This window comes from Cannabis sativa, chromosome 1 (genome assembly GCF_029168945.1).
Source record: "Cannabis sativa cultivar Pink pepper isolate KNU-18-1 chromosome 1, ASM2916894v1, whole genome shotgun sequence".
Taxonomy (NCBI): domain Eukaryota; kingdom Viridiplantae; phylum Streptophyta; class Magnoliopsida; order Rosales; family Cannabaceae; genus Cannabis; species Cannabis sativa.
In genome coordinates this window covers 18,718,375-18,790,463 of record NC_083601.1, presented here as the reverse complement: position 1 = coordinate 18,790,463, position 72,089 = coordinate 18,718,375, and the positions used below count along the sequence as shown (strand labels likewise).

General features: G+C 33.3%; 2 protein-coding genes and 1 non-coding gene across 4 annotated transcripts in view; 1 reads left to right on the top strand and 2 right to left on the bottom strand.

Moving 5' to 3' along the window:
* Positions 1–20,522: 20,522 nt before the first annotated feature.
* LOC133031617 (UDP-glycosyltransferase 91C1-like) lies at positions 20,523–25,465 on the bottom strand. Its single transcript, XM_061105123.1, has 3 exons — positions 24,593–25,465; positions 24,378–24,381; positions 20,523–21,281 (listed from the first exon to the last, which is right to left on the bottom strand). Exons 1-3 carry the CDS (start codon positions 25,416–25,418, stop codon positions 20,678–20,680), a joined length of 1,434 nt encoding a protein of 477 aa, XP_060961106.1. The 5' UTR covers positions 25,419–25,465; the 3' UTR covers positions 20,523–20,677.
* A 10,469-nt stretch (positions 25,466–35,934) lies between these two features.
* Positions 35,935–37,900, bottom strand: LOC115702257 (UDP-glycosyltransferase 91C1). Its single transcript, XM_030629708.2, has one exon. The coding sequence runs from the start codon at positions 37,646–37,648 to the stop codon at positions 36,215–36,217; it is 1,434 nt and encodes a 477-aa protein (XP_030485568.2). The 5' UTR covers positions 37,649–37,900; the 3' UTR covers positions 35,935–36,214.
* A 34,182-nt stretch (positions 37,901–72,082) lies between these two features.
* The window catches only part of LOC115702231 (uncharacterized), a 2,421-nt gene continuing 2,414 nt past the window's right edge, over positions 72,083–72,089 (top strand). For both annotated transcript variants that reach the window (XR_004008825.2, XR_009683310.1), the window contains exon 1: positions 72,083–72,089. This exon is cut by the window's right edge and continues 139 nt beyond it. This is a non-coding gene — a transcript (uncharacterized LOC115702231).

The window sequence follows — 72,089 nt, the reverse complement described above, 5'->3', positions numbered from 1 at the left end:
TGCAAAAATTCACATGTTCACTTGTTTAAAAACAAGTCTAAAGTTCACCAAAAATCCACATTTTGACCTATAATTTTAAGTTTTTCAACAATGATAGTTCATATAGGTCAAGTATCAATAAATTTTCACATCTATGCATATAAATCTCATTAATATCATATTTGGAACAATTATGCATAAATAAGTGAGTAAAGAGACATGAAATTTTTTTTATAGCTAACAAACCTTATATTTCATTTAGGTTGGTCATTCCTAGCTCTCTTCTAATAAAACTAAATCTCTCATCACTAAGAGGCTTGGTGAATATATCCGCTAATTGGAATTCGGTGCTTACAAAGTCTAGCATAATATCACCTCTTTGGATATGATCTCTAAGGAAGTGGTGCCTTATGTCAATATGCTTGGCTCTAGAATGCAATATTGGATTCTTAGAGAGGTTAATGGCACTAGTGTTATCACATTTTATGGGTGTACACTCAAAATCAATATCAAAATCCTTAAGAGTTTGTTTCATCCAAAGTATTTGTGCACAACAACTACCCACGGCTATATATTCGGCTTCGGTTGTGGATAGAGCTACCGAGTTTTGTTTCTTGCTAAACCATGACACTAAGGAATTTCCTAAAAAGTGACAAGTTCCACTAGTACTTTTTCTATCCGTCTTACAACCGGCAAAGTCGGCATCCGAGTAGCTAACTATTTCAAAGTTTGAGTTCTTGGGGTACCAAAGTCCTAGATTCATTGTGCCTATCAAGTATCTAAATATTCTTTTAACGGCACTTAAGTGAGATTCTTTAGGACAAGATTGGTACCTAGCACAAAGACCAACACTAAACAAAATATCCGGTCTACTAGCGGTTAAATATAATAAAGAGCCAATCATACCTCGATACTTGGTGATGTCCACATTCTTACCGCTTTCATCTTTGTCCATCTTTATGGATGTGCTCATGGGTGTATTCATGGACTTTGCATTTGCCAAGTCAAACTTTTGAAGAAGATCCTTGATGTACTTAGTTTGACCTATGAATATGCCATCCTTTTGTTGCTTGATTTGAAGTCCAAGAAAAAAGTTGAGTTCTCCCATCATGCTCATCTCAAACTCACAATGCATACACTTAGAAAATTCTTCACAAAGAGCATCATTAGTAGCACCAAAAATAATATCATCAACATAAATTTGTACTATAATAATGTCTTTGGATTTTCTTTTTATAAAAAGTGTATTATCCGATTTACCCATTGAAAAACCATTTGAAATAAGAAAAGTGCTTAATCTTTCATACCAAGCTCTAGGAGCTTGCTTTAAACCATATAAAGCCTTTTTCAATTTGTAAACATGGTTAGGGTATTTATGATTTTGAAAACCGGGTGGTTGAGAGACATAAACCTCTTCCATAATGTACCCATTTAAGAATGCGCTTTTTACATCCATTTGATACAAGATAAAATTCTTGTGGCATGCAAAAGCTAACAACATTCTAATGGACTCAAGTCTTGCTACCGGGGCAAAGGTTTCCTCATAATCAATTCCTTCTTCTTGATTGTAACCTTGGGCCACTAATCTAGCCTTGTTACGCACAATGACCCCATGCTCATCTACCTTATTTCTATAGACCCATTTTGTTCCAATCACCGATTGATGTGACGGTCTTGGAACTAACTCCCAAACATTATTTCTTATAAAGTGATTTATTTCTTCTTGCATAGCTAGAAGCCAAAATTCATCAACTTCGGCCTCTTTAAAATTCTTTGGTTCAATTTGAGAAATAAAAGCAATGAAATTACACAAGTTTCTAAGGGAGTTTCTAGTAGTGACACCTTGAGAAGGATCACCTAGAATTTGGTCTATAGGATGAGCACTTTTGAATTTCCACTCATGTGGAAGGTTAGAGTTCATACCTTGGCTTTCATTTACCTTTTCCACGGGTGGTTCCTCTTTGGGAGTTTTTGAAGGAGCCTTGGAAGTCTCTCCAATTTCGAGATTTTGAACCTCATCTCCCAAACCTACAACATCATCATCTAAACTTTTGCTTGTAGGCGGGTTAGTCTCATCAAAAGCAACATGAATAGATTCTTCAACAACATTAGTTCTTTTGTTATAAATTCTATAAGCTTTACTATGTGTTGAATACCCTATAAAAATTCCAACATCGGATTTAGCATCAAATTTTCCAAGGTTGTCCTTGGTGTTTAAAATGTAACATTTGCATCCAAAAACTTTAAAATAGCCAATGTTGGGTTTTCTTCCTTTCCAAAGCTCATAAGGGGTTTTATTCATGTTGGGCCTAATGAAAACACGATTCAAAATATAGCAAGAGGGATTGACGGCCTCGGCCCAAAAATATTTTGGTAATGAAATTTCATTTAGCATTGACCTAGCCATTTCTTGAATTGTTCTATTCTTCCTTTCGACAACTCCATTTTGTTGTGGAGTTCTTGGTGCTGAAAAGTTATGGTTAAAACCATGATCATCACAAAACAATTCTAAGGCATCATTGTCAAACTCACCACCATGGTCACTCCTAACGGAGGTAATAGAATATCCTTTTTCATTTTGCACATTTTTACAAAATTTGACAAAGTTTTCCAAAACATCACTTTTAAGAGTCAAGAAAATAACCCAAGTAAATCTTGAAAAATCATCAACAATTACAAATGCATAGTATTTACCACCAAGACTAGCAATTCTAGAAGGACCAAATAAATCAATATGAAGCAATTGCAAAGGTCTAGTAGTTGAAATTTCTTTCTTGGAATGAAAAGATGTTTTAATTTTTTTTCCAAATTGGCATGCATCACAAAGTTTATCTTTAACAAACGGAATAGATGGCAAACCAATAACAAGATCTTTTCTAACCAATTTTGAAATAGAATCCATACTAGCATGTCCTAATCTTCTATGCCACAACCAAGAATTATCATTCATAACGGTTAAACATTTATTTTTACTATCAAAAGAGTCAACATCAATAACATACACATTATCCTTCCTTACTCCAAGGAAAATAACTTCATTGGTTGAAACATTTTCAATGGAGCATTTTGAGGATTCAAACACAACACGAAAACCTATATCACATAATTGACTAATACTAAGCAAGTTATGTTTAAGATTATCAACAAGAAGCACGTTTTTAATACATGGAGAGTATATGTTACCGATATCACCAATGCCCAAGATTTTTCCTTTTGAATTGTCTCCAAAAGTGACAAAGCCACTTTCCTTGCTTTTAAAGCTTGAAAATCTTGATGGATCACCGGTCATATGCTTTGAACATCCACTATCCAAGAACCATAAGCTTTGGCTCTTTCTTGTTGATTCCTACAAAAACAAGTTCATTTGTTGGCTTTTGGTACCCATATAACTTTGGGTCCATTTATGTTAGTTCTAGAACCCTTTGGTACCCATTTAGTCTTGCCTAGATATGCAAATTTCTTTACATGACAATAGGAAATAGTATGACCATCTCGGTTACAATATGTGCATGTAAAGTGCGGTAGACTAGATGATTTCACAAAAAAGTTTCTCAAAAATTTTTGTTTCTTACTAGGATCATAGCCAATACCATTTTTTGAAAAACCACATGATTGGTTTCCCACCATGAGATCATAGCCTTCCTTACCTCTAGTGAAGGTATATATGTCATTTTTTAGGCTTCTCACATGGGCTTTCAAATCAATAATTTCTTTCTTATGTGAAGCACATGTAGCACATTGAGATTTAGCTATAAGTTCTTTTTCATTTATTTTCAAAATCTCAATTTCTTTTAAAAGCATGTTGGTCTTCTCTCTAAGGGTTTGGTTTTTAACAAGCAATTTACCAAAATCATCAAATAGTTCCTTAAATGAATTAGACAACTCATCATATGACATATCTAAGTTATCATCATCATTTTCGCTATCACAATCATTTTGGTTAGAAATGCTTACCCCATCATCAAGTGCCATCATGCACATGTTTGCCACTTCATTCTTTCCTTCTTCTTCGGAGTCCTCTTCGTCACTATTGAGCCAATCCGCCAACATTGCCCTTCCTTTGTATTTGTTCTTCTTTCTCATTGGACAATCCATCTTCATATGTCCGGGCTTCTTGCACTCAAAGCAAATTGGTGGATCATCTTTGCTTTTTCTTTCTTTTGAGTCACTCCCTCTTTGTGGCCTCTTCCCAAAGTTCTTTTTGAATTTCATGAACTTTTTGTATTTCTTAGAGAAGAGTGCCAAGTCCTCCATGTCACTACATAAGCTTTCCTCATCTTCTTCACTAATGGCATGGGAGGAGGAAGACTTGAATGCAATAGTCTTCTTTTTCTTCTCAACTTCCTCTTCTTCTTGAGCACTCATGAAAATTTCATGGTTCATGAGTTGAGCCAATTAGTTCTTCCAAGGGAAGTGTTGAGAGATCCTTGGCTTCTTGAATGGCAACCACCTTTCCTTGATAAGCCTTGGTGAGACTTCTCAAAATCTTGGTCACCATATCCTTTTGAGTAAGTACCTTGCCAAGAGAGTTCAAACCATTAGTAATTGTAGTGAAGCGAGTATACATATTAGCAATGGTTTCATCCGATTTCATCTTAAAGTTCTCATATTGAGTGGAATAAATTTGAATTTTAGTTTCCTTCATAGCACTAGTTCCTTGATGAGTAACTTCAAGCATTTTCCACATATCATAAGCGGTAGAGGCTTGTTCAATATTTTTAAAAATATCTCTATCCAAACCACATATAAGAGCATATTTAGCTTTAGCATTTTTAGAAAGCATTTTCTTATCATTTTCATCATATGCTTCATAAGTCTTAATTACTTCAACACCATTTATGACATGTTTAGCAACATAAGGACCACTAGACACAATATGCCACAAATCATAGTCAATAGATTGAAGGTAAGTTTCCATTCTAATTTTCCAATAAGGAAAATCTACTCCATTGAAGTATGGTGCTCTATTTGTGCTAAAACCTTCTAACATGTTATTTTGTGAATTACTTGGAAACGCCATGCTCTAGATTGTGAAATCTAATCAAATAATTTGAGCCCTTGCTCTGATACCAATTGTTAGCCCAAGATATGTTTCCAAGAGGGGGGGTGAATTGGAAATTTAAACTAATTTCGAAAAATTAAAACTTTTAACACAAAATTATGCAATTAGTCAATTAATCAAGTAAAAGCTAGTAGTATGGCAAGCAATATATTAAGACAAATAATTAAACTTGTAAAGTAAAGAGTTTAGGGATTAGAAAATGCAAACTCTCGATTTTTACAAGGTTCGGTAGAACTATGCCACCTACGTCCTTGGTCTTCAAAGCTATGGACCTAGCTTTGAGTTCCAATATCGAGCCAAGTTAACGGGCTTGACTAACCACTTACAACCGGAAATTTTCACCAAGGTATTTCCAAACCTCTTACAATAGTTTCGCACCCCCGAGGACTATTAACCTCTTTCTCGGATTGTTAAAGTGCCAATCTCACTATTACCGGGTTGTTTACAAAATCGGTGCCAACCTCACCTCAATCACAATATGGAAATGTGTTTGATATACAAGCTAAAATCACTCTAGAAATTTGATGATACAATGGAAACCTAGAGTGAAAAGCAAGCACACTTAAGATGAATAAAATCAAATTTTGGCTCAAAGTGTGTGAAAAGTGTTGGTTTGGATTTCAAACTTAGAAGCTCCTTAATCTCACTTAGATAGGTTAGATATATGTAATAAATGCTCAACCAACTTATTTTTTGAAAGAAAAATCGAGTTTATATAGTGTTTGATGAAAAACTAGCCGTTTATAGCCGTTAGCATGTTTCCCGAGGTGAGGTCAGCCATGAACCGGAAGTCCGGATGGGAACCGGAATTCCGGATTGATTACAACCGGAATTAATCAATCCGGAATTCCGGTTGCCATCCGGAATTCCGGATGACTGACCAGAGGCAAAAGTGCCATTTTTCGGGACTTAAACGCGCATAACTTCTTACTCGATTATCCGATTTCAGAAATTCCAACTTTGTTCTCTTAGTTAAACAAAATGTAATTTAGAAATTTAATCAAAAAATTTTTTGAACTATCGTGTGAGAAAACTTGTTGCACAAGTTAGTGAATGGGCCAAAATTCAAATTTATAAAAACTTAGTGTGCTATGCAAATCACTTTAACAAGACTAAAGTAGATTTATACCATTTAATTTTGAGTAGTCTTGATGTAGATGAGCCTCCTAGCTTGATTTGCATGTTTTTGATCCCAAGTTGATTTTTCCCGAGAGTTGACCTTGACTTTGACTTTGACTTTGACTTTCGGGTTGACTTTTTGACTTTGGGATTTTGAAGACCTCTTTTGAATAGGGTCTTGAGTTGTTGATCCCTTGATGAATCTTTTGCTCTTGATATGCTTGTTGAGTCCATTTAGTGTTGCTTTTAAAAGTTTGGTAAAAATACCAAAATATTTATTTTCTCTTTTAAATTTGCTACAAAATCAATAAATCATTAGTAACAAATAATAATCAAATATTTGCTAATCATCAAAACAAGGAGATCGAAAAGTTTGAGTGAACAATAGAGCGTTCTATATACTGAGAGTGCAATTCTAAGTTCTATGCGTGGATTCAACGAAGAATTAATAAGTCAGTGAATTTAAGATATAAATTCTTGATCTACTTATTGGAAGCTCGGATATATAGACCCATGGTCCCCATACTAGTTGAGACCATACTGCTTGTAAGACTCAGTTAATTCATTTTGATTAATCAATTATAATTCTAAAGTTAAACTATGTCTAGTTTATAAAATTTTCACTAAGCGAGGGCGAAATTGTAAAGAAAAGAGATTCTAGGTTTATTTATTAATTAAGAGACTTTATATGTCTAATTAATAAATATATTAAATGACAATATTATTTAATAATAAATTTTTAGTTATTAAATAATTAGAATTGGCATTTAAATGGTTAAATTGGAAAATTAGCGTTTTTGAGAATATGGGATAGAAAAATGACAAAATGGCAAACTTGCAAAGTCGGCCCAATCCACTATCCATGGGCGGCACACTTAGTGTAATTTTCCTAATTTTCTATTATTTTAATGCCAAATAATTCTAACCTAAACCTAGGTGGTTACCTTTAAATAGATAGTGATGGCTCTCATTCACACTTAAAAAATTCTGTCAGATGAAAAACTAAGCCTCTATCTATTCTCTATAGCCGAAACCTCTTCTTCTCTTTTCTTCTTCAATAATTTCGAAATCCTTGAGTGAATGAGTGAGTGCCCACACACATCAAGTGGTATCTTAATCATAGTGTGTAAGACTATGAAAAATCAACCAACAAGAAGGAGATTCAGCATCAAAGGAAGGAGAGAAAGAGATCCAGGTTCAGATATTGATAATGCTCTGCTACAGAAAGGAATCAAGGGCTAGATATCTGAATGGAAGGAGTCATTATATTTCGCTGCACCCAATGTAAGATTTTCTTAAACTCTTATGTGTTTATTTCATTGTTTTAGAATTCATATTAGGATGTTAATGAAACATACTTGTTAGTAAATCTAGATCCTGGTAAAATAATATCCAACACTACTATCTTGGCATCCAGCAAAATCAGAATCAGAATACCCTACGACCTCCAAATGATCTGATTTCCTGTATGTGAGCATGTAATCTTTTGTTCTCTGAAATACCCCATAACCCTCTTGGCTGCTATCCAATGGTCCATACCAGGGTTGCTTAAATATCTGCCTAACATCCGAACAATGTACGCAATATCTGGATGCGTACATACTTGAAGATACATTAGACTCTCTACAACTGATGCATAGGGAATCTTTTTCATTTCCTGAATTTCAAGGCTGCTTTTAGGGCATTGACTTAGACTGAATTTGTCTCCTTTAGTAACAGGGGTGTCACCTGGTCTACAATCTTGCATGCCAAACCTTTTGAGTACTTTATCGATATAGCTCTTTTGTGATAATCCAAGAATACCCCGAGAACGATCTCGAAGTATTTGAATCCCTAATACAAAAGAGGCATCGCCAAGATCTTTCATCTCAAATTGCTTAGATAAAAATCTCTTGGTTTCGTGCAACAAGCCTATATCATTAGTGGCAAGCAATATGTCATCGACATATAGAACCAGAAATATGTATTTACTCTCACTGAACTTGTGATATACACAATCATCAATAATATTCATCTCAAAACCAAATGAGATAATTACTTGATGAAACTTGTGATACCATTGACGAGAAGCTTGCTTGAGTCCATAGATGGATTTCTTTAATTTGCAAACCATATTGTTTGGGTCACCAACCATAAAGTTTTCTGGTTGCTCCATATAAATTGTCTCATCAATGTCGCCATTGAGAAATGCTGTTTTAACATCCATCTGATGTAACTCAAGGTCAAAATGAGCAACAAGTGCCAATATTATCCTAAAAGAGTCTTTCGATTAAATCGGAGAGAAAGTCTCTGTATAATCAATGCCTTGTTTCTGAGTATAGCCTTTTGCTACAAGACGCGCCTTAAATCTCACCACATTACCATATTCATCCTTCTTGGTTTTAAGTATCTACTTACAACCAATTGGTTTTACACCTTCTGGTAATGGGACAACTTCCCAAACTTTATTGTCTTGCATAGACTTATTCTCTTCATTCATGGCATCAATCCACTTTTAAGAGTTAGAACTTTTCATGGCTTGATGCAAGTTGATTGGATCATCTTCCATCATTCCAATTTCATCCTCATGTTCTTGAAGAAACACAAAATAGTCATCTGAAATAGCATTTCTTCTCTCTCTTGTGGACCTCCTTAATGGCTCTTGTTCTTGAGGGTGTTGAATTTGTTCTTCAGGAACAATAACCTCATCTTGATTTGGGAGTTGATCAACATTGTCTTGTTGAGGTTTCGGATTCATTTCTTGATCAATGACAGGTGTGGAAGCCTGAACATTGTCTAAAATGATAGTAAGAATTGAGTTTGAATTCAATTCCTCCTCAAAGCAATGTCTCTAACCTTATTTCTCCCCCAAATTCAACATCCTCAAAAAAATGTTGCAGTTCCCGTCTCAAAAATATTTCTGACAGTGGGATCATAAAACTTATAGCACCTAGATCGCTCAGAATAACCAATAAAGTAGCTGCTAACTGTTTTGGAGTCCAATTTATTTTCATGTGGCCTATAAGGCCTTGCCTGTAACACCCTAACTAACATAGGCGTATTACGTGATTTTTAAACATGTTGTGCAGCTCGTTGCTAATCAACGAGGTTTATGGAAAACGTGATTAATTAAAATTTTTGCTTTTTAATTAAACTTATAAAATAATATTACAAAAGACTCGGGATCCCGATTACAAAATCATTTACAAAAAGATTTAACTGTTTATACAAAATAATTGTCGCCTAGCGACTAGTTACAAAATCAGCCTTGCTGTCCCGAGGATCGTACTCTCCAGGCCTAACCGCCCCGACATGTACAACCTTCATAAGCTCGCTCACGGTCCATCAGCTTTAGCCTTGCCTTTACCTACACATAAACGTAGAACTGTGAGTCGACAGACTCAGTAAGAAAAGCATAATAATACTCATACATAAATCCCGGTCATGATCAGACGCCCATACCCCTGATCATAACCCTAACTACCATGTCCAACACGATACTGAGTCCCACTACTGCCGTGTCCAACACGGTACTGAGTCACTACTACCGTGTCCAACACGGTACTGAGTTCTGAACGTTCATAGGGACGGTACTATTGACACGTAACAGCCTGATCGGTCGAACCGGTCATACTCCGGCTGCTGGTCATACTCCAGCCTGTACCGACGTGTTACTATATCCACCTGATCGGTCGAACCGGTCATACTCCGGCTGCTGGTCATACTCCAACCTGTACCGACGGGATACGTCAATAGTACGGAACCACCAACCAAGTGTCAGCCTGATCGGTCGAACCGGTCATACTCCGGCTGCTGGTCATACTCCAGCCTGTACCAACGTGACAGGGTTGGATGGTTCGAAGCCAACATACATAACTAATGTAATCTAACAGGCTTCCTACATGCTCGCTAAAAATGTAATCTACATATGCATACTGTTATACTAATCTTACCTGGATTCCGAATTCAGGTGTGTGCGGTCAACTCCGTTTGGAACTTTAAGCTAACGCGGCGGATTACAGGCTCCTAAACCATAAAAATCACAACACTATAAGTGACACGCTAAATCACTTCCCGGGGACTTAAACTAGGAACTAAAAGTTTCCCTATCGATAAAAAGCATGGCAATACCCCCTAAAACATAAAATCGAGAAAATCTAGGGTTTCTGAAAATTCCCCAACCGGTAGACCGGTTCTGCAACCGGAATTCCGGTTCTGAGAATTCCTGGACCCTCATCCGGAATTCCGGTTGCACAACCAGAATTCCGGTTCGTCGTAGAAAAAAATCAAAAATTCATAACTCGATCAATTCCAACCCAAATCACACAAGATCTTCCAGACCTGTTCTATATGACCCAAACAACCATTCAAAGGCAATAAGACTACCCAGAACTCACAGATTCACAAAACACCATTAGAGACCAAGCTTTGAGTTCCAAAACTCAAACTTGGTTAGAATCAACTAACATGCAATCAAACTAGATTAAACCTACATAATCATGCATAACTAAGCCTCTGAAAATGAAAACAACCCACTACAGCAAGTAATTACAGATTCAACATATATCTTCAAAATTCATATTCTAGAGCTAAAACTTCAAAGCTTGAATCCAAACAACCAACATGCATTCACTACCTTTAAACTACTTAAAAATAACAAGATTTAACCTATGAAAACAACAACAATTAACAGCAGCAACATCATCCAAAATCATCATGCATTACTCATTTTTTCATTAAAATTTCAAGAAAACAAAGGAGAAAAAGCTAGAGAGGCATACCACAACAAGAGATTACTAGAAATTAGGTTGAAGCTAGCTTGAAAATCAAAAATCCCAGCTCTTGGAACACCCTTCCATCCGAGAGAGAAAGAGAGGAAAAGAGAAAGTGTTTTCTTTGAATTTTTTTCCAATTTTGACTAAGTGTTGAAAATGTAAAGAGAAAATAAATTTTAAGGCATATTACACTAGTTTCAGCCAAATAAACATATAAAATAAACATATATTTTTCATTTACTAAGTCCACTAAAGGACAAATATCATTGGGGCAAAAAGACCATTTTGTCCCTCCACACTAAAATCACATAAATAACACTAAAGGGGTATTTTTGGGAAATTCTAAATTCCCGGCCATTCCCGACATTCCCAATGTCTAACTAAACCGTCCCAAACTACTAACATACTAAGTTGTGATTTCTACTGAGCCAAACACCGAGTTCCAAAATACCGGGCACCGGAAATGCAAAATATGAAAACTACTGAATGACATAGCAATGCATTTTTGAATTCAATAATAACAGTAAAATAAATTATTTAAATAGCTATAAATAATTTTCATAATTAATCATGATTAACTGCTAATTTCCAAATTAACTAAGCGGTCTTTACATTGCCTCAGCTGGACATCCCCAAATGTGGAAATGCTTTAGACTAGGCTTTCGACCTGTCCAAAGCTCATAAGGTGTTTTGCAACTGCTTTACTTGGTACTCTATTCAGAATGTAAGCCGCTATCTTTAATGCTTCTCCCTAGAGAGACCTAATCTCTATTGGCACCTAATCTCTTAGTTTTGGTCTATTTTCCCTTGATACAATCTACACAAACATTGAAATCTGTGAAAGTCAAGAGACTCTAAAATGTCATCAGACACAAGACACTCAATTCTACCTCTTGAGATATGACCTAAGCGCTTATGCCATAATGACGCTGAATTTTCTTTATTTAATTTACGTTTAGTACCTCGTGATTCCACATGCAAGGTTTCATTATAGGATGCAATTGTTTCTAGCAAATAAAGATTGTCATAAGAATTTAAATAACCAGTTCCAATAAATACATTTGAATTTAAAGACAAAGTAAACTGATTGTTTCCAAATGAACAAGAATATCCAAATTTGTCCAACAAAGAAACAGATACTAAATTCCGTCTAAAAGACGGCACAACAAAAGTGTCTTTCAAATCCAAATAAAAACCAGTTCCTAATAACAATCTGAAATGTCCAATTGCTTCCACTTCCACCGATTGTCCATCGCCCACAAAGATGTATCTTTCACAATCACTTGGCTTTCGGCAGCTCAGGCAACCCTGCATAGAAACACTTATGTGAGTAGTAGCACCAGAATCTATCCACCAAGTGTTTCTAAGTACTGAAACTAAATTAACCTCATAACAGACCAAAGCAAGATTAATACCTTTCTTTACACGCCATGCGTGATATTTGGCACAATCTTTCTTCACATGTCCAGGTTGGTTACAAAAGAAACAACCCTTAGAATCCTGTTGTTGTTTCTTCTGAACTGGACCCTTAGCAGCTTCATTCTCAAATTTCCTTTTCTTGCCCTTATCCTTAGGGGCAGTGGCCAAGTGAGCACTTTTAGTTTTGTCCTTTTTTCAGCCTTTCTTCCTCTTGCACACAATGAGAAATGAGCTCGTTGAGAGTCCATTTCTCCTTTTGACAGTTGTAACTAATTTTAAATTGGTTAAACTGTGGAGGAAGCGTTAACAAAACCATGAGTATAAGTACATCATCCGAAAGCTCAATCTTAAGTGTCCTTAATCTTGAGACAATATGATGCATTTCCATAATGTACTCCCTTACATTTCCTTGACCCTTATACTTCATGTTCATTAAAGAACCAAGAAGTGTTGTCATTTCAACCTTATCGTTTTTAGCAAAGCGTTCCTCAATTTGTTCAAGGAAATTCTTAGCCATAGTAACCCCTTCGAATTCTGTGCCCCAAAAGGCTTCTGGAATGCTATGTTTCATAATCATTAGACTCATGCGATTTGAACGATCCCACCTCTCAAATTCCCTTTTATCATCATGGGAACTTTCCTTATAGTGAGAGGTGCAGGTTGTTCATTCCTTAGTGCATGATCTAAATCCATACATCCCAGAACTATAAGTAGGTTCCTTTTCCAATCCTTGAAATTAGTCCCATTAAGCATAGGAATAGAATTAATATTAGCAGATATTGAGGCAGCAGAAGATGAACTACTGAATATAGAACAAATAAAACAAGCTCACATTAATATGCATAATTAAACAATAAATTCAAAAATTGGTTAATCCCATCTCAAGTTACCAAACACACATTAATATCAAGTCTTTGGACAGTAATATTAACTGTAAGCGGTACTCTTGGTGTAGCAATCAAATATTGATAATAAAACTGTGTCAAACAATAGGTCAATCTTTGGACTAACGTATTGCTCACACAAAATACCTTATAATTGTCACATATTTATTGCCACATGTATATTTAAAATTAAGCAAAATATTCACTTACCTTTGGGTAAGTCAATATATGCATTAATTACAAACACACAACCATTCTAATATTTAAATAAATTAATCTACACAAAAGAGGTCACTTTAGCGACATATTATTTCAATTAATTTACTCAAATATTAGATATAAACCAACACCAAAATTTGAATTTTATTATTTAATCCAAAATATACAATTACCTAATTATACTGTAATATATATATTACACAGCGCTAAAATATGTATAAAACATTAATAATATATATATATATATATATATACAGTCAGTTATAAAATACTGATGCAGCCATTTTAAAAAAAAAATTATATATATCTTTATATATTAAAAGTGCCTATTTAACGGCAATTCTTGGTTTAACGATTCTTTTTTTTATGTAGCCTTACATGATTAACTTAACAGACTGTTAACGTTTAACGTTAAACGTTAACAAATAAATAAACCCAATAATTAAATCCAAAAAATTAAACAATCTTTTTTTAAATTAAAAAAAATATCTTACCCACATATCTTTTTAACAAATCCTACCATTTTTGAAATTTTTTTACACGGCTTCATTCAAATGTCAAAAAATAAACCCAATAATTAAACCCAAAAAATTAAATAATATTTACGATTAACTTACATATCTCTCTAACAAACTACAATTTTTGAAATTTTTTTACACTTCATTCAAATTTCAAAAAATAAACTCAATAATTAAACCCAAAAAATTAAACAATCTTTACGATTAACCCATTCATCACCCATACAGGCAAACACAACAAAAGCCTCTCTCTCTCAATTTCACCTACTGAAACAGAATGCAATCATCAGTTGTTAATTCTCATTGCTTTTGGTAGCTTCTTAGGAATACTTGTACACATTAATTTTGATTTTGCTCTGTTTTTGACTCCATATTTAAGATTTCTCCTTGGTAGTGAGAATGTTCATTCAAGTGTTAGTTATTCTTAATTTTGTAATATTTGTAATATATATCTAAGATTTCTTCTTGGTAGTAATAATGTTCCTTCAAGTGTTAGTTATTAATATTTGTTTTTCTAGGTCAAAGATGTTCTTGCTGCTATTATTTTAAGAACTGGAACAAATGCAACATATATTATAACCTTATTATTATTGTTTCCAATATGTTTTTACTAATATTTGTAGTTTAATTTAAACTCCATTATACTGAACATAAAAGTTTAATTTAAATTTATTATTCAAATCTCTCTAAATTAGATATTATTTATTTTTGATTTATTTATTTCCTTCTGAACTCATAATATAATACTTAATATAAAACATAGCATACATACTAGTATATGTATATATATATATATATATAAAACCTTCATCCACGCTGAAGCCAACAAATAAGAAAAATAATAAATATATGAATATCTATACTCTGAAGCATACCCAATACATACTGGCATAGAAAGGCGCAAATCAATACCATATATATTCAAGCAATAACCAATATATATATTGATACCAAAGTGTAAAAGTCTTCAAGCCATTATCAATACGACAGTATAGTGAAGAGACAAAATTATATATAATAATATATATTAGCATAGCCACAGAATGAAAACAAAAGGCATCCAAAAAAAAAAAAAACATTGATCTCAAAACAATATCCTACTATATACTAAGAGGTGATATACCCTTTTGCTAAAAAAAATCGTCGAATAATTTCATTTTATACCATTCATATCCTTTATTTTGTGTTTGTCTTTTATGTACAATATCACCATTTCTTTTGTCTCTTATAAAAAGTGGGTTGTTTAGTTATTTATTGCTAATAGCCTAATAATATTAACAATATGTTATTTAGTTTATATAATTAAATTTTTGGTCAATCTATTTAAAATAGTTTTAAGACAATTAAGTAAAATTTTGGGCTTCTTTTATTCAAAATGAAAATTCTTCATTGATGATCAAACTAATAAATTCTTTACTTAAGAAATAATAATTCTGATTACACAAATTAAAATTAAAATAAAATTTACAATACAAAATTACACTATTTTTTTTCAAAAAAAAATTTATATTATACACTACTGAATTTTAAACTAACAAACAATCTTATATAGTTTATCTTTTAACAATTAAGTACAGTATTGTTTAACACAAAATATTAATGTGTTCATAAATTTTAATGCTTTTTTATATTTATTATGCTGTTTGTGTAATTAACACTAATCTAATTAGTTTTAGACTCCACAAGTTATTATTAAGCAAATAATATATGTATACTATTTAATTGGTATAAAATTTAGGAAAATTCTATAATACATCCCCTTAAAAGGGATGCATCGATATATCTCTATCTGTTTTAGTATAAAAAATAATTTTTTAGTTAAATTTTTTCTCATGGTCATATAAATTATAGTTATTTAAGACATCCTGTAAAATTTTAAGAAATTCGGAAAAGTTAAACACACCGGAAATTGTGTTCAAACAGTATATTGCACCCGTGACTATTTTATTTTATACGCGTATAAAATAAACTGTTTGAACATTATTTTCTATATTGTAAATTATTCTAAATTTCTCAAAATTTTGTATGACATCTTAAATAGCTATAACATATATGAAAATGAAAAAATATTAGACTAATTTTTTTTTTTGATGCCGAAACAAGTAGAGGGTGCATCAGTACATCCGGGGTCTATTGTAGAATCACCCTAAAACTTATAATTAAAAAAATGAAGAAAAACACATATTATTTTTATTAATTGTATTAATTAATAGAAACTGATCAACTTATTAAATTTAGTATTTTGAATAAGTTGTTTTTAAAATTGATGAATATATATAGGTACATGAATTTAATTTTAGTTGTATTATTTTTTTGTGGTATATATAATTTAGGGAAATTCTATAATACACCCCCTTAAAAAGGGATATATCGATACATCTATATCTATTTTAGTATCTGAAATAATTTTTAGTCAAATTTTTACTCATGGTCATGTAAATTATAGTTATTTAAGACATCTTGCAAAATTTTAAGAAATTCAGAAAAGTTTAACACGCCAAAAATTGCATGCATGCGTGACTATTTTATTTTATACGCGTGTAAAATAGACTGTTTGAACATTATTTTCTATATTGTAAATTATTACGAATTCATCAAAATTTTGTAGGATATCTTAAATAGATATAACGTACATGAATATGAAGAAAAAAAATTAGTCCAAATTTTTTTTCTGGATGCCGGAACAAGTAGAGGGTGCATCAATACATCTCTTTTAAGGGGGTGCATTGTAGAATCACCCTATTATTTATATATAAACTATTCTAACATTCTGTTTTTTTATCAAAAAAAAAAAAAACTATTCTAACATTAACTATATTTTAAATGTATATATCCTACTGTAAAGCAAGCTAGATATATTGTGTTGATTATATTGCTTAATTTTATTTGCCTAATTAATATTTTTAGAAACAAAGTTATGGTTGTAGCACATGTCTTACGTGTGCTTCTCCAACTAGTATAAACCTATAAGCCATAATCGAAATATATATTCAATTCAATGATACATAACACCAAACGAAATATATATATATATAAATCAAAATTTTCCACACCGAATATCAACGAAAGATTCGATATATATATATACATTAAAACTAAAGCTGAAAATATTAAGGTATAATATTATTCAAAGAAAAATTAAAACCCTAATTTTTAAAATCCCCAAATTTATAAATAAAATCATCAATCTTCAATGAATTTAACAAAGGTGGCTCTGGTACCACTTGTTAGAGTTTGTAAAACACTTAAGAAATATATAAATAACAGATCTAAACATATTCCTAAAAGTGCTTTAATATAGAAAATCCTAAATCATAAATTTATGGAACCTTTGCTAAATTAAAAAAGAAGATGATGATAAAAGATGAGCTTAAGCACTAACCTGAAGCCATTGTTGGAGATTGCAGAGAAGGTTTTGATCTTCCAAGATTACACTATTTGCAGAGAAGGTTTTGATCTTCCAAGATTACACTATTTTCTTAGTTATTTTCTCTGATGGGGAAGGAGAGAATACAGAAACCTAGTGTTTCTTGGGGACCACTAACTATTTATAGAATCATCTTAGAATAACTCTTGGGTATTTATAATTTGGCCCCTCAACAAATTATAAATTAACTTATGGTATCTACACATTATTTTCATGACAATTTAATACTCTTTTAATACTCATAACATAATTGGTTACTTAATTTTGTATCATACTTTATAATAGCATATACATTATACATATGTGTCCACATAGGATTTTTAATCCAACAGTATGTATTTATATTTTTTTTTATATGTGTTTAATATTTTAATTTATTTTGATTTGATCTTAATGCAGGTTTTTATTTATTTGGCAAAGCTCACATGTTGGGATGAGTCAAAATCAAAACATCTCAAATGATGTGCTACGCACATCAGATAATGATGACGAAACGCCTCAAGAAGAGGCAGTAGGAGATGATGGGGATGATGAATCTGAAAAAGATGATGATACATTGAAGAATGATGGAAAAGAAGATGATCAAATGAATGAGGATGGTGGGGATAATTCAAAAGAAGAAATGAACATAATAAACTTGAGAGCAGACAAAATAATGGACATGTTGAGTCTGTTCATAATGATCTAAAGAAGGATGAGGTGAATGTTGATGTTAAAGATGATGGGAAGAGTGCTGAAAGTGTGAAAGATTCTTCTCCTACTGATCAAGGTATCAAAAATGATTTTAATTTGATTACTGACTAGCATGTCTGAATGAGGTTGGTGTTTATGCTTCTTGATCTTTTTTTCTTATTAGTTTATTTTTTGGTAGATATTTTTATAGTTGTTTCAATGTTTTATGCTTTAAATAAAATCATATTTTAGTGTAAGGTTATTTGTTATCAATATTCAAAAATTATATTTTGACTTTGTCATAGGTTTTGTTCACATATGTGCCAAATAAAGTTCCAATATATAAAAAATATCTCGGGACTAAAAATATTTAAAGTATATAATCATAATTATTTTTTATTACGATGTCACTATAATCAATATCAATATATATATCTATTCTACATAAAGTGTGTCTATATAACTAAATTCTTGGTTTATGAGAAATTAATGGGTGACTTTTTATTTATATTTAATAAAATAATAAAATATTATTTTTATATAATAAAATAAAAATAAAACAAATCTCATTAATATTTGAACTGATATTTGATACTAATCATTTATCTATAAGAACAAAACCAATGAAGAAAATTTTAACAAAAAAAAAAAATGAACGAAGAAAAAAAAGTGTCATAAACATTATTGAATAATTACAATTGCCAACACAAGAATTTCAACACAAAAAATTATACTTGATCCCTAGACAAGATTATCATCTTCCAATCCTAATAATATAAATAATGAACAACACCTCATTAGTTATTCTAGGAGAATGATGCATGGTAATGTCAAAAAAATCATTAGATGATAATAATATTTCTCTAACAATGATACCCTAAGTAAAAACTAAGAAGTTTTGTAGCGTTTTATTTTTAAGAGCATGAATAATATTAAGACAATTGGATTTTTTCAATAATATATATAAAGGAAAGCACAAAGGGAGTTTAGGTGGCAACCTATTTTTTTTTCTTCATATTTTTTCTATTTTATCACACATTCTCTTATTTTATTTGAGAAATACACTACACATATAAACTAAAAGTCCCACATTATTTAAAAATCGTTTAGATGTTATCCATGTAGGTTATAAGTAGTAGTTTTATCATTTTACTTTCTTTTGTCTAAAAAATATTATTTTTTTATGAGTGATTGAAAAATTTCTTACCCAATAAATTTTTTATATACATATTTATTTATATAAGTAATTATTTATTTTTTAATAATTAACTTTGTAGTAAATTTTTTTAATTTTATATACATTTATGAAATGAATTTTAGTTTAAAAATTTTATTTTACTATTCTAAATTTTTATATGTTCGAGTTAAAAATAATTTTTTATAACTAAAATTAATTTACCAATCATCAATATATATATATATCAATATACCAATTGGTATATTGTTTTACAATATACCAATTGTCCCACATGGATTAAATGTAAAAGTATTGAGCCATATATAAGAACATGTGCTACTCCACTCATTGCCAATTGGTTTTGAGATGGAACCCCATAATTCTCAACATGATATCTTAAGGGGATATTGGAGAACATTTCAATTAGTTTTGAGATGGAACCCCATGATTCTTAACATTCAGAATTTATTTTTTCGTACTTCTCTTTTATCTTCTTTCTTGTTTAATGATTTTTTTTTTTTTTTATGGTATGGTTCAATTTTATGGATATTAATTCAATTTGTTTTATAATTTTGGTTGTCTAATACCAAAAAAGGAAACAAATAAAGAGATTTACCATATTTTCTTTTAAAAAAAAAAAGAAAATATTTATATCTAATCCTTTATTCCTTCAACACACTATGCTATCATTTCCAATGGATTGTTTATTAAACAAAGAATTTTAATTTTAAGTGGATTTTTTATGGGCATATGCTGATGCAAGATTGAATTTCAGCTATGGAGTCAACTTTGCCGCAAGTGATTTCTAATTTAAATTTTTTAGAGTTTCAACAACTTAAATAAAACCTTAAATGAAAAGGGCAGAGGCTGAAAGAGAGAGAAAAGGGATTTATATTTAGAGCTATGATTGATTTATTTCTTGTAATCTTAAGCTACGTGTACCAATCGCTTAATTATTTAAAGGTTCCATGAGTGCACTCTATTTTCACCAAATTTTTATCTACTACAACAAACTTTACAATAAATAACTGCCACCAATTAGTATATTGTAAAACTTTCCTAAATGTAAATGATACATAGGGAGTAATTTTAATGATTACTGTCATTTTCAATAATGATAATAGTATTTCATGGTTGACTTTAAATCTAAATTTATGTTTATAAGAATTATAATAATAATGACCAATTTATTTATTTCATAATTATTTGATTATAGCCAAAATTAAATATAATAGCAGTATTTAATTTAGAAAAGAAAAGAGAAAAACAACCTTAATTATACAATTATACATTACTAGAAATCATATTGTTTGCGGAACAAAATCATACCTCCAGTCCAGATATAAAAGTTCAAAAATAAAACGACATATTGCACAACTTATTTTAACAATAACAACCATGCTATGCTAATGCTAGTATACGTAACTCAGTAGATCCGAACTAAGAGTCACCGGGTTGACTCAGTGCTATAACTTACAAGGAACTCAACGAACTCGTTTGAGTACTTATTCTGCACCTCCACATTGCCAAATATTGCTCTCATGTCATGACGTGACTTAACTCTGATGGCCTCTCCTTCCTCCTCCACCATGACTCGCCGAATCGACTCAGCCACAGATTCACTACTGAACGAGCCATTTTTATCATCTCGGGGAATTTCTAACCCGATTCCCATGCCATGAAGCAACCTCGCCATTAACCCCACATCCGAGCTTCCACCGGGAAATAGAATCAACGACAGTCCAAGCCCGAGGCCTTCGATTACCGAACTCCAACCGCAATGAGTCAAGAACCCACCCACGGAAGGGTGAGCCAAGATTCTCAGTTGGGGAGCCCAACCCCACCATATCATACCCCGATCCGAGACTCGGGTTTCGAATCCAGATGGAATTATGTCCAAACCCAATTTTCCTTCTACCAATGGACGATTGTTAATTACCCAAACAAACGGCAACCCAGATTTCTCTATCCCAAAATCTAACTCGTGCATCGATTCTTGACTCAGACTCAACTCCGAACCAAGCGCAATATAAACTACGGACTTGTCTTTTCTGCAATCTATCTTAGAAACACTTTGGTACATGTTAGTTAGGTTCTGTTAGAGTTGTTAATTAGTTTGTTATTTAGTCAGAGTCGGTTGTAAGTTAGTTGCTCTGCAACTAACATTTCTTGCTGGTTTAATTGTCTTACAGAGCTATATAAGCTCTTTCTTCAGCTGTAACATTCAATTGAGAATACATAATAATACAGCTCTGATTTCTTTCCTCTGTTATTCTCTCTATTCTCATATGGTATCAGACGTTTTTCGGCCCTTAGCTTCCATGGCCCGACCTTCGACACGTTCTCAAGATGGTGCTCATCCATCGACGGTCGACACCCAAACAGCAGAGATCAATTCCGATCATCTCCCTGCTGCAAATCACTCAGCTTTTCCATCTCGCAATCCACAACCTAGGGTTCAATCTCAAAACCCAGATCCGGTTCCCCAAGATTCAGCCACCATTGTTGAAGACAACACAACTCAAGCACTTCATTCCCGTTCAGTTGCTGATGATCATTCCAGCCCCTTCTTCCTCAGCACCGGTGATCACCCCGGCCTTGTGCTTGTGTCCACAGTCCTCAACGGCCCCAATTATCAACCATGGAAACGAGGAATTACAATGGCCCTGACTGCCAAGAACAAGATTTCGTTCATCAATGGCTCTATCCCTCGGCCAGAACCCCCAAATATGACCATCTTAGAAGTTTTGGGTGTTTAGCCTATGGTTCTACCCTTCCCTCTAAAAGGCATAAATTCACACCAAGAAGTCGAGCCTCCGTTTTCATTGGCTACCCTCAAGGCATGAAAGCCTATACCCTTCTTGACATTGAAAGTAAACAAATCTACACTTCACGAGATGTGATTTTTTATGAAACAATATTTCCATTGTTTTCACTCACATCCCCATCTGAAGTTAACAAAATCCTTTCTGATAATGTCCTTCCCACCATGAAACCAATCACTCAACACATTCATGCTCCTACTGATGTGGTGTTACCCTTTTCTACTAAAAATTCCATTTCACAACAACACCACACTGTTGGCATGTCACCTACACTTCCCCGTGTCACTCCCACTGGTTTTTTAACACCAGATTTACCAACAACACATGTTCCAGCAGCTGTTTTATCACCAGCCCTGGTTCCAAAACAACACCCAGCCGATGGTTGCACATCAAATTCAGATGCAACATCAACCCCAGCAGATGGTTGCACACCACAACCTGCTGCACTACCACCTGATGCATCAGCACAGATCACACACGTTCCACCACCTGCTGGACTCACACCAGCACCTACTTCCCCACATCCCACAACAGATGGTTCAATACCTCCTAAACCATCTCCCATAAATACCACAAGGACTGGCAGAGCATTAAACAAGCCAAAACACTTGCAAGACTATGTCTGCCATGCCTCTTCAACCGCTCATCCTATTGAGCAATACCTATCCTACATTAAATTACATCCCACTTTTCGAGCAGCTGTCCTTGCAGCCTATTCCCAAATTGAACCTCAATCTTATGCTGAGGCATCTCAATTTAAACATTGGCTATTAGCAATGGACAAAGAAACTGATGCCCTTGAAAAAAACCATACTTGGGTTGTCACTAAACTACCCCCTGGCCATAAAGCCATTGGATGCAAGTGGGTGTACAAAGTCAAATATAATGAAAGTGGGGCTGTTGAAAGGTTCAAAGCTCGACTAGTTGCCAAGGGCTTTACTCAAAGACATGGCATTGATTACTCTCAAACTTATGCTCCCGTGGCTAAATTCAACACTCTCAAAATTTTTTTAGCCCTTGCAGCAATGAACAATTGGAATGTTCACCAATTGGACATCAACAATGCCTTTCTACATGGGGACCTTCATGAGGAAGTTTACATGAAAATTCCCCCGGGTTACAAGGCTCCTCCCAACACGGTATGCAAATTGAATAAAAGCATCTATGGCCTAAAACAAGCCTCTAGGCAATGGTTTAGCAAATTGAGCCAAACTCTCATTTCTGATGGTTTTTCCCAATCACTTTCAGATAACTCTTTATTCACAAAACGAACCAACACCTTTTTTCTTGCCATCTTGATATATGTGGATGACATCATCGTTGCTAGCAACAATGACAATGCCATCTCCTTTTTTAAAACATATCTTCACGACAAGTTCAAACTTAAAGACCTTGGCACCATTCGATTCTTCCTTGGCCTTGAAGTTGGGAGAACAAAACAAGGCATCTCGGTCTCCCAACGACCATTTACCATCCAATTACTCAAAGACACGGGATATATAGGTGCCAAACCGGCTTCTACTCCCATGGAGACCAACTTAAAACTAAGTAAGGACAAAGGAAACATTCTTCCCGATCCTACTGTTTTTCGAAGTCTAATTGGCAAACTAATATACTTAACCATAACACGGCCAGACATCTCTTATGCCGTCAATCATCTTAGCCAATACTTGACTTGCCCTCGAATCCCCCATGTCCAAGCTGCACATCGCATCTTGCAATACCTCAAAACTACACCTGGACAAGGATTGTTTTTTCCTTCAAACACCACACCATCTATTTCAGCATATGCTGAAACTAGCTTATCACCCTCAAACGTTCAGATCTCCTTTTTTTCTGACGCTGATTGGGGGGCTTGCCAAGACACAAGGCGATCCATTTCAGGTTATTGTCTCTTCCTTGGCAGCTCTCTTGTATCATGGAAATCAAAAAAACAACAAACCGTCTCTCGATCTTCTGCTGAAGCTGAATATCGAGCTATGGCCAATGCCACTTCCGAACTCACATGGATCCTCGCTCTCCTCAAAGACTTTGGCATCAACCACTCCACTCCCGCTTCACTCTATTGTGACAACACTGCTGCCATTCACATCAGCGAAAACCCCGTCTATCATGAACGCACCAAACACGTGGAGATTGACTGCCACTTCATCCGAGAGAAGGTCCAAGATGGCTCCATCAAACTAATGCATGTTTCTTCTCAACACAACCTCGCTGACATTTTTACCAAAGCTTTATTGCCTACTCATTTTTCCAATATTGTATCCAAGATGGGTTTAATTAACATTTACACTCCATCTTGAGGGGGGCTCTTAGAAACACTTTGGTACATGTTAGTTAGGTTCTGTTAGAGTTGTTAATTAGTTTGTTATTTAGTCAGAGTCGGTTGTAAGTTAGTTGCTCTGCAACTAACATTTCTTGCTGGTTTAATTGTCTTACAGAGCTATATAAGCTCTTTCTTCAGCTGTAACATTCAATTGAGAATACATAATAATACAGCTCTGATTTCTTTCCTCTGTTATTCTCTCTATTCTCATAATCTAGCCACAGTTTTAGAGCGTCCCATCTATTGTGATCTCCATCTTCACGAGGTTCAAATGGCGGCAACAGCCCAATAGGAAGAACCGGTTTATTGTGAAGAGTCTTGAGAAGACTCAGTGATTCGGGTTCGAACTCAGGGCAAGTTCGGACGAGGAGGATATGGCAGCCCTGAACCACCTCTTTAATCCTTTGAAAATCAGAAACATCGGAATCCATACAATCCCAGTGAGATTCTATCTCATGTAACTTAAAAGCGACCTCGTACGGCATATCCTTCCACCATTTAGGAACCACCGTGTAATCCTCTGGTTTGCTGCGGTAATCGCTAGCCATTTTCGATGGCGGTAACCCGAAGGCCATCGAGGTGGCGTTAAATATGGAAAAGAAAACCAACTTGATCCCAAGTCGATTGGCGAGTGGAGGTAGCCAGTAACAAGCGAAGTCATGGACGATCCAAGTAATGTCGTGGCCGGAGTCTTGTAGAAACTTAGTCAAACTTGGTTGGAGTCCATCGAAGGCTCTCTTGAGGAAAGGGACTTTGTGAATGGGTAAGTCGGCAGTTGACTCAGCTCCATCGGGTAAGCCGTCCACGGTTGGCAAAGGCAGGTCAACGAAGGTTATGAGATGGGATAGATTTGAGGGAATTAGATTTTTTGGGAGCCTAGTATGGTTTTTTGGGGTGGTGATGAAGGAAACACGGTGACCTTTTTGAACTAAGAACATGGAGACTTGGAAAAATGGGAGTAAATGGCCTTGTGCTAGCCATGGGAATACTGCTATGTGAAGTTGGTTAACATCACTATTTAGTTTCTTCTTCTCCATATCTCTTAATTTAATTCGTAGCAAAAAGATGACTCTCTCATATATATGCAGGGCGGACGGACGTATAAGTGAGGTGGGGAAGTCGCCTTCAAAATAAAAAAAGGAAAACAAATATATTTGTAATAAAAAAAATATTTATAAACATAATATTAATTTTGATATAATAATTAAATTAATTGGCTAGGTTAGATAACAAGGTTCTAATTCTACTGTAACATTTTTTCTCTTTTAAGTTTAGTTTTACTCCCTCTGACTTACCAAAAAGAAATATGATCCCCTCACTTTAAATCCTAAGCCGCCACTATCCACTGACAATAATAATTTGGGCACATTGCAATTTTTCAAGTGTCATTGTGACTATATATATTATTAAAGGCATCAAACCAACCCTAAATTTTTTATTATTTTTTCAAAGAAACCAACCCACTAGAGAAAAAAATAATAATAATTTTTAAAAAATATGTTAAACGACGTTGGTGAGCCGACTGTTAGTTGCTTAGTGATAGCAACAATTCTGGACCCAAACAATACTAGGGGTGTTATTATATAAATTAAAGATCGATATAAATATATGCAAGAGATTTTTTTATGAAGATATTCAAGAGATTTGCATTGCCTGTATCATATTACGTTTCTTCAACGCAGTGTACAGTACAGTTGTTACGCTACTCACGCTGATCACCCCACGGCCGTGAGTCATCTCTACAATTATTGTTTTAAAAATATAAAAAATTATTTGCCTTTGGAAATATGGGAGTAAATGGCCTTGTGCTGCTAGGTATGAAAATATACTGGTATGTCAAGTTTATTAACATCACTATATATCTACTTTCTTCTTCTCCATACATTTTCAATTGTGGGATAAACGCGTGTATTCCACGTTTGCCAATTTTAAATGATACAAAAAATTATATTATATTTAAAAATTATTGAAAAATATACCCTATAGAGAAGGTCATGGATTCCATATGTGTGGGAGTGGGAGTGGGAGTGGGAGAGTTTAAAAGGAATGTTTGATGAAATGAATTTATGTATCTTTTAATAAATGTTTACTTAGAGTGAAAATAATACAAGTAAAAGATACCTTAAGGTGTTTTTTTTTTCTTCTTTCTTTTTTCATTACTTTTTTTTTTTTGTAAAATAAAAGAAATTAATAATTATATATATATTATGTTGGGGATAAGGTGAATGAGTATCTATCCCAAAACTAATTGGCAATGGGAGGAGTAGTTCATTCATTTTATATATCACAATTTATTTCCACACATTAGCAATGTGGGACTAACTCTAATACACCCTCCTCACGTTTGGGCCTGGAAAGTGTGTGTATAACGAACGACCTTTAAGAAACCACAGGGCCGAACGTGACATTTGAAAGAATCCCACAAGGCCAAATATCGGGAAATTTGTGGGTGTACACGTCGGGAAATTTGTGGATTTTAAAATAGGTCAAAGACCCAACACTGGAAAGTGGCACACATTGGTCGAAAGGTCCCAAATGGAGGTTAAAGGGGAGACAGCGGAAGTATCTGTTTGGACCGGCGACACTTTGGCTCACAACAGATCACAAACGGCTTTTTGGACCGGTGGAAATTTGGGCTCACAACGAATCACAAGTGGCTCTGATACCATGTTAGAATTTGGGGATAAGGTGAATGAGGTTCTATCCCAAAACTAATTGGCAATGGGAGGAGTAGCTCATTCATCTTATATATCACAATTTATTTCCACACATTAACAATGTGGGACTAATTCTAATATATTTAATAATAGGGTTTTTTTCTAATTAATATGAAAAATTTTAATAGAATTTATTTTTATGTGACATAAATAATAATATAAAAAGATATGATATTAAAAAGTATTACTCAAAGTTAAAAAATATAGGGAAAAAAACAATAAATAGATTTGATAAATTTTGCCGGAAAAGTCATCGGTACTAGAAAAGTTACTGGTGTCAGAAAAGTTATTCTCGCCAGAAAAGTCACTGAAAAATTCACCGTCGCTGGAAAAGTCACTGGAAAAGTCAATAGAAGTAGATGTCTCAGATATAAATAAAAATATAACCGGTTCTATAACATAATAAATAGAAATAAATAATACAAAATAACTCAAATAGATTATAAATTAAAATAGAACCAGTTCTATAACATTATGAATAAAAACAAGTAACACGCAATAATTCAAACCGATTATAATTAAAATAGAACCAGTTCTATAACATAATGAATACAAACAAATAACATAGAATAACTTAAATCGGTTATAATTAAAAAAAAAAAAAGAGAATAAGTTCCAACAACATTGAGGCATAAATTAAATAGAACCGGTTCTAAAAAAGAAAGAGTAAAAACATACAACAAATAACTACTCAGAAACTGGTTTTTATTTTTTATTTTTTTTTAAAAAAGTACTATAAATCATACCACATTGCAAAAACTAGTGCATTTTTAAGAGATTTCTTTTGAACTAGCTGTGAAATAACACCAATGAAATACAACACGATCTTTAAGTAAATCGAAAACTTACTGAGAAAGAAAATAGATTCAACACGATCTTTGCAACTTACTAACAAACCCATAGTTTGGGTCTATATTCAAATATGTTGGCTGTAAAAAAAATAAAACAATATAAAAAGTATTTGAAAACTATTAAAATTAAGAAAAATAAATAAATAAATAAACATTTACAAACAAAGAAGTCAATTCCAAAAGTACTTATACATAAATTAAAAAAAAAAAACCAGTTGCACAATAAAATAAGTAAAAAAATAAATAACATATAATAACTCAGAAACTGATTATAATTCAAAAATAAGAGAGAGAATCAGTTTAAAAAATAATGGGACATAAAACTCTGTTTTCTATTCTCAGTTTGATCCTACGGACATATATAATTCAAAGTAGAAGTGGAAAAGATGGTCATTTAATGCTGATGTACCTCGAAACCGCACAACTGCCAAAATCAGAGGACATGCGTCTTTTCAAAAGTACTTTTTATAATCATTAAAAGTACCTTTTGTAATCATTAAAAGTACTTTTTATTAAAAAAGAACTTTTTAAGGGGCAATTGTTATACCCGAAATTCGGTTAGCACATCAGAAGAAGACACGTGCCAAGCTGGGAAGAATAAGAACTCAGACACGTAATCATAATTACACTTGAAATGGAATAACTCGTTAAAAGCATAATTAACAGAGTATGTTTACAACTCGACTGACTGAATAGTCTTATGCGAGATAAAAATATACAAATTGTTGCCTTGTGCCTCGATGAGAAACCATGTAACTTCAGGTGTACAAGACGAGGCACTAACCTCGTTACGTGGAGGAGATATAATGACAATGGAGACACTTAGCGTATAATGTACAGTACACAGACTAAGTATAACAGATGGGAAACCAAAGCGAGAAATAGCGAGGCATCTACCTCGCCGTAAGAAGGCAAGCATGCGAAAGAGATCATCTCGCCACCAGAAAATGCGGTTGTCAGATTTAAAGTAAAAGCATTATCAACCTTGAAAAGACATATGACGAGCTCCAGCTCGCTATCAGGATTAATTCTACTCTATTTCTAGCGAGACATTCCAATACGATATGGCTTACAACATATTTAATACACGTTCATTTTGACCCATTAAAAGAAGGATATTCACAGCTGTGTGAAATTTAAATAAAAACTACATTTACTTAACGTGATATGTAATCAGATCCCGTGATTTTAGAGGGATAATCATTGTAAAAAGATTACAGTCAACTTTGTAATTAATTGCCTACTATGTGATTATAAATAGTGGCAGGTTAGATCAAAACGGGGAGGAAAAAATCATACAAAATAGGCCCTGAGAAACTATCAGAAATCTAATAAGATTGACTCGTGGACTATGCAGAATTTTAACTGCAAAACCACGTAAAAAATCCTTTGTGTTCATACTTTTTATTTTACAGCTTTTACTTTTCCGTGTGAGATTATCACTATTAGGCTCAAATTTAGTAACAAAAATCCGCGTTAACATGGTTTTTAAAAAATAATTAATTTAAGATCGATATTTTTATAGAAAATTTATTAAAGGGATATTGGCGGCTAAACCACCTGAACTTTACGGTTTGTAACACTTAACCACAAAAACTGAATTTTTGGCGGCTAAACTACCTAAACCCTAGTTCCGTTTTGCTCTGCACACCTCCGTCCAAAAATCACAGTTAAGTGCCACGGTGGACTGTCCACGTGTACACACTTGTACACGTGGCAAGTTTTTGTGGTCCACGTAATATTAGTTTTAAAAAATAATTATAAATATTTTAAAAAAAAATTAAAAATTAGATTTTTTTTTCTTTTTTACTTTTTTTTTAATTTAAAAAAATTAAAAAATTAATTTGCTTTACCTTTTCTTCTTCTTCTTCTTCTTCTTCTTCTTCTTCTTCTTTCTTCTTCTTTTTCTGCCGACCCCTTCTTTTTCTGCCGACCCTCAGCTCCTACAATGAATTGAAGATTGGGGATAACGTGTGGGAGGTCAGTCACCGTTACGTTAGCATAGAGTGTCGCAGCCGCGGAGATTCCCAATAAATCGGTTCCGGAACCGAGCTCGAGGATTTTGAGAGGGGGGAGATATGGGCCGTCGGATGAGCGCGATCGTAGGGTTGGGGAGAGTGGGCTTTTGTTAGGGTTACGGCAGTGGTCGTCGAGGAGCGTGACAAGCGTTGTGGGTTCTGGCCAAAGCTGGAAGGACAAGCCCTGAGATGGGAGTTGTCTAGTGAGCAAGGTTGTGTTAATGGAGGTGATGTAGTGGTGGTCCAACTTAGGCTGTCCTGGAGTAGAGTGACCCACCTTTTCTTGGTATCGCCATTTTTGTCTCCTAAATCTAATAAAAGCATTGTGAATAATTGGTTTATGTCTTCTGGACTATTATCATTGATTTTTAGCCGCCATATTGCTTCTACAATGCATAAGAGCAATACACATTGCACCAATTTTTAATAAATCTGTTAAACACCACCTTCAACATAACATAAATTGCCAAAAATACATTGAAATCACAACTCAGACCATGCTCCCAGATATCTCAGTGGGGTGCTGAGGGTCGGCAGAAAAAGAAGAAGAAGAAAAAAAAAGTAAATTTTTTTTTTAATTTTTTTAAATTAAAAAAAAGTAAAAAAGAAAAAAAAATTCTGATTTTTTATTTTTTTTAAAATATTTATAATTATTTTTAAAACTAATATTACGGGGACCACTAAAAATTTGCCACGTGTACAAGTGTGTACACGTGGACAGTCCACCGTGGCACTTAACTGTGATTTTTGGACGGAGGTGTGCAGAGCAAAACGAAACTAGAGTTTAGGTAGTTTAGCCGCCAAAAATTCAATTTTTGTGGTTAAGTGTTACAAACCGTAAAGTTTAAGTGGTTTAGCCGCCAATATCCCTTTATTAAAATAATAGTAAAATATTAATTTGTAAATTTATGCTCAAATAAAATATTAAAAAATTGAGAGAATTAAGTGTTGGGTTTTGTGCCCTAAATAAAACCCATTACAGTCTGATTAGTTATCAATCTAAGAAATTTGAAGTGATTTATGTTTGCATAAATTTTACATGCTTATGGTTTAATGTGTTTAATATAAATATATACACAAAATCTGTTAAGTCCAGAACATATATTTATTCACAATTACAGTATTGTCAACACAGTGGAATGTGATTGTGATTATATGATTCAAAAGACTTAGTCCCTGTTTCATCAGTGTTTTGGATTTACACTGATGTGATAATCAGCGATGATGTATACTTACACTTGGAGTAAGTGTTATGTTCTTTCCAGGACATTGGTAAAGTATACTAGTTTCGAATGTATGAAGTATACATTGGACTAGACCGATATTGAACTTAGTTAAGATATTATAAACTTACCGTTGTATCTTTCCAAGTCAATATCAATAGTTGATCTTAGATTAAAAGAATCTAAATCCTGATATGCTTAGGCTCAACTCAGGAGTACTATTCATGTTCTTTAATTTATTAGTTAAGCCTACTTTTGGATCAGGGTGATACGTATATTTTGGGAACATGATAGTATGATTGAGTGGGAGGGATGAACATAAATATTGAATCTATAGCTTTTATTGGTGTATAGAAGTCAAATGATGATTCCCTTCGAGCTTAGTTAAATAGAAGTAAATGGATGAGCTCTTGTTTCAGTGACTAATTCATAGATCACTAAAACATCATTTACAGGTAGCTAAGTGTTTTAAGGGGTCAAATACATTGAGGGGGTGAAAACGGTAAAATTATCCTATCTCGATGTAAATCATCTATATAGAGGATCTTTGATCACATTAAGATTATAACAATGGTTAAATGAGATAGCATGTCTATATCGTGAAACATATAGAATGCTCTATATAAGTCTGAGAGTGAAATTCTAAGTTCTAAGAGTGGATTCAACAAGGAATTAATAAGTAGGGATTTATTTAGTAAATTCGGTTCACTTATTGGAAGCTCAGCATATAGATCCATGGTCCCCATTCTAGTTGAGACCATACTGCTTGTAAGACTCAATAATTGATTTGTAATTAATCAATTATAATTCTAAAGTTAGACTATGTCTAATTTATGAATTTTCACTAAGCAGGGGTGAAATTATAAAGAAAAGAGATTCCAGGTTTATTTATTAATTAAGAGACTATATATGTCTAATTAATAATTACATTAAATGACAATATTATTTAATAATCTATTTTAGTTATTAAATAATTAGTTTTGGCATTTAAATGGTTAGAATTGGAAAATTGGCGTTTTTGAGAAAATAGGAATAAAAATTGTGAAAACTGTAAAATCCAAGTAAGGCCCAATATCACCTGTGGCCGGCCACTTGAGAAGCTTTTTCCAATTAATATTTTCATTATTTTAATGCCAAATAATTACTAACCTAAACCTAGTAGTTGCCTATAAATAGAAAGTGATGGCTCAGTCAAAAATAAATTTTTCAACAAGTTTTCTTCAGATTGCCTTTTTCAGAAAAAATTAGCCTTCCACTTTCTCTCTCTATAGCCGACCATACCTTTCTCTCTTTTCCTCTTCACAATTTCGAAACCTTAGTGATAGAGTAGTGCCCACACACAGCAAGTGGTACCTCAATCATAGATTGGAAGACTGTGAAGGATCACACACAAAGAGAAGGACATTCAGGCTCAGATCTTGATAATGCTCTACGACAGAAAGGATACAAGGGTTAGAGATCTGAGTGGAAGGAGATATTATTCCGCTGCTACCAATGTAAGGTTTTCTTAACTTTATATGTGTTTAATTATTGTTTTAGAAAGTTCATATTTAGGGTGTTAAACAACATACTTGTGAGTAGATCTAAGATCTTGCTAAAATAAATTCCAACATTAAGGAGAAAAAAATAGCTTTAGAGAAATTTTAGACTGTCACGTCACCGCCTCATACTTCTCTTTTATATATATACTAGTAAATATCCCGCGCTTCGCGGCAGATATACAAAATATTTTAAATTATATATAAAAATAAATTATGTATTTTAATTAATAATAATTACTTAATAAAATTATCTTAAAATTTTAACTTTACTATTACAAAATTTGTGACATAAATACTTAAAATATTAAATTTATTACTAATAAATACCGAAATTCAAAAAATAGTAATATAAATATATATTTATGGTTTAATTTTTATTTTGATGTGTGTGTTAAGTACTTGTGGGTTTGAATTTTATTGTGTGTTTTTAATGTTTGAGTTTTAGTGTTTTACTGGGGTTCTAATATTTGAGTTTGTGTTTATGAGATCTGTTTTTATTTATTTATTTATTTTTATAGATTTTAAGAACTTGAAATTTGATGTTGTTTCTATTGATTATTGGGATTGAAAGTTTGATTTTTCATAGAGGAATTCAAATTTACCTTTTTAGTTTCATTCAGGGGCGGACCCACATAGAGGCGAGGTGGGGCAGTCGCCCACCCTAAAAAAAAATCGAGAAAAAAATATATATGCATTTTATTTAATTACAACATATATTTATAAATAAAAGTGATATTTATAAACATAAAATAAGTTTTGGTATAATGGTAAAGTCATTTCATGCATCTAAAGGAGGTCTTGAGTTCTAATTCCAATAAAAGCATGTTTACTTTAGTGTTTTTATTTTACTTATTGAACCTCTACCAATAATACTTATATTTAATGTCTTAATGATTGAACCCAACATTTTTATTGTTATTTTTTTTTTTACTTTATACTATATTTAATACTAAAATATAAATTTGCATTAATTTTTAACATGTTATGCAATGTAGAAAAAAAAAAAGACGCACCCCCTCACTTATAAAAAAAAAATGTCGCCCCCCCCTCCTCAACTTAAATCTTAGGTCCGCCAATTGTTTCATTGATTGAAAAATATTAGTAGAAAGTTTATGGAATAAGAATTTTAAATATATGAAAATATAGCATTGAAAAATAGCATAGGAATCGAGAATTAAAGTTTATTGTTAATCTCCTTAGAAAAAAAAAGTTTTATTGTTAATCTGTAAAGATAATATGGCTGGAAGAATATGGAAAAAATTATTTTTATTTCATTTAATATGTATATAATTTGTTTTTTTTTTGAATAAGATGAATTTATTTTAATTATTTTTTTGTTTTTTAAAATTATTTTTTCTAAAAGAATTATTAGTTTGGCTAATACTATATTTACATGTGGCATTTTATTGATTAACTAACAAATAAATTGAGTGTTAAATTTAGAAATTTTAGGATATCAATAGAAACTACAATGATGACACCAACTTTATATGATTGAAATATAAAAATAATGCATTATGAAAAAATTTGATTCGTAATCTCACACCTATTTCTTCTTCTACATAATCTCACACCTGTTTTTTTTGTTCAATTCATAATAAATTTTTCTATAAAAAAAACACTTTTCCTATTAACTGCAAAGTAAAAAAAAACTTCATACATATATATAATTATGAATACATATATATATAAATTATTGAATAATTATTAAATTTAATATTATTAATTTAATTTATATTTATTATTATGTGTTTTTTAAAATATAATTAATTTAAAATAGATATTTTTGTAGAAAATTTATTAAAATAATAGTAAAATATTAATTTGTAAATTTATCCTTTAATAAAATATTAGAAAAATGAGAGAATTAAGGAGGGAAAAAATAGTTTTGAAGAGATTTTAGACCGCCACGTCACCGTCTCATACTTCTCCTTTATACATAATAGCGGTATTAATTTAATTAAAAAAAGATAGAAAACAACTTTATACAATAGGGAGAAGTATAAGGCGGTGATGTGGCAATCTAAAATTACTCCAAATAACATTATCTCTTCTTTCTTTAATTCTCTCATTTTTTTTTTAATTTTTTTATTAAGTTCATAAATATTAATTGATTAATTAATTGAATAAAATATTCCTATAAAATTCTGAAAAAACAAAATATGTTTATCAAGTCTAAAAATTAAATAATAAATCTACTGATATTTATTTATCAATTTTATTAATTGACTTATTCTATTAATTGGTATATATATTTTTTAAAATATGATAACATATTTTTTGATACGTTTTTTATAAAATTCAAATATTATATAATTTTAAAATGTTAACTATAAAATTATTTTTTTGAACTACGCGATTTTTTTTTTTCAAATATCACATAATTTTAAAAATGATAATTCACATATTTTTTTATATATATGTATCTTAAATTATTTCTCTTAATTTCATAATTTTACTACTATTATTTTTTTTTTTTAATTTTAGTTCTCTCATCTTTTTTAATTTTAGTTCTCTCTTCTTACGTTTTTTAATTTTAGTTCTTTCTTCTTTTCTCATACTTGAAATATAAAAATTAGAGTTAATTTGTAGAATGTAGGACTCTCTCAATACAAAGAATAATGGAGAATTCAAAAGTCTCAATATGATTTTTATCGATGAGAAGATAATTTTTATTTTTATTCATATTTTCTCTTTATTACTCTTTTTTTTTTTATCAATTTATCAATTATTAAATACTCAGTGTGTATACTATTTATCATACATAAAAATCTAATGTATGCCACAATAAGAAAAAATTTAGTTTATAAGTTTAAGAAGTTATTGAGTGAAGATTATTTATACTGCAAAATTTAAAAACTGTAACAACTAAATTGAATATAAAACTTCATTTCTAGTTGCAACTTTAGTGAAGAGACTAGAAGAAGAAATAGTGAACATTCCAATCAATATGTTTCAATTCATATCTCTAATTTTGACTGATTCAGGTGTTAATGATAACACAATACTCTTAATATTAACACAATACTTTTATTCATATTTAATAAATTTATTCAGTTATTTGTCTATATAATATTCTAACACCTTTTTATATTAATTAATTAATAAATAAATAATTACTTCAAATTACCTTATTTTTTCACATTTTTTTTATCTATATTAATTGATAAATTATTTTTTAAAAAATTGAGCATAATTACGTATAGTAAATAAGAAGCAGGCAACTTAAGTTTTCATTAACATTAAGTCAAGGTGCATAGTCTCTTTGAATATTTTATTGATTGACTACTATGTCTCGGGACATGGCATATCCCTAAGTTCCTAACTAATAATATGGTGAAATACGATTATACATTACTAGAAATCATGTTGTTTGCGACTTTGCGGAACGAAATCCCACAACTTATTTTAACAATAATTAACAACCATGCATGCTATGCTAGTTTAAGTAACTCAGACTACTCAGTAGATCCCAGCTTAGAGTCACCTGGTTGACTCAGTGCTATACCTTACAAGGAACTCAACGAACTCGTTTGAGTACTTATTCTGCACTTCCACATTGCCAAATATCGCCCTCATCTCATGACCTGACTTAACTCTGATTGCCTCTCCTTCCTCATCCACCATGACTCGCCGAATCGACTCAGCCACCGAGTCACTACTGAACCAGCCATTTTTTTCATCTCGCGGAATTTCTAGCCCGATTCCCATGCCATGAAGCAGCCTCGCCATTAACCCCATATCCGAGCTTCCACCTGGAAATAGAATCAACGACAGCCCGAGCCCGAGACCTTCGACCACCGAACTCCAACCGCAATGAGTCAAGAACCCACCCACGGAAGGGTGAGCCAAGATTCTCAGTTGGGGAGCCCAACCCCACCATATCATACCCCGATCCGAGACCCGGGTTTCGAATCCAGATGGAATTATGTTCAAACCCAATTTTCCTTCTACCAATGGACGATTGTTAATTACCCAAACAAACGGCAACCCAGATTTCTCTATCCCAAAAGCTAACTCGTGCATCGATTCTTGACTCAGACTCAACTCCGAACCAAGCGCAATATAAACTACGGACTTGTCTTTTCTGCAATCTAGCCACAGTTTTAGAGCTTCCCATCTATTGTGATCTCCATCTTCACGAGGTTCAAATGGCGGCAACAGTCCAATAGGAAGAACCGGTTTATTGTGAAGAGTCTTGAGAAGACTCAGTGATTCGGGTTCGAACTCAGGGCAAGTTCGGACGAGGAGGATATGGCAGCCCTGAACCACCTCTTTAATCCTTTGAAAATCAGAAACATCGGAATCCATACAATCCCAGTGAGATTTTATTTCATGCAACTTAAAAGCAACCTCGTATGGCATATCCTTCCACCATTTAGGAACCACCGTGTAATCCTCTGGTCGGCTGCGGTAATCGCTAGCCATTTCCGATGGCGGTAACGCAAAGGCCATCGAGGTGGCGTTAAATATGGAAAAGAAAACCAACTTGATCCCAAGTCGATTGGCGAGTGGAGGTAGCCAGTAACAAGCGAAGTCATGGACGATCCAAGTAATGTCGTGGCCGGAGTCTTGTAGAAACTTAGTCAAATTTGGTTGGAGTCCATCAAAGGCTTTCTTGAGGAAAGGGACTTTGTGAATGGGTAAGTCGGCAGTTGACTCAGCTCCATCGGGTAAGCCGTCCACTGGTGGCAAAGGCAGGTCAACGAAGGTTATGAGATGGGATAGATTTGAGGGAATTATATTTTTTGGGAGCCTAGTATGGTTTTTTGGGGTGGTGATGAAGGAAACACGGTGACCCTTTTGAACTAAGAACTTGGAGAATTGGAAAAATGGGAGTAAATGGCCTTGTGCTAGCCATGGGAATACTGCTATGTGAAGTTTATTAACATCTCTATTTAGTTTATTGTTCTCCATATTTGGTTAATTTGATAATTGGTAGGAGAAATTAAGATGACTCTCTCATATCTAAATACTGCTATGTGAAGTTTATTAACATCTCTATTTAGTTTATTAAATGTCATTTCACCAAAAGTGTGACAATTATTTAAGGCATCAACTACTGCTTGACCCACCCTACAAAGGTTTCATACATACGAGGAAAAAATTAATATATTAAAAAATATGTTAAAAAGATTGTTGCCAAGTGTTAGTTGCTAACTGATACCAACATTTTTGGGGCAGTTTATTTTTTATTTTTTTTGCTGGACCAGTTTTCATTGAGATACAAATATAAGAGATTTGCATGCACCTATTATATCATTGTACTACCATTAAACCAACGTACGTACTGTACATTTCAGCAGAAAAACAATCAAACATACTGTTGTACAGTTGTTACACAGCTCAGGCTCACCCACTCATTTGTACAATTCTTGTTTTACAACTATACCAAATTTATTGGCTTGGTGGACCCGTGGTGGGGGCCGTTTAATAAATTGCTGCAAAATTTTAAAGTTTCGCCTACCTACCAATTCATTCTCCAATTCTTTTTTATTTCTCCAAACATAGGTGTTTTATTACTAGTTTGTCATTATATCTACCTAGGCAATATAGCTGCTAATTTATGTTTTTTTAATAATTACTTAAAAAAAATAATTCTAAGTAAAATTATAAATATATTTTTTTATTATTATTATTATTAATAATTTATTTATTAATTATACTAATAATGATGTGATACTAGCTCAAGTGGCCATAGGTGGGTGTGTGAGTATTGGAGGTCCTGAGTTCGTGTCCCAGGTTAAACATGTTGTAATATATAAACGCTTAAATAAAAAAAAAAGTACCAGGTCTCATATAACTTACACAAATAAGATTTAGAAAATATCGCTAACCAATCGTAGGGTGCCACCTCATGTGCATCACTGGTGCCCAATAGTAATGCTCTTTAGTTATACTTATGTGATACTTGACATTAACGTTATTATTTAAAAAAAACGTAAAGTAGACTTTTGTTAAAAATTAATTTATACTTTTTAATGAAAAATTTGAACGTGGCAAAAAATAATTAAAATATTATTTCAAGTATCACGTACAACAGATTCTTTTATTATTATTATTATTATTATTATTATTATTATTATTATTATTATTATTATTATTATATCTTAATGTTTTTTTTAAAAAAAAAGGCAAAAATGTACACATTAGAATTATTATTATTATTATTAAAATAAAAGCAAAAAACGTTAAGGTTGTATATTGAATTATTATTGCTGTAATTTGAGTTTTATGGAGTTATTTTTGTATTTTTTTTTTTATAGAATTGAAATTAAAAAAGTAAAAGAATTAAGGAGAAAAGAGAAAAATAGTTTTAGAGTAATTTTATATGAATTAAAAATAAAAAAAAAATGAGAAAGTTAAAGAGAGAAAAGAAAAAAAATTGAAAAAAATGAGAAAATTGAAGAAAGAAAAAAAAATAGTTTTAAAAAAAATTTAGAGTGCCATGCTACCATCTTATGTCTATGCTTTATATATAGATTTAGATTTATATATATAGGGAAATTTACATATATTACTAACTTTTTCCATTTTATTACTTTTCCACTGTGACACGCTTATTGTTACATTTATACTATTTTTTTTTTCTCTACTGTGTCAATTATTTTTCCCAAAACATTTTATCATAATAATAATAAATAAATAAATAAAATAATGAGTAGTTAGTGTCCCCCCACATCAAAATTTAATTTTTTTTGTTTTATTAGAGAGATTGATTGGACGTGAGATGTGACAAAAGTGACATCTTTTTTTTTTAATTTAATTCTTTATTATTTTTTAATATTTAATAATTATTATATAAATCTCACTTTCTAATATATTACTACTCATCTTCTTATATAAATCATTAACTTCTCTTCATTTATAAACAAACAAGTGTGAAGAGTTAGCCTTCTTGAGAAACCAACGACACCACTAAGATTTCTAACCCTTGTATCCTTTCTGTAGCAGAGTATCACCAAGATCTGAGCCCGAATATCTTTCTCTTGAATCTGGATTCTTCACAGCCTTACACACTATGCTTGAGATACCACTTGATGTGTGTGGGCACTCACTCACTCACTCACTATAGAGCTCCGGTTTTGAAGAGAAAGAGAGAGAAAGTGGCGGCTAGGGTATAGGAAGAAGGCTTTGAATTTTTTTTCTGAAGGAATGAGATGCATCATCTTTTTCCTGAAGCCATCACTACCTATTTATAGTAAACTACCTAGGGTTAGGTTAGATTTATTTGGCATTAAAATAATGAAAAAATAAATGGTAAATTGCACTATAAGTGGCCGGCCATGTATGGATAATGGGCCACACTTTGCAATTTTACCATTTTGTCATTTTTCCATCTCATTTTCTCAAAAACGCCAATTTTTCAATTTAACCACTTAAATGCCAATTCTAATTATTTAATAACTAAAAATTAATTATTAAATAATATTGTGATTTAATATATTTATTAATTAGACTAATCAAAGTCTCTCAATTAACAAATAAACCCTAGAATCTCTTTCTTCACAATTAAGCTCTTGCTTAGTGAAAATTCATAAACTCTATGGGGACCATGGGCCTATATATCTGAGCTTAGAATTATAATTGATTAATCAAAATCAATTAACCGAGTCTTACAAGAAGTATTGACTCAACTAGTATGGGGACCATGGACCTATATATTTGAGCTTCCAATAAGCAAACCCAGAACTTACCAAGTAAATTTACTGACTTATTAATTCCTTGTTGCATCCACTCATAGAACTTGGAATCGTACTCTCAGTTATATAGAACGCTCTATATGTTCCACGATATAGATACACTATTAGTTATCCATTATTATAATCCCAATAATCAATGATCCTCTATAGATGATCTACATTGTATAGGGATTACATTACCGTTACACCCTTCAATGTATTTTATCCTTAAAACACTTAGCCACCTATAAACGATATTTCAGTGAACTAAACATAATCACTGAAAATGAGTACTCAACCATTTATCTCTATTTAGCCAAGCTCGAAGGAAATTATCATTTCACTTCTATGTCTAGAAAGAAGCTATAGATTCCATATCTATATTTAGCGCTCCCACTCAATTGCACTACCATGTTCCCAAAATGTACGTATCACCCTGACCAAAAAGTAAGCTTAACTAACAAATCAAAGAACAGGTATAATACTCTTGAGATCGAACCTAACCATGTCAGGATTAAGATCATTTGATCTAGGATCAACTAGGTGATATTGAATTGAATAGATATCACGGTTGTTTTACAGTTATTTTATAGTTTTTATATGATAAAAATGATTTTTTTCTGTTGTTGTTTTAGGATTAAAGTCTTAAATACTTACATTCTGAACATTACCATTCCAAAGTTATTACTTGTGGGTATTATAGGGTCATTAAAGATATCATTTCTATTTTGATTGACCACCAAAAAGAGTTATTTTTTAAAATTATTTTTGATAATTTTCTTCGTACCCTTGAGTATTCAATCCACTTTCAACTGTTTCACAATCTGTTGTTGAGGGAAGTTCAACAAACCAATGAGATGGAGTTTTGGACAAGTATTGCTGGAAAATTACTTAGGTTTAGTATAGAGGAGTTTGCTTTAGTGACTAGTTTAAATTGTCATATTGAGTCGAATATTTTTGAGTTTAGGCAAGACAGAAACACTCTTGCGGAACAGTGTTTGAAGGGGAACGATAAAATCACGAAAAATTCTATTCAAGTTGCATTCAATGGTAGGTATTTTGGGGACAGTGATGACTTTGTACAATGTTATTTGTTGGGTGGTCCCCCTGAGAAAGTTGTGTATGTTGAAAAGATTGACATTATTGATAATGGTTGATATAATGAGTATGGTTGGGGTAGGGAGTGTTATTGTAATGACCGCTTTAGTAATTTGGTTTAGTAAAGGCAATTAGCACTAACTTTTATTATTTTATTATTATTTGTGAATTAATTTAATTGTGGATCCCAATATTTAGAAATAAATATTAGAGTTATAATTTCTCAATTCCGGAGATTTTATTAGACTCTAGGGGTATTATTTAGTTTATATGTGGAATATAATATTTTTGTAATTTTGTTCGGCGACAACGGAAAATGCGATGGATGGCTAGATTGATCACATGGGTAAGTTTAGAACCTTATTTCTTAGTGGGAAATATTTTAAAAGGAAATAATTATCGGGGTTGAGCGGGGTTATGGAATTTGACCATTTTACCCCTAGCTTTAGAAATACCTAAGTTATAACTTAAAAGGCATTTTTGTCATTTGGGAAAATGGGGAATAGGTGACTTTTTGGTTAGTTGACACCTAGCCAAACTATATTCAGCAAGGAAAAGGATTTTCCTAATCTTTATTTCATTTTGAGAAAATAGAAAAACATAGAAAACCATCTCAACCATTTCCTCTCTCTCTCTCTTGCTTTCGGCTGGGGCAAATCAAAGGCAAAACCAGATTTTTGATTTCATTTCTTTGGATTTTTAGCAAGGTTTCAAGGGGGAACTCAACCTAAGGGCATCCATCTAGCACAAGATTTCCGTTCAGATCGGCCAGCACACTTGAATTCGGAAAACAGGTAAGAACTGTGTATAATGTGTGATATGGATATTCGAATGTATGTATGTGTTAATGTATATACATGCTTATTTGTTGTGATTCATACACTACCAACACTTGTACGGTTGCGGTACAGAGTGCATTGGTAAGGTGTATGATGTGTGGAAGTACATCATGGTGTTACCAGCACTTGTACGGAAAGGTACAAGGTGTCTGTGGTACAACACTTGACGGTACTCAAGGTGCGGTCCATACCCTACCTACACTAGTACGATGGTATACTGGGTGCATGTGGTTCATGGTACATGGTCGTATCCTAGTTAGAACGTTCATACTCATCTGTTAAGCCCTGTAAATAGGTGTATGGGCGTCTATTTACAGGTCGAAAATTATATGATATGTTATATGCATTTCTTACTGAGTCTGTCGACTAACAGTTCTGCTTCCATGTGTAGGTAAAGAAAAGGCGAACGCTGAACATGAGTGAACCTGAGCTCGGGTGGGATTGTACATGTCAAAGCAGCGCGACCTGGAGTGTTCGGTCTCGGGACATCTGGGGATTGTATTTTGATAGTCGCTGTGCGACCTGTAATAAATGTATATTTGAAAAGTTAATTTTACAAAGTTTGAAAACGGGATCCCGACACTTGTAAATATTTTATTATATTACAAAGTTTAATATTTAATGCAAAAGTTTCAATTTGACACGTTTTTCGAGAAAATTCTTTGATTAGCAAAGATTGCACTATATTCGAAAAAGCACTGTAACGTGCCTTAGCATTAGGGCGTTACAATTTTGCTTGCTAAGACATGTACAATCTTCATCAGAGAAAGCTCGGTTCACGGTTCAGTAAGCCCGTACTTGTTTAGTATTTTAAATGATTACAAATGTGAAAGCATGTTAGGAAGCATATTAGATTTTAATTAATTATTTTAAAGTGCGTTGCCTTAGAATCCATAAGTGCGGTAGAAAGTTTGTAATGGGATCGTTGCCTGACCAGACTGACTTACTAATTGGCAGGTTTGTCCTATAGTATGGACACCTGGTGCAATATGGGGAGTCAGGATAGTGTGGTCAGGGCTAGTAACGGTTGGAGAGAATGGAGTCTATGTTCTCCTCGCAACCAAGGTGAAAGCCTTTGGAGGGCTTCTGATGGGGGTGATGGTCGTCCGTCACAGGTTCCGTGGGAGTTGGAGCAAAGATTCGCAGAAATGGAAGCTATGATTCAACGACACGATGAGGAGATTCAGAGGTTGAAACAACAAAGGTTTCCTGTACTACCTTTACCTCGTATGCCAGTCATTCTCAATTCGGTATTACCAGCAGAGCATAGTATGGCTGATAACCAAGTGGGATCGTTGCATGAGAAAATTTGGATACATGAACCTACAGTCCTGCAGGGAGATTCAGATATGAAGAATGCTCTTTGGACTGGAAGCCCTAAAGAATGTATTTTAGGACCTCATGAGGTTATGCCACGAAATCGGGATACCGCTTGCCATATTTCTAGTTATGGCAAAGGTGGTAGGGGCTCCATGGTTGAGCAGAAGTGTAATACCCAGAATTAAGAAAAGGATTAGCAAAACCCTAATTAGATAATTATGAGTTAACTGAGGAATTATATTATTATATAGTTCAATATATGTGAAATTATATGAAATTTAACATGTTAAAGACCCCGTTGGTAAGCCAGGGGCATTTTGGTAATTATGACCCGAGAAGGGTAAATTGTTGAGATTAATTTAATTACGTGCTTAATAGAACTATATTATTATATAGTATGCCTGTGTTGTCTTTTCAGGTGTGTTCTGACAGGTCGGCGCGGTATAGTCACACCTGGGAACTTCGGGCCGAACCGGGTTCGGGCCCGAAATGCAAAGTGAATTGATTTAATTGGCGTTTTATTTAATGTGTGATAATCTGAAATTTATTTGAATATAATTGAGTATGAGATGGCAATATTGCCCTTGTAAATGAGTATGCATGTTATATAGCCCTAGGGGCAAATTGGTCTTTTGACCTTATATGACTTATGTGACAAAATGTGATTTTTGAAGAAAAATCAAAGCAATTTCTGGGTTTTCATCCTCTTACCCGAACCCTCTCCCTCTCTTACCCTCTTAGTTTTCAAAGCTTGATTTGTGAGGAATAGCTTTAATTAAGAGTGATGGTTGGAGAATTTGTTGTGTTGAAGATTGGGTTAAAGCTTGTGCAAGGAATCAAGGTAGTTTCTTGCTGAATTTAATTGAGACTAAATGTTGAATTCTTGCTGAAATTGTAGGGTAAAGAGCATGTTTTTGAGTTTTGACTATTCTTCTTGCATGTGTGATGAAAAGGATGTTAATCTTATGGAATTGAGTTTCTATTTATTGTGTGTGTTGTGGTTGAGCTTGGACAGTGATTTCGTGGTATTTCTAGGTTGGAATTTCATGTTTAAATTGATGCTAAGCTGCTGATTTGTAATAGGTTTGAGTTGGGTTAAGTTCATGCTCTTGGGTTTAAGATTTTGATGAGTTTGAAGCATGTTTTTGTATAGCATGAAATCTGAAATTCTTGATTAAGTATGGGGATTTTGATGCTTGAAATATGTTGGTTATGCATCTAGTAATTTACCTGTGATCCCAATTGTTAATTAGTATGCTTGGTTGAGAAATTAGAGTGAAAGGTTTGATTGTTCTTGCTGAAATTCGAAGTTTGCTGCTGGTTTTCTGGGTTCTGCACCCAGATGCCGCGGCATGCTCTGGAGCATGCCGCGGCCCGCTCCTTTGAGTGGACCTGGGAATTGGTCCCGGGTGCCGCGGCATGGTCTGGAGCATGCCGCGACCCACCCTCGTGTTTTTGGGCAGTTTGTGTTGAATTTTCAAAAATGCATAACTTTGTGATCCGAACTCCGATTCGGGAGTTCTCTATATCGTTGGAAAGCTCGTTCCGAGCCCTGTATGATTATCTGAGTTATAAATTCCATGCTTGAATTTTATGAGTTGAAAATCAGCGGTTAACCCTAAGTGTGAATTATCCCGGATTTGTGTGACTAGGATTACCGGCACCTGATCAGGATCACCCGGGGATTCGGAATCTCCTTTTATAGCTGGACAAAAGGTAAGACAGTAGTTTGCACGTAGAGTATGCGCAGTGGCACTTATGTGATTATGATATGCATGAATGTTTAGTAACCGGGATTAGGGTTATTACCCTAATAGGAACGGTTTGTTAGCCTAGGGTTATTACCCTAGTGAAATATATGTATAAATGCTATGCCATGTTGGATAAATGCATATATTGAGATTATGAATTATGCGCTTAAGGCATAATTAAGCTAGACTCGGTAAGTTGATACCTTGAGTTAATTTTAATGCGATCTAGAGTTATTACCCTAGAATATTAAGAATCCAGTGAAAGCGTGAGTTAGGGTTAACATTCTTAGTAAATGTTATCTGAGTATATAGAAGTGTATTATATGAGTGATTACTTGTTTGTAAGTTAGGGTTATTACCCTAAGATTATATATGTTGTAGTAAATGTTGAATACACGCATGTATGTTATAAGTTATGTGAATGAGACATAACTGGGTTAGACCTGGTATATATCACCAGGATAAACCATTGAGAGAACGTAATATATGGATTACGTATATATATAAGAATAGGGTTATCCGAGCAAGGCATAACCAGGTTAGGCTCGGTAAGCAAAACCGAGATAAACCCTACTAAGGCCTTATCGTATATAGACGTGTGAGAGCAACACGTAGGTCTACGCCACGTAGACATAAATAGACATGTGAGCATAACATGCAGGTCTACAGTAGATAGACCAATGGTGCAGTGGGCACCATCAGTTATGTGTTATACATATTAAGATTAAGGGTTATGCGTTCAAGGCATAATCAAGTTGGACTCGGTAATCAGAACCGAGATGAACTATTCTAGGGCCTTATTGTAACTAGACGTGTGAGAGCAACACGTAGGTCTACGCCACGTAGATATAAAGAGATGTGTGAGCGCAACACATAGGTCCACGCCACGTAGACATAAATAGGCATGTGAGGGTGACATGCAGGTCTGTGACACACAGACATATATAAATGGCATCATTGTTTAAACAGTACGATGAGCATATTATTATTGTTATGTTATATACTGTCTTGCTGGGCTTGGCTCACAGGTGCTCTACTGTGCAGGAAAGGGTAAGACATTAGCTGATCAACCATGAGTTTCAGGAGCAGGGCGAGGAATGTACATGTTCATGCCACTTCAGACCAAGCGGGTTATGGGTCTAACAGAGTTGACTTTTGTATTCTATTTTGCCGCTTAGGTCGGCTAGAAAGAAAGGACTTGTAATAAGTTTGTAAATATTTTTGGGATCCCAACGGTTTAAAAGTTTAAAAGTATTACAAGTTTTATTTTCATTCCGATTAATTTAAAAGTTTAAATTCTGCGCTATTTTTGATTAGTAATCCCGAATTAGGGGATTAGGATTCCATAAGCATTTTGGGTAGCGTGCCTAATTATTTAGGGCGTTACAATTTGGTATCAGAGCGCCAAGGTTTTTAAACTTCCTGTAGACCGGCCGAACATGTACATTCGTCGTCAGAGATAAGCTCGACTCATGGTGCATTAAGTATTGAGAGTAAATACTTGACTGTATGTGTGATCATCTGTTTACCGCTTTCCATTTTAGGCAGTATGCAAGCATCTAGAGTATGTATGTGATATGTGACGCCATGCTTTAAATGTTATATGATTAAGTGAATATTTATATGGGGTAAATATATGAGTTAGGGTTTAAGGCAATAAGTGCGTAAGAGTGGGATTGGTGCCTGACTCGCTGGGGTTGTTGATTATTGGGTTATTTGTAGAATGGACCCTCTTTAATCATCCAGACCATAGGGCGAGCTTCTAGAGCATGGTGTAGACCAAACCAATCCACCGGCACCGCCTCCACCTCTGCAGAATCTGGGGGGGGGGGGATAATGCGGGGGTTGGTAATGCTAATCCTCCTGCTAATTGGTAGCAGATGTTTCATGAAATGTGAAGTGTCATACTTCGTCAAGAGGAAGAGTTGCAATGTTTAAGGCAACAAGCTGCCCCAGTTAATCAAGGGTTACCACCAGCTCCTGTGCCAGTGGTGGGTAACCAAGGGTATATTATGCCGCACCGGGACTCTGTGTTCGAGCGGTTTCTGAAGCTGCAACCTCCGGCTTTCCTGGGAGGTATTGATATTATTAAGGCTGACCAGTGGATGAGCACTGTGACCCGTATCCTCGATATTATGGGGGTGACGGGAACTGAGAGGGTGAATTTATTGGGAATTATTTTACCAGGATCTTAGATCTACTCACAAGTATGTTTATTAACATCCTAAATATGAACTTTCTAAAACGATAAAATAAACACATATAAAGTTAAGAAAACCTTACATTGATGTAGCGGAATTAATGTCTCCTTCCACTCAGATCTCTAACCCTTGATTCCTTTCTGTAGCAGAGTATAATCAAGATCTAAGCCCGAATGTCCTTCTTCTTCAAGTTTGATCCTTCACAGTCTTCCAATCTATGATTGAGTTACTGCTTGCTGTGTGTGGGCACTTACTCTTTCACTAGGGTCACGAAAAAGATGAAGGGAAAAGAGAGAGAGGTATTTCGGCCAAGGTAGAAAGTGAGGAAGGCTCAGTTTTTTTGAAGAGAGAAATTTCTGTCAGAAAGCTAATGAAAGCATGTTTTGTGACTGAGCCATCACTTTCTATTTATAGGCAACTACTAGGTCTAGGTTTAGAATTATTTGGCATTAAAATAATAAAAATATTAATTTGAAAAATCAACATTAAGTGGCCGGCCTAGGTGTTGTAATGGGCCTCACTTAATTTTGCAATTTTATCAAATTTTATCTCTATTTTCTCAAAAACGCCAATTTTCCAATTCTAACCTTTTAAATGCCAAAACTAATTATTTAATAACTAAAATAGATTATTAAATAATATTGACATTTAATTTAATTATTAATTAGACATATGAAGTCCATTAATAAATAAATAAACCTAGAAAACTCTTTTCCTTACAATTTCACCCCTGCTTAGTGAAAATTCATAAAATTAGACATAGTCTAACTTTAGAATTATAATTGATCAATCACGAATCAATTAATGAGTCTTACAAGCAGAATGTTCTCAACTAGAATGGGGACCATGGATCTATATGCTGAGCTTCCAATAAGTGAACCAAATTTACCAAGTAAATTCCTACTTATTAATTCTTCGTTGAATCCACTCTTAGAACTTAGAATTGCACTCTCAGACTTATATAGAGCATATTGTATGTTTCACGATACCAATATACTATCTCATTTAACCATTGTTATAATCTTATTGTGATTTAAAGATCCTCTATATAGATGATTTACATCGAGATGGGATTTCTTTACCGTTCTCACCCCTCAATGTATTTTGCCCCTTAAAACACTTAGCTACCTGTAAATGGTGTTTAGTGATCTAATAATTAGTCAGTTAAACAAGAGCTCATCCATTTACTTCTATTTGCTAAGCTCGAAGGGAATCATCACTTAACTTCTATACACCAGTAGAAGCTATAGATTCCATATTTATGTTCAGCACTCCCACTCAATCATACTATCATGTTCTCGAAATATACGTATCACCCTGACCCGAAAGTAGGCTTAACTAATAAATCTAAGAACATGAATAGCACTCCTGAGTTGAGCCTAAGCATATCAGGATTTAGATTCTTTTAATCTTAAGATCAACTACTGATATTGACTTGGAAAGATATGTATAACGGTAAGTTTGTAATATCTTAACTTAGTTGCAATATCGGTCCAGTCCAATGTATACTCCATACATTCGAAACTAGCATACTTTACTAATGTCCTGGAAAGAACATAACACTTACTCCAAGTGTAAGTACACATCATCGCTGATTATCACATTAGTGTAAATCCAATAACACTGATGAAACAGGGACCAAAACTTTTGATTCATACGATCACAATCACATTCCACTGTGTTGACGATATTGTAATTGTGAATAAACATATGATCTGGATTTAACTGATTTTGTGTGTATGAATGTGATAAACATATTAAACATATTAAACCATTAGCATGTAAAATTCATGCAAACATCAATCACTTCAAATTTCTTATATTGATAACTAATCAGATTGTAAAGAGTTTTATTTAGGGCATAAAACCCAACAAACTCCCACTTGCACTAATATAAAACAAATTGTGCAAATAGGTCAATCTGATGTCTTGATCTTCAGATCAAGTGTAGTATATTTGAATCCACCCAAACTTCTGGAAACTAGTTCATAAATACTCTTATGAAACATCCTTTACTCATCAAGGGATACTGAAATCTTTACTGTTTTAAAAGTACATCTGAATTAACAGATGACATATCTCTCATATTTTAAAATATGTAATTGAGATAATACAGTGTAGACTTTTCTTCAGTGAAATAACTTTCTGGTATTTTCGAATAGACCAAGTTACAATTCTTCTCTGGTAGAGCTTGAATTATTATTCAATAATTCCTCCACCCCCAAAGTAAGCACCATCTTATAGAATTTTGAAATTAGATGGTGAGATACAAAGACAACTGATACACAGTTCCTTAATATCTGACATATAGATCACTTTCATAAATCCTTCTTGAATATCTTCTAATGTTCCCTATTTGATTACATCTCAGATAGCTCCCACTCAATAGCAGATGTCTGGTTAAATAATACTTTTAACCTCTGATTGTTTGGAGAGCTACCTAGTTGTGACTTTTGTATTAGTCTGAAACTTTAAGTCAAGACTAAGTCATCAACATAGCAGACTAGTATTTGAAGTTAAAAATACATGCCAGAGATAAAGTAATCAAAATTAAGATACCATCAAATTTTATGAGGATTAAGAATTCTTGGTTCAAGTCATTCGAATGGACTGAACTAGAGTTCTTTATCTTATTCTCATAATTCTGATAAGCTATTCCTATCCACGTGAATGGTTAGATTTGCTTTTCAGTAGTGTTCTTAAGTGCCTATCACAATTATCAACCTAATGAAGATGGGTATAGAACTTTAAAATTCTCCCACTCATTTAAGGTAGTGTGAAACTTTAACAAAGAACTTTCATAGGTATCAAACTTTTACTTACCACAGTAAAAACGAAATGGAACATACAATCAAGATCAAGAATTTATATTGACAATAGCTGACTCATTATATTACTTCCATGTTTAAACAAGATATGTGTTTCATAGGGAATTGTGGAATGGACTCCACCCCTAAGAATATACATATAGGGTACTATGGATAACCTCCACCCCTAAATATATAGAGATTATGATCCACCCCTAAAGGTTGTAAAGATCATGATTCTCTTAGTGTGATAGAGTTTATGTGGAGTTGAATAGTATCCAGAGTTCATTAGATATAAAAGATCGTTGAACTGCATAGTTTTCTTAACTTTTCTCCACCCCTATCAGATCATAAGATCCTTTTATTAAACAAATTCTTAATAATTGTATGAGAATTTACAATTATTGATAAACATAGAAATAATTTCTAGTGTTTATATAATATAACTCTATGAAGAGTTGTAAATATTATAGAATTTGCATCAATAATAAAAACACTTACACATACAAACATACAAATATAGTGTGGTAATAATTGATGAAGATAAAATAAATGAAGCTCAATCTCATAATTTTCAATAGTGAATTTCGAAAATAAAACTTTATTAATAATAAAAAATGTATTGCAACAATATGAGAGAAACAGGGATAAATATCCCTAACTAAAATTTGAAATCTAAATTGTCTTTAAACTAAAACAATTAATTCAAAAATTGAAGAGCTTCATCTTCATCTGGACGATTTCACCCTTGGTCCAGCTTTCTGATCAACTCAATTGAGTTCAAGTAGCTTGGCCTATAAGAAGAAGAAAATAAATAAACAAAGTTAGTCCAGAATCATAAATCCAATTGGATAATAATTCACTAAAACTCTTAAAGTTTATAAATGGAAATACCTTGTTTCTTTGCAAGAAGTTTAGGACACTGGGGTTTCCAATGACCTTTTTCATTGCAGTGGAAACACTTTCCTTTAAGTGTAGCATCACCAGAAGGATCAGCCTTTTTCATGGCCTTTTTTCGCTTCTTGGTGTTCTTCCACTTCTTCTTCGATTTGGGCTTTGAAGCAGAGGCAACATTTGCTTCAGGTTTTATCGTCCCATTACCATTACCAGGATTATGAGGTTTACTCCCTTTCTTCTTGGGTCCTCCAATCAAATTTTCATAAGTTTGAAGGTCATTGAATAATTCATGAAAGTCAATTTCCTTCTTATTCATGACATAATTTGATGTGTATGGTAGAAATGCTGGAGTCAGGCTATTCAAGATAAGACTAATTTGAGTAGCACTGTCCATTTCAGCACCATGATCCTGGGCTTCTTGGAAATAACTGGACATGAGGAGAATATGATCACGCACGTTTTGATTAGGTTCCATCCGTGCATTAATGTACTTCTTAGTCGCGTCAAAGCGTGACTGAAGCGATGCCTTACCGAATAGCTCATTTAACTTCGTCATAACTTCAGCAGCCTTCTCAGTTTTAGAAAACCGAGTTTTGAGGGTGTCAACCATGCTAGAAAGCATAAAGTGTAGAGCTTTGTCATTTGCTTTCTGCCAACGCTCATACTTTTCTTTCACAGCTTTGGATGCATTGTCCCCAGGCACTTCAGGTGACGGCTCAGTTAAAACAAACAAGGCACTTTCTCCTATGAGAGCAATATTTATGTTCTCATTCCATTTATTAAAGTTAGATCCATTCAACTTGTTTTCAGTCAACAGTGATAACATGGGATTCATTTTGACAAAACAGGATACTACAAAATAATAGAAATCAACAAATAGAAATTAAATAATGGTTTAACACAAAATCAATTCAGAAATTATAAGCACATAGCAAGTAGGAATGATATGAGAAAATACTTAAAAAAAAATTCAATCCTAAATAATTTCCAAGGTTTTCAATAAACTGATATCAGTGTCCCGTTTAGGCGAGAGTCAAAGCTACCATCCATTGAATAGAGTTGTCAGCTCATCTAAAATGTTAAACATTCTAGCAACCTTTTATTCGATCAAGATCAGAATCCAGCGTTGTCCCGTTTAGGCGAGAGTCAAGGCTATTCTATCTCATGAGCTTCTACCATTGTTTCGCAATTTGCAAGTCAAATATGGTCGCCACCATTAGGGTGATCTATACCATATAAAACACTTACAAACCACTTATCATGCGAGATTAAACGGTGCGAAATTGCTAATGAACGTTCCTCCATTAGGGAGGATTACTCACTAAAACAAACGCGGTGTAAAACCCACAATGGAGATCGAATATCTTAATAATAATAAAGCTCATTATTTAAAATGTATTTTCTTTATTATTCTAATAAATAAATCTCATTAAATTCTAAATTAAGAATTAAAATTCAAAAATAAGAATTTAATATAATATTTATAAAATTATACTTAGATGGTGATTGAAATAAAATAAATTATTTCCATCTTAGTAATAATCTTAAATATAAATATTAAGGAAATTAATTTAAGTTGAATTAAATAAAATAATTAGCAACTTAAAAATTTCCTTTGAGAATATATTTATTGAGTTCGAAAATTTAAAGTATATAAAAGAAATATACTATTTTCGAAAATAATAAAAAAAATAGAAAAGAAATACTTCAAGCAAAAATATCACATATCTAGATATTCTTGACTAGTTAATTCAATTTCTAATAATATATATATATATTTTAAATTCATTTATTTTAAATTAATCGATTAAATGAAAAAATCATTGATTGAAGTTGGCCCAAGAATTAATTAAAATAAATAATTAATTTACAACTCAATCTATTTTTCAAAATAAAAAATTCGAAAATATTGCATAATTAAAATGCAAATTTCGAAATTGATTAATAAAATAAAAAAAATATATATTTTGAAAATTATTTAAATTTAAGTTGAAAAAATTAAATTTCAACCTAAAAATAATTTTCTATTTAATTAAGTGTCATGAAAAATCAATAAATATTTAAGTATCATGATGAAAATCAACTTATATATTTAGATTTTTCAAGTTAATTAAATGTATTAAATTCAAGAAATAAATAATTAAGTGTAGAGAAGGCTTAATTATTAATTTCTATTTAATACTAGGAAAAATATACTTAATAAAATTGTACCAAAATTAATTATTTAAATAATTAATTTCACAAAGTATAATATTTTCCTATTTAAATATTAGAAATAATAAGTAGTCTAGAAATTACTATCTAGAAAATATCTTATTTGACTAAGTATCTTTTCAAAAAAAATTTGAAAAATATCTAATTTAAGTTATATAGAAAAAATCTAAAACTTAAATAATTTCAAATTTAGATTTAATTAAATATCACAAATTAAGTTGTAACCACTTAATTTGAAGATATCTTTTTAAAGTTAATATTTGAAAAGATATTAACCAAAATAAATATCTAAAATATTCCATTTTAAGTTAATATTTGAAAAGATATTAACTTAAAAAATATCTTAAGAATCTTTAATAACTAATGCCTAGGATTCCTCAACTTGATTTAAAATTTAAATCAAATATTCAAATTTAAGTTAGATAAGAAAAATTAGTTGATACAACTAATTTATAACTTAAATAGGAATATTTAATTAAATAATCTCCAGAAAGAATCTTAGTTAGTTAAAAATCTATATTTAATTAAATACAAGAAAAATACAAATAGTTTGTCTAGAATTAATATCTAAACTAAAAGTGTTTTTCTTAAAATTAACTTTAAAATATTAAAATGAAAATAAATTTTCATATATTTTAAAAGTTAATTATGTTGCTAATTCAATTTTATTAGGTCAAACTAATATAATTAACCTAGTACAGTTATTCAAATCAGGCAAATGGGCCTTCACAATTGGGGTAGTTCATGTGAGGGGGTGCTGGGTTCAGTATGTCGTACCCACTTCTATGGCTCCCAACTCTCACACAAGGCTCAAAAGAGAGGAATTTAACCTTAAAATGAATAACTGTTATTAATTGAATAGGTCCAATAACTAAATGGACCTAAATAAAATCTATCATGGTGTGACATTTTATTTAGCAACAACCTATATGTATCTATATTAAAGCAAAATAAGCATATAGGCTCACACAGACACACTTTGGATGGATCCTATCATGTTGCTAGGTCATACACAGATGAAAGAAGATTGTAAAATTTACCTGTTACAAATTATTAACTTGACCAAGGGAGCCATCAGATCATTAGATCTGGCAAAAAGTAACCATGACTATTTGCAATCAAGTAATAATAGGTTTTAAAAAACTTACACACAAGTTTGAACCATATACTCCTGCAACAAGGTTAGCTGGATAGTTGGAAGTAGGATTTATTTAATTTTAAATAAATAATTTCGAAAAATAAATAATTAAATAAAAAATATTTAATTAATTTCGAAAATAAAATTTTAAAAAAAACTTTATTTTCGGAAATAAAATTTAAATTTCGAAATTTAAAAAAAATTTAAAATTAAACCTATTTTTTGAAAAAATTAGGTTTCAACCAACCTAAATATCATGTGAGGGTGACATGCAGGGTGACATGCCACGTAGACATAAATAGGCATGTGAGGGTGACATGCAGGTCTGTGACACACAGACATATATAAATGGCATCATTGTTTAAACAGTATGATGAGCATATTATTATTGTTATGTTATATACTGTCTTGCTGGGCTTGGCTCACAGGTGCTCTACTGTACAGGAAAGGGTAAGACATTAGCTGATCAACCATGAGTTTCAGGAGCAGGGCGAGGAATGTACATGTTCATGCCACTTCAGACCAAGCGGGTTATGGGTCTAACAGAGTTGACTTTTGTATTCTATTTTGCCGCTTAGGTCGGCTAGAAAGAAAGGACTTGTAATAAGTTTGTAAATATTTTTGGGATCCCAACGGTTTAAAAGTTTAAAAGTATTACAAGTTTTATTTTCATTCCGATTAATTTAAAAGTTTAAATTCTGCGCTATTTTTGATTAGTAATCCCGAATTAGGGGATTAGGATTCCATAAGCATTTTGGGTAGCGTGCCTAATTATTTAGGGCGTTACAAGAAGAGTAAACCTACGTCGTCAGTGGTGGGTTTAAAACAGAACAAGCGGTTCCGAGGAAATCAAAGCAAGGGTGTACGCAAGGATTATTCGTACCCTGTGTGCCCGCGATGCAAGAAACATCCTCTGGGAGAGTGTAACGGGAAGACATGCTTCCTGTGTGGCATGGTGGGGCATTTCAAGAAAGATTGCCCCCAGGCAAAGAAAGAGGAGCCGAAAGCTGAGGTGCAACCGGTTCCTGCTCGAGTGTTTGCCATCACCCAAGCTGATGCTACAGCCAATTCTTCTGTTGTGACAGGTCAGCTTCCCGTCAACAATTTATTGTTTACAGTATTATTTGTTTCGGGAGCTACACGCTCATATGTGGCTACAAGAGTAATTGATCTTTTGGGTAGGCCTTGTGATATTTTAGAAAAAGGGTTTAGAACCCTAATGCCTAGCGGGGAATTGGTTATCTCTAATAGGCGCATTAGGTCTAAGCCGATTAGGATCGAAGATAGGGAATTGAGTACTGACCTCATAGAATTGAAATTAACTGAGTTTGATATTATACTGGGAATGGATTTTCTATCCAAGTATTCGGCCAGTATATATTGTAAGCGGAAAATGGTAACTTTTCAGCCAGAAGGTGAAGATCCATTTGTTTATGTTGGATCAGTTCAGGGGTCTTGGATCCCGGTGTTGGAAATTATTTTACCAGGATCTTAGATCTACTCACAAGTATGTTTATTAACATCCTAAATATGAACTTTCTAAAACGATAAATTAAACACATATAAAGTTTAAGAAACCTTACATTGGGTGCATCAGAATTAAATGACTCCTTCCGTTCAGATCTCTAACCCTTGATTCCTTTCTGTAGCAGAGTAATATCAAGATCTGAACCTGGATCTTCTTCTCTGAATCCTTGATGCTGAATCTCCTTTGCTGATGATCTTTCTTCACGATCTTCCTCACTATGATTGAGGTATTGCTTGATGTGTGTGGGCACTACTCTAATCACTAAGAGAAGTTCGAAATATAGAGGAAGAATAGAGAGAGAGAGTGGCGGCTAGAGAAGAGAGTGGAGGCTCAAGTTTTTCTGATTCAGAAAAGTGTGTTTTTCCTGAAGCCTTCACTATCTATTTATAGCATTCCACTAGGGTTAGATTTGAATTATATGGCATTAAAATAATGAAAAAATCAATTAAAAAAGATAAAATAGGTGGCCGGCCCTGGCTAGGTGGACTGGGCCTTGATTTTTGCAATTTTGCAATTTTAACACCTTTTGTATCTAATTTTCTCAAAAATGCCAATTTCTTAAATCAATCATTTAAATGCCAATTCTAACTATTTAATAACTATAAATAATTATTAAATAATATTGTCATTTATCATATTTATTAATTGAACCATACAAAGTATCATAATTAACAAATATGCCCCTATTAACTCTTTCTTTACAATTTCGCCCTTACTTAGTGAAAATTTCACAAATAGACATAGTCTAATTCGTGAATTATAATTGATTAATCAAAACCAATTACATGAGTCTTACAAGCAATATTATCTCAACTAGTGGGGGGACCATGGGTCTATATAATCGAGCTTCCAATAAATAGATCAAGAATTTAGCACTAAAATTCACTAACTTATTAATTCTTCGTTGAATCCACGCATAGAACTTAGAATTGCACTCTCAGTATATAGAATGCTCTATATGTTCCACCATATAGACACATCATTAGTTATCCATTGTTATAATCCTAATGTGATCAATGATCCTCTATATGAATGATCTACACAGCAAAGGGATTAAATTACCGTAACACCCTACTATGTATTTTATCCTTAAAACACTTGACCCCGTATAAATGATATTTCAGCTTAGGTGAAATGAGATCTCCACCATTTATTTTCGTTTGGTCAAGCTCGAAGGAAATCATCCTTTGCTTACTATTTGCCAGATAGAAGCTATAGATTCCATGTTTATGCTAGCGCTCCCACTCAATTGCACTACCGTGTTCCCAAAATGTACGTATCACCCTGACCTAAAAGTAGGCTTAACTAACAAATCAAAGAACACGAATAGCCTTTCAAGATTGAGCCTAATCATAACAGGATTAAGATCATTTTATCTAGGATCAACTTGGCGATATTGACTTGAATAGATTTTACGGTAAGTTTAATTAAATCTAAATCAAAGTTCAATATCGGTCCCTTCCAATGCATACTCTATGCATCCAACCTGAGCTTTACTTTAACCAATGTTCTGGAAAGAACATAGTATTTCTCCAAATACAAGTAAACTCTTGTTGTAGATTATCATATCAGTAAAACCCTGTGTCTGATAAATCTAGGAAACTTTATTCACATAGTCATGTTTACTTTCCAATGTGATGACATCACAATAAACATGATCAAGTATGTGAAAAGGGTTTAAGATGAATTTATAAATCAATTAGACAAGCAATTGATAAAGTGAGCCAAAACATACACAAATGAATGAAAAATACTTTTGTTTCTTTATTGATGTTGAATAAAATAGATTACATTGAAATGGAGTTTTATTTAGGGCATGAAACCTAACAAACTCCCACTTGCACTAATATAAAACTAATTAGTACATATCAATTAACCCTAAATTCTGACGGTGCTTTTCAAAGGCTGTCACAGCCAAGACTTTGGTAAATGGATCAGCTAGGTTGTCCTCTGTGTCAACTTTCTCAACTAGTACATCCCCTCTTGCCACGTATTCTCTGATAATGTGATACTTCCTTTCAATGTGTTTGCTTCTCTTGTGGCTTCGAGGTTCTTTGCTGTTTGCTATTGCTCCATTGTTATCACAGAGTAGTACCAGAGGCTTTTCCATTCCAGGAACAACTCCTATGCTGGTGAAGAACTTTCTTAGCCAGACAAGCTCTTTAGCAGCTTCGGCTGCTGCTATGTATTCAGCTTCCATAGTTGAGTCCGATATTGCGGTTTGTTTAGCACTTCTCCAAACCACTGCCCCACCCCCAAGAGTAAACACCATTCCAGATGTTGATTTCCTGTCTTCAAGACTTGCCTGGAAATCTGAATCAGTGTAGCCTATGGGATTTAAAGCACCACCCTTGTAGACTAACACAAGATTCCTTGTACTCTTTAAGTATTTCAGAATATACTTAACTGCATTCCAATGTTCTTGTCCTGGATTAGACTGATACCTGCTCACGATTCCAACAGCATAACAGATGTCAGGTCTAGTGCATAACATTGCATACATTAGACTTCCAACTGCAGAGGCATAGGGAATTTTCGCCATGTCCTCTATCTCTTGAGGATCAGTCGGAGACTGTTCCTTAGATAGACGAATACCATATCTAGAAGGCATGTTTGCCCCATTGGTGTTGCTCATGGAGAATCTCTCTAAGACTTTGTCGATGTAGGTTGTTTGAGAGAGAGCTAGAGATCTGTTCTTCCGGTTTCTTATAATCTGAATACCAAGAACATAGGCTGCTTCACCCAAATCTTTCATATCGAATTGAGTGTTGAGCCATTCCTTAATGTGAGTCATTTTCTTGACATTGTTTCCAATGATCAAAATGTCATCAACATAAAGGACCAGGAATACTACTATTTGGTCTTCCTTGAGTTGGTAAACACAAGGTTCATCTTCATTCTGAAGAAAGCCGTAGGTCTTGATGATTTCATCAAACCTCTTGTTCCATGAGCGAGAAGCTTGCTTAAGTCCATAGATAGACCTGTTTAATTTGCAAACTTTCTTTTCTTGCCCAGGAAGAACATAACCTTCTGGTTGCTCCATATAGATGGTTTCTTCAAGTACCCCATTAAGGAAGGCAGTCTTGACATCCATTTGCCAGATTTCATAATCGAAAGCAGCAGCTATGGAGAGAAGAATTCGGATGGATTTGAGCATGGCAACAGGACTAAAAGTTTCCTCATAGTCCACGCCTTCTCTTTGGGTATAACCCTTGGCTACAAGTCTAGCTTTGAAAGTTTCGACTTCGCCTCCAGCTCCTCTTTTCTTCTTGTAAACCCACTTGCATCCTATCGGATGATAGTCGTCAGGTGCGTCTACATATTCCCAGACTTTGTTCTTTTTCATGGAATCCATTTCTGAATCCATGCCGGCTGACCATCGTTTCCGTTGCGGACTAGCCATTGCCTGTTTATAGGTTAATGGATCGTCATCAATATCGTCACCTACGACCATATTGATTTCACCATCCAAGCCATAACGAGCAGGTTTTGTTGAAACCCTCCCACTACGACGAGGTACGGTTGTCTTCTGAACAGAAACTTTAGTAGTAGATTTCTCGGTTGTTCAGGCGAGGGAGTGGGATCGTCTTCTTCACGAGTGGAAGAGGACGGAACATTGGAAGGACTTATATCTGATAGCAATTCCTCTAGAACAACTTTACTTTTCGGTTTGTAGTCTTTAATATAGTTCTCTTCAAGGAAAGTAGCATTTGTAGAAACGAACACTTTATTATCCTTGTGACTATAAAATAGTCCACCCCTAGTCTCTTTAGAATTTTCGACAAACATGCATACTTCGGTACGTGATTCAAGTTTGCCTTCTTTCTTTCTTAAGACATGAGCAGGGCACCCCCAAATTCTGTAATGGCGTAAACTAGGTGTTCGACCATTCCAAAGTTCGACGGGTGTCTTAGGGACTGCTTTAGATGGAACAACATTTAGAATGTCATTTGCCATCTGAATAGCATATCCCCAGAAGGACGTAGACAGAGTTGAATAACTCAGCATAGACCTAACCATTTCCAAAAGAGTGCGATTTCTTCTTTCTGCAACTCCATTTTGTTGTGGAGTTGCTGGGGCAGTGTATTGGGATTCAATTCCAAGTTCAATTAAATGATCTTTGAACTGCATATCCATATATTCTTCACCCCTATCAGTTCGCAAGATCTTTAATGATTTACCTAATTGGTTTTGGGCCAAAGCATGAAATTCTTGAAACTTTTCAAACGTTTCAGATTTCTTTTGCATTAGGTAAAGAAAACTATATCTAGAGAAATCGTCAATGAAAGTGACAAAATACTCATAACCACCTCGGGCTTTGACATTCAAAGGTCCGCAGACATCGGAATGCACTAACCCTAGAGGGATTTTGGCACGCTCTCCCTTTGCAGAGAAAGAACGTTTAGTCATTATTCCTTCTAGACAGGACTCGCATACTGGCAGTTCACCTAAGACGACATTTTTCAATGGACCGTCTTTGGTGAGCCTATTAAGTCTATCAAAGCCTATATGACCTAAACGTAAATGTCATAGATAAGTTTGATCATCATTATCAATCTCTTTTCTTTTTAGGTTTCTAGGTCTAGCTACACTGAAAAGTTCACTATTTAGTGAGATTTGAGTACTCGGTCTTAAAACATAAAGCCCTTGTTCCATTATAGCAACACATATTTGAAATCCATTACGAGAAATTGAACAATTTGTACTCGAAAAATTCAATATATAAGATTGTGTTTGCAAACATGAGACACTAATCAAGTTTCTACTAAAGTTTGGAATAAATAAAGCATTTTCTAAAATTAAAAATCTTTGTTGAAACTTGATGCGGGCTTTTCCTCTAGCTTTGACCGATACTAATTCGCCATTGCCAACTTTAAGCTGTAACTCTCCTGGAAGTAGATTTTCCCAAGTTTCAAGCAACTGCAGTGAAGAACATACATTGTTAGTAGACCCAGAATCAACAATCCAGATGGATTTGTCGTTCTCTATAACACATGATTCAAAGACAAAAGCATTACCTTCGTTTGAATTGTTTAGAAGCTTGGGACATCGTTCTTCATGATGACCCTTTCCATTACAATTCGAACATAGAAGATTATGTCTGATAATTGTACTTGAAGAAGCAGTTTTGCTAGATCCTTCATACCTAGTCCTTTTCCTTCGATTATTGATTGCAAACCCAGGGGGACCCATTGCAATCAAGTTCCGTTCATGGGCTCGTAATTCTGCTTCGAGCTTGTCCATGTCGGAGGAGTTAGAATTGTTGATCATGTAAGAGATAACAAGTTCATTATACTCCGGAGGAAGACTATTGAGGATAAGTTGGACCCATTGTTCTCTTGATAAATCAATTCCTAGTAGATTTGCCTTTTGGAACTTCAGATTCATCATCAACAGGTGCGAGTTAATGCAACTACCAGGATGCATCTTCACACTATAGAGTTCTTTTGCTAAGATAGTAACTAAGAGAGGATCGGGGGGTGGGTTATTCATAATGACACTACAACACATCAATAAAACAGAAGTAAGGTTTTGGCTCATAAATTCATACACAATTTAGAAAATAACAAGTAATGACATATGTTATAGAAATACTAAATCTAACATAGTTTATTTTCCAAGGTATTTCAACAAACTGATACAGTGTCCCGTTTAGGCGAGAGTCAAAGCATCATTCATTGAATAGAGTTGTCAGCTCATCTAAAATGATAACCATTCTAGCAACCTTTTATTCGATCAAGATTGGAATTCAGCGTTGTCCCGTTTAGGCGAGAGTCAAGGCAATTCTATCTTATGAGCTTCCACCATTGTTTCATAACCTGCAAGTCAAGTATGGTCGCCACCATTAGGGTGATCTATACCATACAAAACACTTACAAACTACTTATCATGCGAGGTTAAACGGTGCGAAATTGCTAATGAACGTTCCTCCATTAGGGAGGATTACTCACTAAAACAAACGCGGTGTAAAACCCACAATGGAAATCGAATGTCTCTTGATTAAAAGCTCATTATTTAAAAAATAATATATGTATTTTGTATAATCATTTAAATTCGATATTATAATAATGAAAAATTACAAACTAAAGTTGGTTTAAATAAAATCAACTTTAATTAATTTTCAATTATTATTTAAATTTGAAAAATAAATTCAAATAAATATCGAATAAGTTCCATAATATAATAATGAAAAATTAAAAATCAAAATTGATTTAAATAAAAAATCAACTTTAATTAATTTTCAATTATTAATTAAATTCAAAAAAAAATAATTTGAATATAAAATGGAACAAATTTGAAAATATCTTGTTTAAGTTGTTTCAGAAGAATCTAAAAAAAATCAACTTAAATATCTTTCAAATCAGATTTAATTAAATTCAAAATTAAGTTGTAACCACTTAATTTTGTAGATATTTTAAGTTAATATTCAAAAAGATATTAACCTAAAAATATCTAAAATATTCCATTTTAAGTTAATATTTGAAAAATATCAACTTAAAAAATATCTAAAGAATCTTAATAACCAATTCCTAAAATTCCTCAACTTAATTTTGAAATTTTGAATTCAAAAGATATTCAGATTTAAGTTGGTTAGTTATGGATAACTAAATATCAACTTAAATAGGAATATTTAATGAAAAATTTAAAATAAGTTCCAGAAAGAATCTAGATGGTTATAATTCTATATTTAATTAAATACAAGAAAATACATATAGTTTAGCTTAGAATATAAAATTCTTTAAACTATGATTTTCTAAATTAATTTCAAAATAAATGAAATTAATTATGTTGCTAATTCAATTTTAATTAGGTTAAACTAGTCTAATTAACCTAGTACAGTCATTCAAATCAGGCAAATGGACCTTCACAATTGGGGTAGTTTGTGTGAGGGGGTGCTGGGTTCAGTATGTCTTACCCACTTCTATGGCTCCCAACTCTCACACAAGGCCCAAAAGAGAGGAATTTAACCTTAATAAGAACAACTGTTATTAATTGAATAGGCCCAAAAACTAAATGGGCCTAAATAAATCCTATCAAGAACTATGATAATTTATTTTAGCAACATTAACCTATATGCATCTATAATAAAATTAAACACATAGGTTCACACAGGCACACTTTGGATGGGTCCTATCATGTTGCTAGGTCATACACAGATGAAAGAAGATTGTAAAATTTACCTGTTACAAATTATTAACTTGACCAAGGGAGCCATCAGATCATTAGATCTGGCAAAAAGTAACCATGACTATTTGCAATCAAGTAATAATAGGTTTTGAAAACTTACACATAAGTTAAAACACATACTCCTGCAACAGGGTTAGCTGGATAGTTGGAAGTAGGATTTATTTAATTTTAAATAAATAATTTCGAATAAATAAAAAAATTAAATTAAAAAAAATATTTTAATATTCGAAAAATAATTTAAAAAAAAATTAATTTCGGAAATTAAAATTAAATTTCGAAAATAAAAAAAAATTAAAATTAAACCTACTTTTATCTTATATCTATTTAAAATTACATGATTATAAATATCTTATTTTAAATTTAAATAAGGTCAAAATATCTAAAAAGATTTAAAAAAAAATCTTAAAAGATAAGATATAATTAAAAAATCTTAAAAGATAAGATATTTTTAAATATCTTAAAAGATAAGATATTTTAAAATATCTTAAAAGATTTTATAAATATCTTAAAAAATAAGATATTTTAAAAAAGATATTATAAATATCTTAAAAGATATTATAAATATCTTATAAAATCTGACCTTAAATTTAAAAAAATATAATCAAATTTAAAAATAAGATAGATTTTTAAGCAAAAAGATAAATACTAATTCTATTCAAATTCAAATTACACTAATATCTTGAATTAAATTAAAAAAAAATTAAATTAATTCAAAATGATAATTAGAATTGAATTAGGAATAGTAATATTATATATACAAAACCATACAAAAAATTGGAAGTTAATTCCATGAAAAAGTATGAAAAATTGAAGAAAAAAGAAAAAATTCGAAACTGTACGGACAGTTCTGCGATCGCACGAAAATATCAGCACAACCCCGATTTTGTCAAATCTTCAAAAAATCATAACTAATTCAAATAAAATCCAAATTGAGTTCTGTAAAAGGCTAACTTGCTTAATTTTTTCCATACTATCCAATAAAAATAATTTCAGAAACGAAATCACAATTATTTTTTATGAAAATTTCACAAACATCAATCAATCATCAAATAACACTCAATACAACATGATACCATCCAAAGAACATACAAATAATCGTTTTAAAGTCCAAATTTCTTGCAAGTAAATCAATTACCATGGCTCTGAGGCCAGTTGTTGGAAATTATTTTACCAGGATCTTAGATCTACTCACAAGTATGTTTATTAACATCCTAAATATGAACTTTCTAAAACGATAAATTAAACACATATAAAGTTTAAGAAACCTTACATTGGGTGCAGCGAAATTAAATGACTCCTTCCGTTCAGATCTCTAACCCTTGATTCCTTTCTGTAGCAGAGTATTATCAAGATCTGAACCTGGATCTTCTTCTCTGAATCCTTGATGCTGAATCTCCTTTGCTGATGATCTTTCTTCACGATCTTCCTCACTACGATTGAGGTATTGCTTGATGTGTGTGGGCACTACTCTAATCACTAAGAGAAGTTCGAAATATAGAGGAAGAATAGAGAGAGAGAGTGGCGGCTAGAGAAGAGAGTGGAGGCTCAAGTTTTTCTGATTCAGAAAAGTGTGTTTTTCCTGAAGCCTTCACTATCTATTTATAGCATTCCACTAGGGTTAGATTTGAATTATATGGCATTAAAATAATGAAAAAATCAATTAAAAAAGATAAAATAGGTGGCCGGCCCTGGCTAGGTGAACTGGGCCTTGATTTTTGCAATTTTACAATTTTAACACCTTTTGTATCTGATTTTCTCAAAAATGCCAATTTCTTAAATCAATCATTTAAATGCCAATTCTAACTATTTAATAACTATAAATAATTATTAAATAATATTGTCATTTATCATATTTATTAATTGAACCATACAAAGTATCATAATTAACAAATATGCCCCTATTAACTCTTTCTTTACAATTTCGCCCTTACTTAGTGAAAATTTCACAAATAGACATAGTCTAATTCGTGAATTATAATTGATTAATCAAAACCAATTACATGAGTCTTACAAGCAATATTATCTCAACTAGTGGGGGGACCATGGGTCTATATAACCGAGCTTCCAATAAGTAGATCAAGAAACTAAAATTCACTAACTTATTAATTCTTCGTTGAATCCACGCATAGAACTTAGAATTGCACTCTCAGTATATAGAATGCTCTATATGTTCCACCATATAGACACATCATTAGTTATCCATTGTTATAATCCTAATGTGATCAATGATCCTCTATATGAATGATCTACACAGCAAAGGGATTAAATTACCGTAACACCCTACTATGTATTTTATCCTTAAAACACTTGACCCCGTATAAATGATATTTCAGCTTATGTGAAATGAGATCTCCACCATTTATTTTCGTTTGGTCAAGCTCGAAGGAAATCATCCTTTGCTTACTATTTGCCAGATAGAAGCTATAGATTCCATGTTTATGCTAGCGCTCCCACTCAATTGCACTACCGTGTTCCCAAAATGTACGTATCACCCTGACCTAAAAGTAGGCTTAACTAACAAATCAAAGAACACGAATAGCCTTTCAAGATTGAGCCTACTCATAACAGGATTAAGATCATTTGATCTAGGATCAACTTGGCGATATTGACTTGAATAGATTTTACGGTAAGTTTAATTAAATCTAAATCAAAGTTCAATATCGGTCCCTTCCAATGCATACTCCATGCATCCAACCTGAGCTTTACTTTAACCAATGTTCTGGAAAGAACATAGTATTTCTCCAAATACAAGTAAACTCTTGTTGTAGATTATCATATCAGTAAAACCCTGTGTCTGATAAATCTAGGAAACTTTATTCACATAGTCATGTTTACTTTCCAATGTGATGACATCACAATAAACATGATCAAGTATGTGAAAAGGGTTTAAGATGAATTTATAAATCAATTAGACAAGCAATTGATAAAGTGAGCCAAAACATACACAAATGAATGAAAAATACTTCTGTTTCTTTATTGATGTTGAATAAAATAAATTACATTGAAATGGAGTTTTATTTAGGGCATAAAACCTAACACCCGGTTATTTCTGCATTAAGGGCTAGGGATTTACTATGCAGTGGTTGTGTAGGATTTCTAGCGGTGGTTTTTGACTCCAGCAGACCTGAAACATTTGGGCCTGAGGAAGTCAGGGTGGTAAAAGATTTTCTTGATGTGTTTCCCGAGGAGTTGCAGGGATTGCCGCCACAGCGAGAGATCGACTTTGTAATTGATCTGGCATCTGGAGTCGAACCTGTTTCTAAAGCTCCATATAGGATGGCTCCAGCAGAACTCAAGGAGCTTAAGTTGCAGCTTCAGGGGATGCTTGATATTGGGTTTATTCGACCCAGTGTATCGCCCTGGGGAGCTCCGATTCTCTTTATGAAAAAGAAGGATGGTTCCCTCAGAATGTGTATCGATTATCAGGAACTTAACAAGCTAACGATTAAGAACAAGTACCCGTTGCCCAGAATCGACGATTTGTTCGATCAGCTTCAGGGAAAGACAGTGTTTTCGAAGATTGATTTACGGTCTGGTTATCATCAACTCAGAATTCAGGAGGAGGACATACCGAAGACTGCTTTTAGAACCAGATATGGGCACTATGAGTTTCTGGTAATGTCATTCGAATTGACTAATGCTCCTGCGGCCTTTATGGATCTTATGAATAGGGTATTCAAGGATTTCCTCGATAACTGCGTTATAGTGTTTATCGATGACATCCTTGTATACTCTGAATCAGAAGAGGAGCACGAGCATCATCTTCAAATGGTATTACAGCGACTTAGGGATCACAAGTTGTATGCCAAGTTCAAAAAGTGCAAATTCTGGTTGTCTGAGGTGTCCTTTCTAGGTCATATTGTTGGAAAGAATGGAATTATGGTCGATCCAAACAAGGTGGAATCAGTGAAGAATTGGCCGAGGCCCAAGTCTGTGACGGAAGTTCGAAGTTTTCTCGGGTTAGCAGGATATTATCGACGTTTTGTCGAAGGATTTTCTAAACTTTCTATGCCCCTAACCGAATTGACCAAGAAAAATCAAAGATTTGTGTGGCCAGATAAGTGTGAAACAAGTTTTCAGGAGTTGAAGCAACGTTTGATAACAGCTCTAGTGTTAGCTTTGCCATCAGATCAAGAGAAATTTGTGGTTTATTGTGATGCCTCCAGACAGGGTTTGGGATGTGTTTTGATGCAAGCTGCCTATGCCTCTCGTCAATTGAAAGATTATGAGCAGCGTTATCCAACTTATGACTTAGAGCTCGCTGCTGTGGTTTTTGCTTTAAAGATATGGCGACATTATCTTTACGGTGAAAAGTGTGAAATTTATACAGATCATAAGAGTCTCAAATACTTTTTCACCCAGAAAGATCTGAATATGAGGCAGAGAAGGTGGTTGGAGTTGGTTAAAGACTACGATTGTGAAATACTGTATCACCCCGGGAAAGCCAATGTTGTGGCCGATGCTTTAAGCAGAAAAGGTCCCGGGCAAGTTTGTACTACGGTTATGATAGCTCCTCAACTGGCCTCGGAAATGGTTAGTGCAGGAATTGAGTTCGTGGTCGGGAAATTACATAATTTAACACTTCAATCTGATCTGTTAGAGAGAATCAGAAAGGCACAGCTAGAAGATCCTGAGCTAGTTAAGGTTCGAGAAGAAGTAATGGCTGGTCGGCCTAGAGGCTTTTCAGTCTCGAACAATGGAATGTTGTTATATAAAGCTCGAGTTTGTGTTCCTAGTGTTGATGAGCTTAAGAAAGAAATACTGGATGAAGCTCACACCACGCCTTATTCGTTGCATCCGGGAACCACCAAAATGTATCAGGATTTGAAACCCTACTTCTGGTGGTATGGGATGAAAAGAGATGTGGTGGACTACGTGTCCAAGTGATTAACCTGCCAGCAGATTAAGGTTGATCATCAGAGGCCGGTAGGGTTATTACAACCTTTAGTCCTTCCTAAATGGAAGTGAGAGGACATTACAATGGATTTTGTAACTGAATTACCTAAAACTACGGGAATGTATGATTCAGTGTGGGTCATAGTGGACAGATTCACGAATCAGCTCACTTTCTACTAGTGAAAGTTACATATTCCGTGGATCAGTACGTTGCATTATGTGTGAAGGAGATAGTTCGTCTCCATGGAGTCCCTAAATCTATTGTGTCAGACAGGGATCCAAAGTTCACATCAAAATTTTGGGTGAGTCTTCAGAAGGCTATGGGTACCAAGTTAAAGTTTAGCACAACCTTTCACCCTCAAACGGATGGTCAGTGAAAAAGAACAATTCAGATATTGGAAGACTTACTACGAGCCTGTGTCATTGACTTTGAGGGTTCATGGAGTAAGTACTTGCCTTTAATTGGATTCTCGTACAACAATAGCTACCAGAGTACAAAAGGGATGGCTCCCTATGAGATGTTATATGGTAGAAAATATCGTTCTCCTATTCATTGGGAAGAGACGGGAGAAAGGAAGTACTTGGGTCCAGAGTTAGTGTAGAAAACCAATGAGACAATTGATAAGATCAAAGCTTGGATGCTTGCAGCTCAAAGCAGGCAGAAAAGTTATGCTGATCCGAAGCGCAGAGATGTTACATTTCAGGCAGGGGAACATGTTTTCCTGCGGGTTTTACCAATGAAAGGTATTAGGCGCTTCGGGAAGAAGGGTAAGTTAAGCCCTAGGTTCATTGGGCCATTTCAGATACTTGAGAAGGTCGGGCAGGTAGCGTATCGGCTAGCCTTACCACCAGCATTATCGGCTGTTCATGACGTATTTCACATTTCTATGTTAAGGAAATACGTGTCAGACCCGACTCATGTCTTGAGTTATGAAGCCCTTGAACTGCAGCCAGACTTAACCTATGAAGAACAACCTGTGCAGATTATGGATAGAAAGGACAAAGTTCTTCGGAACAAGACTATTGCACTGGTTAAGGTGCTCTGGAGGAACAGTAAGGTGGAAGAAGCCACCTGGGAATTGGAGTCAGATATGAGGACTCAACATCCAGAGCTATTCAGGTTAGATTTCGAGGACGAAATCCTATTAACGGGGGGATAATTGTAATGACCGCTTTAGTAATTTGGTTTAGTAAAGGCAATTAGCACTAACTTTTATTATTTTATTATTATTTGTGAATTAATTTAATTGTAGATCCCAATATTTAGAAATAAATATTAGAGTTATAATTTCTCAATTCCGGAGATTTTATTAGACTCTAGGGGTATGATTTAGTTTATATGTGGAATATAATATTTTTGTAATTTTGTTCGGCGACAACGGAAAATGCGATGGATGGCTAGATTGATCACATGGGTAAGTTTAGAACCTTATTTCTTAGTGGGAAATATTTTAAAAGGAAATAATTATCGGGGTTGAGCGGGGTTATGGAATTTGACCATTTTACCCCTAGCTTTAGAAATACCTAAGTTATAACTTAAAGGGCATTTTTGTCATTTGGGAAAATGGGGAATAGGTGGCTTTTTGGTTAGTTGACACCTAGCCAAACTATATTCAGCAAGGAAAAGGATTTTCCTAATCTTTATTTCATTTTGAGAAAATAGAAAAACATAGAAAACCATCTCAACCATTTCCTCTCTCTCTCTCTTGCTTTCGGCTGGGGAAAATCAAAGGCAAAACCAGATTTTTGCTTTCATTTCTTTGGATTTTCAGCAAGGTTTCAAGGGGGGAACTCAACCTAAGGGCATCCATCTAGCACAAGATTTCCGTTCAGATCGGCCAGCACACTTGAATTCGGAAAACAGGTAAGAACTGTGTATAATGTGTGATATGGATATTCGAATGTATGTATGTGTTAATGTATATACATGCTTATTTGTTGTGATTCATACACTACCAACACTTGTACGGTTGCGGTACAGAGTGTATTGGTAAGGTGTATGATGTGTGGAAGTACATCATGGTGTTACCAGCACTTGTACGGAAAGGTACAAGGTGTCTGTGGTACAACACTTGACGGTACTCAAGGTGCGGTCCATACCCTACCTACACTAGTACGATGGTATACTGGGTGCATGTGGTACATGGTACATGGTCGTATCGTAGTTAGAACGTTCATACTCATCTGTTAAGCCCTGTAAATAGGTGTATGAGCGCCTATTTACAGGTCGAAAATTATATGATATGTTATATGCATTTCTTACTGAGTCTGTCGACTCACAGTTCTGCTTCCATGTGTAGGTAAAGAAAAGGCGAACGCTGAACAGGAGTGAACCTGAGCTCGGGTGGGATTGTACATGTCAAAGCAGCGCGACCTGGAGTGTTCGGTCTCGGGACATCTGGGGATTGTATTTTGATAGTCGTTGTGCGACCTGTAATAAATGTATATTTTGAAAAGTTAATTTTACAAAGTTTAAAAACGGGATCCCGGCACTTGTAAATATTTTATTATATTACAAAGTTTAATATTTAATGCAAAAGTTTTAATTTGACACGTTTTTCGAGAAAATTCTTTGATTAGCAAAGATTGCACTATATTCGAAAAAGCACTGTAACGTGCCTTAGCATTAAGGCGTTACAGTTATGAAATGATTATTCACTCTATGAAGGGTAAGATTGATGCATGAATTAAGAAATGTAAGGAGCACAATAAGGATGAAGGTTATTATAGGTTGTTGAGATTCCCATATGCTCTCTAAATATGGTTTTTCAAGTGTTCTCCTTATTTTGGTATAAGCTTACGTACTTTGTATTCAAATATTGGGATTAGGAGTTGTACATAAATTTTCGTAAACCGCCCAAACAGAATAATTCGCCCATATCAAATCGAAAAACCCAACGAAAAATATAAACAGAAAAAATCCGATAATATTATAAACTGCCCAATCTATTAATTGGGCGGGTTGAAAATAGGTCCAACCCACCCAATTAAACCAAAATAACCTGCCCAACCCAACTAGTGATTTTCTATTTTTTTTTTTCACATTTCACTTCTGTTATATAATATATTCTATCTTTGCTATTATTGTAGCTTGTAGTACTAATTGCATTTATCTTTACATTTATATAATTTATTTTGGCACATATATGTATAGGTATAATAAACTATAAAACTTAGGCTTTCATTATATTTGTTACAAGTATATATGATTATTTATATATATACATATACAGAACACATACATAACACTTCTTAATGGGTATTACCTATGAATGGTTACTAAAAAAATTTAACTAAAAATTAATTTTAAAAATATCAGACTATCGAATTTTGATCTAATAACGAATAATGAAATCACAAATTTAAATTTCTATGCTTAATTTAACTACTTAATTAAAAAAGTATCAAAAAATATCTCTTTTTACACTATATCAAAAATATGTTCATACAAAAATATTTAAGTCAAACTCAACTTTTTCTTTTCTTATTTTTCTTGCTATTTTTTTTTTAATTTTTTTTTTACCGATGGAACAATCTCAGCCCATATTATATAAAAATGAGAAATATTTTTAATTAGATAGAAAAATTAAGCATAAAAACTCAAATTTTTTTAATTTTACCCATATGGAATACCCATTAAGAGTGCACCCATATGGAATACCCACTCATACATATCTTTATATATTTTTAATATCTAACGACAATTCTTGGTTTAACGATAGTATTTTTATTTTTCTGATACATTTAACAGAGAGTTTAACATCCGTTACTTAATTTTATACTAATAAATAATTGTTAT

Coding starts and splice junctions, on each gene's coding strand:
- LOC133031617 (XM_061105123.1), bottom strand. CDS start 25,418: ATGGAGAAGAAGAAACTAAATAGTGATGTTAACCAACTTCACATAGCA.
- LOC115702257 (XM_030629708.2), bottom strand. CDS start 37,648: ATGGAGAACAATAAACTAAATAGAGATGTTAATAAACTTCACATAGCA.